Source organism: Ascidiella aspersa, chromosome 7, assembly GCF_963924565.1.
Source record: "Ascidiella aspersa chromosome 7, kaAscAspe10.2, whole genome shotgun sequence".
Taxonomy (NCBI): domain Eukaryota; kingdom Metazoa; phylum Chordata; class Ascidiacea; order Phlebobranchia; family Ascidiidae; genus Ascidiella; species Ascidiella aspersa.
In genome coordinates this window covers 26,363,386-26,425,492 of record NC_139453.1, presented here as the reverse complement: position 1 = coordinate 26,425,492, position 62,107 = coordinate 26,363,386, and the positions used below count along the sequence as shown (strand labels likewise).

Genomic DNA, 62,107 nt, shown 5'->3' with positions numbered 1-62,107 from the left:
AAACAGTAAAGAAATGCGGTCAAATTAACGAAACACGTGACTGTGAAATGCCCGTACGCGATTACTGCCGTAAGGAAAGTACACGAAGCGGGACAACAGCCTTAAAATAAGTTCACGGACCACCAAGGGGTCGATGGACACAAGTTAAACAACCCCTGCTTTAAAGGTACATTTTCGTATCAGCGATGTCTACGAACTTTCATGTTTGTTCTTTTCGCGACTGAAAAAGTTCGGAGTATGTTGCAAACTGCATTTGAACACTTCGCGGGCGACATCGACCACATGCTGGTCATCTCGAAATTCAACCTGCTCCAATATCTGGTCAGTGTTGGGATCCACGCATTTCTTAATACTGTAACATTTTTCCACAGCTATGTATACCATTTCAGCTTCTATACGTAGCATACACACTTCATTCTGTAGTGAGTGGTTGGGGTTTGATTGTATGATTTCACAAGAGTCCTCGAAGTCACTAAGCTTTACCGGCTTCATGCTAAAGTTGTTAATGAAACTCCAGTGGTCAGATTCCGCTTTCGCGCATTCCTCATTGCAGTAGCCGCTCTTTGCACCCGGCACTCCTGGACCTTGCTTCAGAACATTTCCTTCAAAAAAGGTGAATATTTAAGTCAAAAAGCAATGCGGTGAAAAAAAAAAGTAGCCACATTTGAAAAAGTAGCCACATTTTTTATTATACACATTCAACAAAAAACTGAGATGACCCGAAATGCTACTGGCTATAGGGGCCTACTTTGTTAAATAACCTCTCTTAATTGCATATTTATTTAACCAGAGGTGTTTTGATAGTTAATTAGAAAAAGCGCACTTCAACAAGTAAAATTACGTCAGAAATGGCTTTATTTCTGGGTTTAGGAAATGTATTTAATTATACATGTTTGCTGTACTGGTGAATAATGCTGTTTCTGGCTATCATATTTCATACCAAAGCATGATTATTGATTAGTCTGCATTCGCTGTTCAACTGTTTCCAGTTGTTGCACAGTTCGCTTGAAGCATAACATTTCTAACACATGTTCTAACACAGACGCTTTAAAGCCCCGAATTACAAGCGTTTAAAACGAATCGAACCGGCTGATTGTTTAATATAGCATACTTTAATAAACAACCTCTCTCAAATGGATAATGTTTAACCAGAGGTATTTTGATAGTTAATTAGAAAAAGCGCATCACTATAAAACAAATACCTTTCGAATCCAGAACAGTTTTCTTGTGGCGCTCAACGTAAAACCAAGAATCGTCTTTGCCCGGAATGTTTCTCAACCTGTAAATGCCGTGGGTAGCGACGTGGGGCATCATTGATACACATTTCATGGGAACAGTTGTCAACCAGGCTGGATCGCAGTAGTAGTATTCTCCGCTGATTAATATCTACAATAGAATCGGGAATATTTTTTAAAGTAAAAGTTATAGAGGTTGTAGTAAGACGGCTAGAGGTTGTAGTAAGACGTAGCTAGAATATCAACGCCTAAAAGATATTCGAAGCGTCGCAATGATACCTACTGTATGGGATTCGATACAATTTGCCATTTTGTTTTACATGTAGCCTAACAATGTTAAAATAAAACATCATCACATTACGGTGCTTTTCATTACACCTATGTTACTTCAGGAGGAATAAAGACGATTTTATCTTTAGACGAATTAAATAAACCAAACAACTACACTTACCAGAAGTATCAGATGGTTGAATGGTGGAGTGAATCTGTCATGTACCCAAAAACATCCCTGTCCACAATGAACTTCAAAGCCTAACTCTTTAAGCAGCCACATGAACAGTGCATTTATCTCGAAACAAATGGCACCGCTTGTTTGAGTGACAACTTTATTGTAGATTAACTTCAAGTCCAAATGGATGTGGGGGCCGCCAAAAAGATTCACATTGGCATAGGGGACGTGTTTTATGTGAGCCAGGGCCAGGGCTTTAAGGTTAGCAACTGTTATATCAAGGGAACCAGTGTAGCAAATCCGATTCAAATACTTTTCTACACTCATTTCCACCATTTTAAAGTCAGATTAATAACTTTACTCGATGGCCTGTAACTGTAAGTAATTTAAATATTATTAAACCGCTAATATTCTAACATAGAACGAAAAACAATTGTTGTATAGCATAATATTCCACGGTTGTTCAACGTATGTTCTCGCTACTTTGAACTAATACTTTCGCCTTCCTATTTCAAAGCAATTGTCAAACACGCCATGCAGAAAATGTGTACATTGTACGCACTATTATTATTAGGGCCCGCAAAAGTCAATGAAGGTAAATTTTTTTAAGGAGCTCGTCTGTCCACGAATTAAAGAATAAAGTTGTTTTAAGCACCTAGGGAACTGTTTCTAAGAGGTTTATAGGTTAAAATAAAGTTAAAATTTACAATAAAGTTAAAATTTGATCAAAATAAAATCAAAAATTTTTTTTTAGGTTAAAATAAAAATGGCCCTAGTTATTATTATTGTGTATGTTAAGCTTGGTTTGGAAAATGAAGGTTGCCTGAAAACGTTATTGCACAAAAAAATTTCTTTTTCTGGAGTGTCGTGTTGATTTTTTGAGTAGTACCTTAAACAATGGAATGAAATAAAATAGTGGTGTGGCATTACAAGGTTCAGTAAGGCTAAACATATTTTACAGATAGCCTACTGTCAAAAAATTTCTCGACATTATGTAACTGAATAAATACCAAATATTTCTAAAAGTGCGAGCACTCCGCTTCAAATATGACAACGACAACACGCTAGAATTACCGGTGCGTTTTAACCGATTTTGGTTTTAAACGTTTATATCTCCGCTTATGTATTTGTAAGAATATTGAAACTTACTGACTCTTCCAAATTCTAGGTCACCTTTTAGCATGTAAATCTTTAGTTTATTAGAATAACCACAGTATGAGGTAGGAAGAGATTTACGTTAAATTGCCGCCAAAACAAAAACTCCTCAACGATAAAAAAATCTTTCAAACCATTGCCTTTTGTTGTGTTATTGTTTTAAAACAGGGGTTCTTAACCTTTTTTGTATGTTTTACCCCTTTAACAAAGATGAATATTAGATTTACCCCCCCCAAGTGCGTATGGACAACCACGACCCTTCATCACGATCCACGCAGGACATAGACGTGGCAAGGCATTTGCATCAAAATCCTGGTCACAAAATCGATATTAAAAACCCTAAGATTCTTGCGACAAGTCGGTGTTGGCGTCGTCTTTTGATTAAGGAAACCGTAGAAATAACACGGCACAACTCGGAAATTAACGCAGACCAAGCTTCTATACCACTCTATCTTTTCAACATCTGATCACGTGGATGGCCTTATCTGCTATCGGCGACCTACCTTCTAATCGCCGCACACCCGGTTTAGATTATGTATCTATCCACGTTTACTTCTTTCTGATGTCTGCCTTTGCACTATATATACACTTACCATCAGTGACTTCTCTCTATGTTGAAAATGAATAAAGAGTTATTCGAAACTTTCAAAATGATACCTACTTCTGTATCGGCTTTGATATTCTTATTACGTCTTACTACAACCTCCAACCATTATGCTCCAAAATATTTACCCCCAATTATATAAAATAGTTCTCATCTATTAGAAACAGGTAAGTAACAAATATCATCAGGTATAATCAATGCGACGGGCTCCCTTGCTTTTGGCAACGAGTTGTTGTCAAAAGATTCCAGTTTGGTCTATTTTTTTTCATTTCAAACTGGACAGTTTTGACTAAAAAACTCCAGATATTGCTCATCATAATTGGATGATAATTTGCTAGGTGCCTTTTTAAAGGAGCCGGTTTCATGGTACTGTTTAAAAATGTTTCCACTTACGAGACACACTGAGGAATTTAAAGACCATTCTCAACAAGATATGTAAATCCAAATTAAAATCATTTTTCTGGTACTTTCTCTTATTTTGGGACATGCCATTTTTAAGATTACATTTTTTGTTACTTTTACAGACTATAATAATCAGTCAATGATAACTTGGCCAGTTAAGCCGTACCCAGTGACAAAATTAGGCTATCACATGTATAACCAGCACTGAAATTTCAAAAAGTGAATCGGAACTTTCAAAACTGCTCGCAGACACGTTATCTTAATCCAGTGGTCTCCAATCTTTGAAATAAGCGACCCAATTGAAATAAGATGTAATCAGAATTTACATTGCGACCCCATTTTGGAGACAATTATAGGCAATGTTAAAACAAGTGCTAGAATGCAGCAGAACAGGCACCTAAAAATCGTACTAAAACATTACGAATATGGCGAGTTATGGCGAACCCACAAAAACTTTAGGCGACCTCACTTGGGGTCGCGACCCACAGGTTGGAGACCACTACCTTAATCTATGCCGTGATTGCCGAAGAACCTAATTTATTCAAACAGTAAATGACGTATTAATAAAGTAACTGAGAGATAAGGATATTGGCAAGAAACTAAAAAAATGATCAATTAGCGAAGCATTACGTTATCGATATAAGGCGATAAAAAATCAATACCGGTAGGATACTATAGGCTAGCTTCAAAAAAACAGTTCTAGGAAACTATGCTACCAATACCTACAGCTGGCACTATTTTTCTGTCTCGTCAGCTGATGTGCATATTTTGATTGATAGCTAATTTACCCCCCAAAGTGTTGAAATTTACCCCCAGGGGTAAATTTATCCCAGGTTAAGAAAGGCTGTTTTAAAACAACCATGGAACAATTGCTGCAGTAGCTGGTAAATTCTTACCAAAATTCGATAGTTGACAGAAGCAGAAAGCGGAAGTAATTCCACACGAATGTAAACCATCAACAAAACGAAAATGCAAAAATATGCCGTGGTGTATTAGGTTGCCTTAAGTGTAGCCCACCAGTTGTGTGGAAGTTCAATATGTGGATTACGCTAAGCGCTGCTAATTTTTTTTGTTCTGGTATGTCTTCGACCAAATGCTGGTCATCTCCAAATTCAACCTGCTCCAATTTTTAGTCATTGTTGGACCCCCGCATTTCTTATTACTATAACTTTTTTTTTCTATAGCTATATATAGCACTTCAGCTTCTAAACCAGGGGTCGGTAACCTTTTGCTAGTCGCGGGCCAAACCAAACATATAGCAATTTCTCGCGGGCTGTAATAAGTTTCCATAAAAATTTTGTTATAGAAACGCGTGGGTTTAAAGCACTCTTAAACAGGGTCGGACCAAAATGTTTAATGCAATTAAAATAGGTCTAATTTATACTAAAAAAGTAGCAACCCGCGAAGCGCAAAGAAAGCGTTTGTTTGGTTTAAATTGGCAAACCTTTTAATTTACAAGAAGACGTGGCATATTGCGCACACACAAAATACAATATGCATATATTTCTAATTCTTTTGTTTTTATATGTGTATCATAAAAGACGGAATACATCAGAGAAAAGACTATGTATAGATTAAGTCGGAAAAATTTTCATTTTAGAAAGTTCCATACTACAAATAGTTTCACCTTTAATTTTTATGCGCACAGCCCTTTTATTTTTTGATCCGATTTTATGATTCCACAGGAGTCCTGGAAGTCACTAAGCTTTACTGGTCTCACGCTGAAGTTGTAAACGAAACTCCAGTGGTGAGATTTTGCTTTGTCGCATTACCCATTGCAGTAGCCACTTTTTGCTGTTAAAAGGTTAGGTACCTCACTGTGGTAAACTTTGTTTGCATTTGCTGAAAGCTGACAATCATTTAAATCCATTTTTTTAAAACACCACTTTGTTTTATTTTCGACCATTTTCAACCAATGCAATGTAAAATTTTTATCATTCGATGTGCACAGTAACGTTCATGGTAATTATGTACAGATTTGGTAAAATAACAAGCCGTTTTAACGACATGAGTGTCTAGTAGCAATGCTACTCGCATAAACGCTTGTAGACATGCCTTCAAAAACTACTACACCAAAACAAGATTTAGAAATAAATTACATCAAACAAGCGGGTGACATAAAATGGCGGTGTTGCAACACAAGGTGCAGTAAGGCTAAACATATTTTACAAATACTTTGAATATTTTGCTTAAATCTTTATGTAACTGTATAGGCATCACGACAACAACTAATGTATTTTTTTTTGCTTCGCGTGGACCACGGTAGGCAACAATTTTTCAAAAATGACGTCATAAAGTGAGGACACAATCAAACAGACCTTTTTCACTTTCAGAAATGTACAGATGATTTAAGTAAAATGGAATATAAATACATTTAGTGTAAAAATGTTTTAGCTTTAATTAAATTAGTTTCTTCGAAAATTTGATTACTTCTTAACATACGCTAATATTTAAATTTGACCTTTATGGACCCCCTGAAGTTAGAGGCGTCCATGGACCCAAGTTTAAGAACCCCTGATTTAAAGGTAGGCTACATTTTCGCACCAGCGATGTCTACGCACTTTCATGTTTCTTCTTTTGGCGGCTGAAAAAGTTCGGCTTATGTTGCAAACTGCATTTGAACACTTTGCGGGCAACATCGACCACATGCTGGTCATCTTGAAATTCAACCTGCTTCAATATCTGGTCAGTGTTGGGATCCACGCATTTCTTAATACTGTAACATTTTTCCACAGCTATGTATACCATTTCAGCTTCTATACGTAGCATACACACTTCATTCTGTAGTGAGTGGTTGGGGTTTGATTGTATGATTTCACAAGAGTCCTCGAAGTCACTAAGCTTTACCGGCTTCATGCTAAAGTTGTTAATGAAACTCCAGTGGTCAGATTCCGCTTTCGCGCATTCCTCATTGCAGTAGCCGCTCTTTGCACCCGGCACTCCTGGACCTTGCTTCAGAACATTTCCTTCAAAAAAGGTGAATATTTAAGTCAAAAAGCAATGCGGTGAAAAAAAAAAGTAGCCACATTTGAAAAAGTAGCCACATTTTTTATTATACACATTCAACAAAAAACTGAGATGACCCGAAATGCTACTGGCTATAGGGGCCTACTTTGTTAAATAACCTCTCTTAATTGCATATTTCTTTAACCAGAGGTGTTTTGATAGTTAATTAGAAAAAGCGCACTTCAACAAGTAAAATTACGTCAGAAATGGCTTTATTTCTGGGTTTAGGAAATGTATTTAATTATACATGTTTGCTGTACTGGTGAATAATGCTGTTTCTGGCTATCATATTTCATACCAAAGCATGATTATTGATTAGTCTGCATTCGCTGTTCAACTGTTTCCAGTTGTTGCACAGTTCGCTTGAAGCACAACATTTCTAACACATGTTCTAACACAGACGCTTTAAAGCCCCGAATTACAAGCGTTTAAAACAAATCGAACCGGGTGATTGTTTAATATAGCATACTTTAATAAACAACCTCTCTCAAATGGATAATGTTTAACCAGAGGTATTTTGATAGTTAATTAGAAAAAGCGCATCACTATAAAACAAATACCTTTCGAATCCAGAACAGTTTTCTTGTGGCGCTCAACGTAAAACCAAGAATCGTCTTTGCCCGGAATGTTTCTCAACCTGTAAATGCCGTGGGTAGCGACGTGGGGCATCATTGATACACATTTCATGGGAACAGTTGTCAACCAGGCTGGATCGCAGTAGTAGTATTCTCCGCTGATTAATATCTACAATAGAATCGGGAATATTTTTTAAAGTAAAAGTTATAGAGGTTGTAGTAAGACGGTTAGTGGTTGTAGTAAGACGTAGCTAGAATATCAACGCCTAAAAAAATTTTCCAAGCGTCGAAATGATACCTACTGTATGGGATTTGATACAATTTGCCATTTGTAATTTGCTATTTGTTTTACATGTAACCTAACAACGTTACAATAAAACATCATCACATTACGGTGCTTTTCATTATACCTGTATTCCTTCAGGAGGAGTAAGACGAATTTATCTTTAGACGAATTAAATAAACCAAACAACTACACTTACCAGAAGTATCAGATGGTTGAATGGTGGAGTGAATTTGTCATACACCCAAAAACATCCTTGTCCACAATGAACGTCAAAGCCCAACTCTTTAAGCAGCCACATGAACAGTGCATTTATCTCGACGCAAATGGCACCATTTTTTTAAGTGACAACTTTATTGTAGATTAGCTTAAGGTCCAGATGGATATGTGGGCCGCCAAAAAGTTGCACATTGCTGTAGGGGACGTGCTTTATGTGAGCCAGGGCCAGAGCTTTAAGAGTAGCTACTGTTATATCAAGGGAACCAGTGTAACAAATCCGATTCAAATACTTTTCTACACTCATTTCCTCCATTTTAAAGTCAGATTAATAACTTTACTCGATGGCCTGTAACTGTAAGTAATTTAAATATTATTAAACCGCTAATATTCTAACTATGGAACGAAAAACAATTGTTGTATAGCAGGGCTTCCCAAACTTTTTCGCTCGCGACCCCTTTTAATCTCCTAAAATTTTTCGCGACCCTTCACGGTTAAAATGATAAACAGTGCGAAATATGCATTTGTGATAATTATTGAAAGGCAGAAACTGAAAACAAGCTACAGATGCTCAAAGGTTACTACATTACGATTACACGATGGTAGCTTAATTATTGCAAATAAAACAAAAAAACAAACATAATAATTCAATGTGATGGGTGCGACTGCTTTCTGCTACAAAGCAAATCCAGCCTTGGCTCAATGTTTGTTAATGCTGGCCTCAAGGCGGTTTCAATGTTACTCAAGCTGAAACGGTATTTTGTTTTGATTGCTGTGAATGTTGAAAACGCTGACTCGCACAGATACGTTGAGACAAACGGTAGGAGTGCGGTTACTGCTGAGTCAGTATTCCGCTTTAACGCTAAGCCAAAAAGTGTGAACCTTTTTTCCAGAAAATTCAAGCCGCAACTTCGAGTCAGAAGATAGATCAGCAAGCTCTTCCTGAGATTTAAGAGTGAGGTGCTCGGTACTTTGTTTTTGCATTGCAAATGGGTTTTGGATCCAATCTAATTTGGTATTGTTCAATTCTGGAAGAAAATACTTCTGAAACTGTTTCAACAGATATGACAAATGGTCGATTACAAGAGGCTTAATAACGTTTGATTCCACATCATTGTTAGCCAAAAACTCTTCTGTTGATGAGAACATTTCAAATGAATCAGTTTCAACCTTTTGTTTCCAGATGTTTAATTTTTTGATGAACGCTTCAATTTTAGATTTCAGTGTAAAAATATTGGTGTTTTCTCCTTGGAGGGACAAATTAAGTTCGTTCAGCTTTTCAAGCAAATCTGACAAATAGCATAATTTCAACAGCCAGCTGTCATTGCGAAGATAGCAGACCAAGTCTGAATTTTTTTCCGTTAAAAAAATCACGACTTCATTTTTCAACATTAATAGCCTTTTTAAAGCTTTGGCTTTTGAAAGCCACCTTACTTCACAATGCAGTAAAAGAGTCTTAAACTCCGATTCCATTTCACCACATAAATTTGCAAAAATACGGGTATTGAGTGCACGACTCTTAATAAGTTGATAATTTTCACAGCATTTTGCACAACAGCATTTAGATCAGGAGAAATTTTTTTAGCTACTAAGGCCTCTCGATGAATCATGCAGTGTGCAAAAGTAATGGGCGTATCACTCACAGCGCGCACTCGTGCATGAAACCCAGCTGTATGTCCTGTCATCGCAGCAGCTCCGTCAGTACACACACCAACACAGTCCGTCCAAAATAGCCCCACTTCCGTGAAAAAGTCATCAACTTTTTGAAAAATATCCATCCCAGTAGTACGTTCATGCAATGGTTGACAAAACAGTAAATCCTCGTGAATGTCGTTATTGTAAATGTATCTAATATATGACAAAAGATATGCCATATTGGTAATGTCCGTCGACTCATCAAGTTGAATGGCAAATTTACGGCTTTCTTTAATTCGTAGAATGAGTTGCTCGCGTTGATCTTCGCTGATTTCGGAAATTCGCCTTGACACAGTATTGTTTGACAATGAATTTTTTCTCATTTCATTAGCCTCTTTTTTGCCGTGATCAATTGCGCTCATTTTAATTGCAGCTGGTAGAATTAGTTCTTCGCCAAAGTTGTAAGGTTTCTTGCTTTTTGCAATCAACAAGGAAGCCTCAAACGATGCTCTTGTATACTTCCCTTCATTTACAAATTCACTTTCAAATGATTGTCTTTGTCTTTCCGATGTTCGCAGTAAGCGACGAAAAAACTCCACAGGCTTGTTGCTATGAGAATCATGCTTGGTTTATAGATGTCGTTTCAACTTCGCAGGCTTAAGACTCTCACTTGCCAACACTTGATTGCAAATCAAACAAAATGGACGGTGTTCATTGTTTTCCGAAATGAAAGTGAAACCATATTGCAAAAAACTTTCGTTATACATTCTCTTTTTGGCATGACTAGCCTCGTTTTTCTCATTGAACTTGCGCTTTTTCAATGTGCAAGTCGCTGTTGTATCTGCCTCTACCGCTGCTTCAACACCATCTGCCGTAGGCTTATTACCCTTATCGTTCGATTTTTTTAACCACCTATCCATTGATTATTTTTTTAATATTTAGCTACTAGCATGCACTGCTTTAGTTTTTTAATATTTAGCTACTAGCATGCACTGCTTTAGAACTGTGTTTTTAGTAACATTGCTAGCCTCCCGACCCGCAGAGTTATTGCGTCATAAACCGGCCACGTGATAACGTTCGTCCGCTGTCAATTACGAAGTCCCACTATTTAGTAACAGAGCTCAACCTATTTACGTAGAATATGTTTTGCGTAACTACACCAGTTTTAGCAACCGTGTTTCGAATTAAACTTCTGAAAACTTGGTATACCCTCTGCGACCCCTGAAGTTCGTTACGCGACCCCTTGCGGGGTCGCGACCACCAGTTTGGGAAGCCCTGTTGTATAGCATAATATTCCACGGTTGTTCAACGTATGTTCTCGCTACTTGAACTAATGTTTTCGCCTGAAAGCATATTTGGACGTGACATACCCTTAAAGTTGTAAGACGGCATGTCACGCATCGAGTTTATTTTCGTTTTTAACACGCACGTTCAAAGCAATTGCCAAACACGCCATGCAGAAATATCGTACAGAAGTAATTAAGTGTACAAATATTCTGTGCAGCCAAAAAAGTATAAACCAGTGGTCCTCAAAAGTTTTTTTCATATTTCTTCCCTAAAGACTCAAACACTGTTAATTCCTCCCCAAAAAATTGCAAAAAGGAATATTGCCAAAATTTCATAACATATGGATATGATGTGCAACTGCAAGGTGTGTTTTTATGATTTATCTCAGAGATAACAGTGAATATTACAAATTTGGGTACAATTACAAAAATTCAAAGAACAATTTTACCGAGCGAAATAACGTATTTACAAAGTGTTATTCATTGCTAATGTGAACCATGAGCTTCATGTTTAAATAAAAACAATGAATATTGAGGCCTTTAGCGCACAATCACGAATCACGAACTATTCGCTCATTTGCATTTATCAAGATGATTTTGTCAATTTATGAGGGCCATTATTGACCCCACAGCTGTATCTGTAGAGAAATTAAGTGAGATAAAAAAACATACACAGCATGGATGATGAAAAACGATTATACGAAGTAATTTATTACGTCACAATTGTCAATGCGGATTTGATTTGTTTAATTGCTTTTAGATAGCTACAAACATCAACGAAAGAACGCCAATGCGAAAAGCTCAAACTGTTGTAACAATGAAGTTATTTTAGTTTTAATTAGAGAATAATGTGAGTGCGCAAAAGCAAATTTACCGCGCAATTTGTCTGGTGTGGCTGCCCAATTGCGCAGTTGCGCACCTTAGAGGGAACACTGGTTATAGGGCTAGTTATATGTGTTAAATATCAAATAATGAAAAGGGGAGCTATTTTCATCCATTTTTTCTCCCCAATTCCTCGCTGGAACAAATTTCCTCGCCAAAATTTTAAATTCCCCCCAAAGTGAGCCAAGTGACTCCTAGAATCATTTTCTCATAGTTAAACAAGACAATGCAAGCAATTTTTTAATATTTGTTTTTTAATTTTAGTAAACATTTTGAAATATTGACCGAAGCGAGCGCGCAAAAATATGGTCTGCACACAAACATGACTGGACACAGTTGATCGTAGCAACTTCACACTAAAATTACCGAGTTGTTGACATACATTAGGGTGGGCAGAAAAACATTTTTTCTTTCAATTAAAAAATGAGGGTTTAAAATGTTGACAAAACATCAAAAAACATCAAAAAGTGGATTTTGGGAGTTACCTCCTTAACTGACCTGGCTACCTCACCTTAAAGGTCACACAGAGGTCAAAACGGCCATAACTATTTCATTTGATGTGTTAATGAGTTGGTTAATAGCTGAAAATATGCAGAACATACATGTTTCTATTCATGATAGAAGAATATTTTAAAAGGTGAAGAAAACCATAGAATTTACAAAAAAATATTTTTTGTCAAAATTTTCCTGATTGGTCACTTTTTTCTGAAATATTTTTAAAATGATTAGGTAAGGTTGCATTTAGAAAAATGTTGATATACCCATTTTCTGGTTTAATAACATTACCGGTGCCTTTAAAATCCCCATGGACGGGCATCTTAAAAGTTTCTGTGCTACCCAGAATATCTTGTATATTTGGTTGAACCAAAACGTCAACTGTCTTCCTGTTCATCTAACATTCCCACAAGGATGATTTTGGAATGAGAAAAAAAGCATTTCTTTCCAATACCGTACTTGCAACGAGATTTCTCTGACTTGTTTATTTGGAATATATAGCTTATATACTTAAGTTCTAAAACTGCGAGTCCTGCTTTGTCGGGGGTTAAAAGTGGCTGCTGCGACAAAGAATGCGCCAAACTCGAATCCGACCATTGGGGCTTACAATTTAAGTTCAGCATGAACACAGAAAAGCTTTGTAACATTAAGGACTCCTTTGGAAACTTACAGTCAGACCCTGGGCATCTAATGCAAAATGGCGTGTGGATCTGGGACTAGACGCCGGAATGGTGTTATTAGCTTGGGGTAAGGCTTACAGCGTTAAGAAATGCTTGAATCCCAACAATGACCAGATATTCGAACATGCAGCGTTTCGCGACGATTAGAATTTAGTTAAGATTGTCCGCAAAACGTTCAATGGCAGTTTTTTGGCATACACCGAACTTTTTCAGCCGCTGGAACAACGTATAGATGAATTGCCTTTATGCCCTACATGTTAAGCGAAACAGCGTTTGAAGTTACTTGGTTGATTATTCTAGTTATTTAGAGGTATACAAGCACGTAAATCCCACTTTATGGCACGTGTTGGCTTCGCCAAGTGGTCAAGAAAAGGTAAATAGATTTCGGCACGCTTACTAGCATTTTCTGCAAGTGGTTTTAGCCTAGCCTACTGTAAAGTTACCATTAACAAATACACAATACACATCGACTGTCATCAATATGAGGATTTTTTCCTTAAAAGTACACCACTGCAGTTCTATAAAAAATATCGAGAAGTTCATTAAGTAGAATGGAACATTTTCCGAGTAACGTGGCATCCCGATCCCTACGAGTGAATTGCTGTACACCAACCCTATTTAAGTTTCGTGAATGGTTAGGCTAACTGAAGACCTGACAAGAGGACTAGATCACCGTCCGTTTAGGATTACAATAGTCGCCCGTTAAGTCGGTCAATTAAGGGTCTGGTTGCAAAAGTAAAAAATCTGAGACTTTAAACAAAAAACGACTAAAAGGAATAATCATATACCAGGATCGGCCAACCTTTATATTTTATACTGAGTCACGTACGAGACCTATTAATGAAAAACACACCAGTTAATCTTACATTAAATTAGCCTACATGTTAAACAAAAAATATTATCCTTGGCTATAATCTATAAGATTATTAAGACAATTTAATTTCAAGCGTATTTAATTAAGCTTTAGATCTACGATAAATCTTTTCATGCTATGAATTTGGCGAGAGTTAAATGCTGTAAGGAAAGCATTTTAACATTAGTGCCCTGTTATAAATACTTAGTAAAACCTGTTTAACATCAGTGGTTCGCCATTCCTGTCGTATAATAGGTTATTTAAAAAATATGAAAGAGTAAGCTACATGGCGACACCAATGTGGATCGATGAGAATCCGCTACAGAAGTTTTATAGGGACGTTAATTTGTTGCTAATATTCTAAATATTTTTTTACCAAACGTTTTGACGTGAGCTATCGCAGTTTTCTCGTGGTCATATTAAAGCTGGAATATGTTACACGGAGGCGTTAATCACTGACTGTTAGCAAGCCTCTGCTAGATGCTGTATGAGTCTATGGCTTAGCGTTTTGCTTTAAAAAGGTTGACAAAAGCCAAAATACATGACAGACAGCAGTGGTTATTATGCTGTCCATTAGTACTGGATCCTGGAGCTATTCGTGTAAGTCAGGGGTGTCCAACTCAAACATGCCGGCGTTCCAATTTTCATTTTATAACTTCTTCCCGTGCCAAAGTTTCGTAACCGATTTCTTTTTAATCATAAAAGTGTTTTTTTACCAAAAATAAGAACGTTTATTTAAACTTGAAAAAAAGAACTGTCTATAGTAGAAATGCGCATCACTACATCAAAGTGTCTTTCGGTGAGCTGACTTCTTGTTTCTTCACACCAAGCTATATAATATTATGTGAATGCTAGCCTACAAACAGTTACTATATCAAAAGTAATTGTTGTTGTCGTGATTGCCGCGATTGTTTTATATTGTGAACAAACAATGGCAATTGGCTGTATAACAAACTTAGTATTTTCTGACAATTGGCTGAATAACCAATTGAGCTATTTTGGCAATTGGCTAAATAATAATTTTAGTATTTTTTGGGGAGGGCCTGCGTGCCATTTTTTATTAGGTCGCGTGATTTTTATTAGGTCGCGTTGTTGGACACCCCTGGTGTAAGTTGATTGCCGTTCTCAGAGTCGCAATTTTACGACAGAGTCGCTGAAGCCTAGCATAAACCAGCATAAGCCAGCAGCCTTCACAAAACCTGTTTAGCCCTGCAGTTTCGTGTATCAAGAAATACAAGTATGTGCACTGCCGAGCAGTATGCCTCCGGCTGGTGGGAGACTTCACAATTCTGACAATATTTACGGTAAACAAACAGCAACTCCAGAATGCTTACACTTTAACTGATAGAACTCTGGCATAATAACAAGACAGTAATGTCGGCACTAAACCAACACCAATAAGTTAGTGTCGATTACTCTTTTGGGTAAATGCGAATAAAATGACACAAGACAGGATGTTTCCGATTCAAATAACAAATTACTAAACGCGGCGGAAATTACGTGTTCGGAATGAACGACGTATACAGTCGAGCTGTGCACGGTGTAAGTGCTTTGAAGCAGGGTTGAAAGTAAAATAATTTTCTTAGCAAAACGCATCAACACCTTCAGAGATGGCGTCACAAAGTTGCGTCATAATGGAAAGCATAATAGGCTACACCAAAGACAGGGTTTCCCAAACTTTTTTGGACCACCGACCACTATTTGTGAATCTGTTTTTTCGCGGACCGCAATACAACGCAAAAAAATAAATAAAGCCGAATTTCATATATTTACAAAACTGACAACATCAATGGGACGGATGGCATTGCTTCTTTTTGCGTAAATTCTCAATTCTCAAGAGTTTGTCGCAACACGTCAGCACATCAAATTAATTCTTTGTTTTATCGCCTTAATGTTGCGTCATGAAAGTTTTTGTTTAAATTCCATTGCCGATATCTCTTGCTAGAGTTTGCAACGAATGCCTTGTTACACCAATTTTTATGCGTCAGAGCTGTATGTGATGTGACGTATATCCGTTTAATGTGAGCGCTTTGTTTTAAAATTCGCCTTATTGTCAACAATCCATTATTTTAGAATCGAACGCCAGTTACGTCGCAATGTAGAGCGAAGCGCTTTTGTTCAAGCCATATTTGGACAAAAATATTATTTCCGTCTATAAGAGTCGAGAGAAAAAGGTTTAGACCACGCCTTGTTATCACGTGATATTTTGTTAAGTATTATAAGAATTAATGACGTAAATCTTTCTTTATCGCAGAAATTTTCTTAACTGATTCTCGTCTATAAATAGCGTGTTCAATCAATATAAACCAAAAAAAAGAGAGAGAGAGAGAGATAGAGGCTTTTATAGCTTCTACTCAGACAGCAAACTTGAGTGCTTTTGTGACTGAACCAGTATCAACCAGTATCAACCAGTATCAACCAGTATCAACTAGTATCAACCAGTATCACCCAGTACTGCCTAGTGCAGAGAGAGGCTTTTACAGCTTCGACTGAAGACAGCAAAAATTGACTGTTCATGTATCTGAACTAAAGGAAAGAACAGGACCTGAATGGCCTCACGAAGACAGGCCATCTCAAATCTTGTAGGAGTGTGGTCGATTCATCTTGGCAATTCTATAAATGAAGACTCATTAATCTGACCCATCCCCTATAAATTGATGCCCGCGTGTGACGAACGAACCACCTGCAAACTACTTTCCCAAGAAGACTGAAGAAACGAAGCTCAAAGAAAAAATATGTGCCTTAATCTGTATGGACCACCTACAAACGGCCGCCTAAAAACTGTCATGTTTGGAACTTGCAAGAAGCCAGCTTTAGAAGAAAATAATCTCATCGAAAGATACGTGAAGAGACGCTCCATAGCGTCAGCAAAGCATTTGCTTGGAATTCGTAACACGAAATACAAACAAGCGTTGCCGATAAAGACATCACCACTGTTTGGAATCATGGAAAACGAAACGGAATTATGGATTTCACAATAACTGATTCTGCCTAGTTTATCAGGTGAAAAATCTATTATACATTTAAAAACAAAAAAACAAAATTATATATATAATAAGTAAAAATATCGACTGAAAGGTCTGTAAATTGTTTTAATGCGACTTTTTATTAAACCATTATGTATCGCATTTCGCAAATTATGTATAGTCTATATCTATGAAGTCTAAGCTTAAACATCGATTGCACGATATTTTGATAAATGTTAAAAGAGCTTAATTTTGTGCTTGGAGCTCAATAGTTTGAAATCAACGCGTTAAACTTGTGAATCATGATTTAATTTTGTTGTGCACGAAATAATTTCGTGTTAAATTTCCGAATTCTTTTAAACATTTGGTACGTTTTGGGTTTTTGTCTGTTTTTCTCTCATCACGCAGCCGCGTTTACACACGAGTTTAAACATCTCGTATCAAGCATAATGATTTATCCACACGCGAAACATTAGCTTTCAAATCACAACTTTAGGAACACCCCATTTCCTGCCTTTTGTTGAAAGCAATAGTGAATAAGCAGCAACTTCAAAGCGTATTTTCTTGTGATGCGTCGTTATTTTAAAACTTACATTGAACGAATTGTGCAAACTAAAAAAAATGCAAATTTTTGAAGGAAATGTTGTTCAATGTTAAAAAACAATAGAATTTAATTTTGTATTGAATCGCAAAAGATGTAACGTGAGTAATTACAAATTGCAGTAATTAATTGTCTCAAACTTTAAGTGTAACCTGTCGCGCCTATATATATATATATAAGTATAGAAAATATGTGTGTCTATAACCAAAATATAAATAACTTGAATACTGAGTGTTGCTACAGATAATTTCGAACACACATCTGCCGGAAAAATATTTTGAAATTTCAGAAAACAAACACAACAAGCGTTGGACAAAGCGATAGATCGAGATGCAACGCGCAAAACAACGGCTTCCTGGTGACGTCAGAATTGCAACGCACCGCGCAGGGATTTTCACCTGCAAGCCGCACAGATTTCCTGAAAAGCAAAAAAGCCACAGCAAACTGCTCTGGCGTGTCGATGAAACACATTTCAAGCAACCAGCGAACGCTGACATCAAAATCCTCCTTGCCAGTTCAGGCACAAACGAAAATTTTCTCGAGGAATCAGGAATCGAACCAAAAACAATTGCGCAAATGCGTTGAATGATCGGACAATTTCGCGTCCAATGCTCCATAAGCATTTCACAACAGCTGAAACACAACACACGAAAACAATTGGAAAAGAATGTCATTCCTATATATTCGAAATGACTGCAAAACCTTTGCAAAGGGAGTATTTGTTGCAACACGTCAGCACATCAAATTAATTCTTTGTTTTATCGCCTTAATGTTGCGTCATGAAAGTTTTTGTTTAAATTCCATTGCCGATATCTCTTGCTAGAGTTTGCAACGAATGCCTTGTTACACCAATTTTTATGCGTCAGAGCTGTATGTGATGTGACGTATATCCGTTTAATGTGAGCGCTTTGTTTTGAAATTCGCCTTATTGTCAACAATCCATTATTTTAGAATCGAACGCCAGTTACGTCGCAATGTAGAGCGAAGCGCTTTTGTTCAAGCCATATTTGGACAAAAATATTATTTCCGTCTATAAGAGTCGAGAGAAAAAGGTTTAGACCACGCCTTGTTATCACGTGATATTTTGTTAAGTATTATAAGAATTAATGACGTAAATCTTTCTTTATCGCAGAAATTTTCTTAACTGATTCTCGTCTATAAATAGCGTGTTCAATCAATATAAACCAAAAAAAAGAGAGAGAGAGAGAGATAGAGGCTTTTATAGCTTCTACTCAGACAGCAAACTTGAGTGCTTTTGTGACTGAACCAGTATCAACCAGTATCAACCAGTATCAACCAGTATCAACTAGTATCAACCAGTATCACCCAGTACTGCCTAGTGCAGAGAGAGGCTTTTACAGCTTCGACTGAAGACAGCAAAAATTGACTGTTCATGTATCTGAACTAAATGAAAGAATTGGACCTGAATGGCCTCACGAAGACAGGCCATCTCAAATCTTGTAGGAGTGTGGTCGATTCATCTTGGCAATTATATAAATGAAGACTCATTAATCCTGACCCATACCCCCACAAGTTATTTGTGAAAGGCAAACTCGTAAGTCGAAGTCCATGGAAAGTCTGGGTCTGTATTTTTTCGAATGGCGATAGGAATATATGATTACGTCATACACAAAAAATACGAGAATATTTCGTAAACAACTTTTTGACTACACTGGATAGCGTGGATATCTGCGGCAATTGTTGAAAGGTACTGTACAACGTATATGCGTGACTTTATAATTTCTTGTCATATCGCCACGGACCACCAAAGGTCCGCAGACGACAGTTTGGGAAACCCTAACGTAAAGAAATATTTGGTTATTAAATAATTTTTTTCTGGGTAAAATATTTGTCACAACGGGGAAACCCCTTAGATAACAACTGGTTATCTAAGGCTGAGTCCAACGCAGGATAATCTATGGCGTAATACTTAATGCAGCAACTGCCAAGGATAAAAAACAATTCAAATAATATTAGGTGTGTTTTGCCCTTCTATTGACCTAGAAAAACAAATATAATAATACTTGATCAACCCTAACCCAAATAAATAAATAGCTGCAGCTGCATAACGTTATGCCTTATCCTGCCTGGGATATACGTTATGTTGCCTAACATTTGGTCAAGTTTTTCCTCCTTGTTGACTCTGTTTTTCAAGTTCAACAGTTTTGAAATGTGGAGTTGAAGAAATTAAAGATAGGCTTGTATTTAGATATAACATGAACGTGAAAGATTATTTGGACCGAATTAACTATAATGGCTCGCTGGAACCGAATCTTGACAATTTGAAAGCGCTCTCTATTGCACACAAAGCTACAGTTCCCTATTCTAACCTTTCATTGCACGGTGGGCCCTATAGTGCCTTGGATGTGGAGAAGTTTTATGAGAAAATAGTGACACAGCGAGGTGGTGGAATTTGCTATGAGCTCAACTACCTGTTTATGTGGTTGCTAAAACAGCTTGGCTACAAAGTCTTTTGCGTTCAAGGAGCATTCTATAAGCCTATCACTGATGGTTTCACGCGGTCACATCATCATTTGTTGCCCTGGGTAGGTATTTGTGTTGCAATGAGCTTGTCAGTAATTACCTTTCTGGTTACAAAAGCGTCAGATATGTTTTACCATTATATGTTCCTACTATTATATGAAAAGTTTTTCTTGCAATCACATGGTTGAGATTCTTTGATTTGTAGCATTGATTCAAGCCTTTTTTTGCCAAAACACTTCAATATATGAAAAATTTCATTGTAAAATCACTATAGTGGCCACATTCAATGTAAGATGGAAGTATTTGCAAAAAAACAAAAGCACTCCTCAAGTAGTAAGAGGACTTAGTTTACTAAGAAAACATAGTATGTGGGCTACAGTAGGAAGTGCCATATACCAGGTTCAACACACAATCCTTTTTACAGAGATTAAAATAAATTGTTTGTCATCATAATACCAAATAATGTATATATTTCAAAGGACTTGTGACATTCTGGGTGTTTTTTTAACTTAACTAGGTTGAACTGGAGGGGGAACTACACTTTGTCGATCCGGGTTGGCATACAACTGGCCCCATGAAGTTTGACCTTATGGTTCCCCATACTGAGCCAACATGTGTTTACCGAATAAGACAAGCTGTTGGCAAATCTGGTCAATATTACATAGAGAGGCACAAGAAAACCGTTTTGGATGCAGAAGGTAAAAAATAACCAACATTATTTAGCATGATTTATATAGTTCTAATATATACTTTTTATTTTCTTACACTTTGTTTTAGTTCCAATTTATTCATGCCTAGTGTAACCATTGCTCAAATGGGTTAATATAAGATAGGGCAAGAGAAAAAAGATTACAGTTGTGTGGCAATTTGTAACCAAGAAATAAGTCTATAAAACTAAAGTGTCGCACCAACAACAGGAAAGTTGCTAAAGCAAGGTCCAGGGATAACGCCCTGGACTGGGACCTATTGTAACGATGAATGTGCCAAAGAAGAATCAGACCACTGGCGACCACAGCTTTTGTTTGACATGAAGCCACTAGAACTTGATGAATTTGAGGAATGCAACGATTACCATCACTTTGACAAAAACGCTGGGCTTCAGAACAGATTAATCATGCACTTATTTATTGACAATCACTTTCTAGTTACCTTAGGTGAAAGCTATGCTGACAAATATTGCCCTGATCCTAACACTTTTAAAGTCTTGTCTGATTTTGCATTCGAAAATGACACACATGTTGTGCAAATCGCAAAAAAAGTGTTCAAGTGCGAAGTGGATCACCCTGTGTGCTTTTTCAGACGAAAGCATTACAAACAAATGGTGAATGGTTAATAAATTGACGGTATGACAAATGAATGACTTTTTTAATGATCGGTGAAATAAAACAAAAAAATATAGTAAAAAGTGTTCTTATTCTAATTTTATATTTTTCGTCAGTGGTATGATTTAATTGAGTTTAATCTGAATTGTTAAGTTTGTAAACATATACCTTAAAATGTAATCAAGTAATTTAACTTATATTTTTTGGTGCATGTTTTTCATTTATTTGTTGTCAAAAAACTTTCCTTTTGCTTTTTCATTTTGAGAGTAAAATATTTAACTGTGCTTGTAATATAAAATGTGCTATTAAAACGTTTTTTTTTTCATGTGCTATAAACTGTTTAAAAAGTGTTATCAAAGTCGTGATACAATCACAGTTTTGTATTAATTAGAAAATTGAATAAAACTTTTTCATAAAATTTTTGCCTGGCAATAGTTTGACAAGAGCTAACTCAGAAAAACAGAATTGAAATATTGTAGAAAAGGCAGTCTTTATTTCAACATATATTTGGCTTTGATTGGATAATAAACAACAGAACAATTTGAATAAATGTAACTTTTACAAAAAATCAGGAATCATTTTCAGACTCGCTATCAGAAGCATAACTAGACAAACCTAGCAAGGAAGTTGACATAACTTTTGCTTTTTCGCTGGCAACGCTGTTTGATTTGTTATTATTAGTGCTAGGATCTTGGTTAAGGAGCGCTTTTTTACCAGATTTATTCTCCGGAACGGTGTCACTTTTCCGCTTTACACATTTTTGTATGAGTTTTAATTGGGAGCTGTTTGATTTTCTTTTTGCAGGTTGCGCGTTAGACAACTTAACTTCTTTTTCCGGCAGCGGATTATTGTTTTCGGCGGGTGGGTCGATAAGTTTCACGACCATGGCGACTTTGCGGAACTCATCGAGTTCTCGCTTTTCTTCATCGCGCTTTTGTTTTTCCAGCAAACCCGCTTGGGTGGCGACTTGGTTAAGGAAATCGGACTCTGTCTTGTTAATGCCGCGAAACTGATTCTTAAACTTAATGCTCTCCTCAAATTCGTTTTGTTTCTTGTCCTTTTGCTCCTGTAGTCGGTCGAACAGGGATCTTGGGTCGTAGGGGACCTCTGGCGCCTCCTCGGGATCATCGGCGTTGCGCACTTTCTCCCATTCTTCCTGACGCTTTTTTTTCTGCTCCTCGATTTCGGTCTCACTTACGAACTTATTCATTGTCGGTTTAATTATAACAGAAAGTTGGTATGATCACAGTTTCGAAGTCAGGGGTTATATGGTTGGTGCAGATGTAGTTCTAGCATAGTACAGGCAGTGTGTTTTAAATTTAATCAGACTTACTTATTGTTGTTGATACTTGCTTTGCAGACAAATCAATGTTTAGTGTATGGTCATAGAATACTTATGAACTTAATATTTTATGTTTAATCACCCGTTGGTCATTCAAGCACCATTTTGTGTCTAACTAGTTTTTCACCAAAGGACTTACTCTTATGTTTGGATTTGTTGTTAGAACTACATTGCTCAGAGTAACTTTAAACGGGGTTGGTTTCTATTAATATATAATACTTTTTTGTGCTCCTGCTATTTAAAAAACGCGTCAAATGAAATTTACAGATGTTAATTCATTCCTGTAAAAGTACTAACTTGAAATTTTTTGTGGATAGTAATCATTCTTCCTTGCCTTGATTTGCCAAGGATTTTTGTTAAAAACAGTAATCGTCGAGTTTTCTTGTTATTTACTAACCCTGATTTCGTTGTTTCAGTAAGAAAAATGCAAATTGGCAAATTTTGCAGCTTTGTTTTCATGAAATAACGAAAGGGATACAATACAATGAACGACAGCATTTGTCATCGTCTGTTGTTTAAAATGAACACAAAGTCAATTTGCGTTTATAATTTTAAGATGTGTAATTAGTTTAATCGGGTCACGCGATCCACAAACGGAACTGTATTTACACAACAGTGAATAACATCAGAAATTATCCCACAGTAAATGAGCTAGACTTGCCAGAAAACGGTGTCACATTTTCATCTACATCTTTGCTGTCGCCGTGATAAACAATCCTAAACATTCCGCTGGTGTCGGCCGGGATTGTCCACTCGATTGTGACGTAACTTTCCACGCCTTCGTCAGCCCTAGGATCACGTGACTCCCGTTTCGGTTCGTCGCGCAGAAGACCCAGACTTGTCAAAGTCTCGAGCAACCTGCACAAGTACATGATGGGTTAAAAACTACTACTAACCACATTGACATTGCGTAAAGAATACATGATGCCATTGTAAGCAGGTGTAAGACAACATTTGAAAAGCAACAGACTTGTAAAAGGTGGGAATTCGGGAAACGCAGTTAGATAAGATGTGTAGTGTTTATATTCGCGATAATCTTAGCTCGCAAAGATCCCCGAGCTATTGACCGATTTTATCATCACCTATTTATTCCTAATGGCTAAACAATTTCAGGTGAAAATTTTATTTCACCTTTTGACTTTTTTAAATCTATTCCATTTTTTTAGATACTCTAGAAAGACATTTTAAACTGCTGAGTGTCAAATTTTAATGTTCCTTACCCATTTTGGTCGATTTCCTCACGGCTCGGAAACGCCCCGCTATCTTTCAGTTCCAGAGCTCGACGAAGGTCGAACCTCTTGCCGGTGAAGTGTGCCATGACGTCAAACAGGTTGTCGAAAAGTGTGACGTCATCGATGACCGTTGCGTTTCGCTCTAGCCAAGTGAAGCGGGTCTCCCAGTCAGCGTCGGTTTGGATTGTCGTCCACGTTAATCCAGTCTGTTGTTGAACTTCCAAGTAGGTTGCTCCCAGCTGCAAACCATTAACTGTGTTTAGAACAACTATTATAATTTTTAAACTCAACGATTATGAACAATAACTGAATTAAAAAATAAGGAGAACGCAAAATTTAGCAAACAATTTGTTTGATTTGCTAAAAAGAGGATAAATCAATTTTATCAAAAAATACTCAATTTTATAAAATACAAAACACTTCATTTCAAACCAAGTCATTTGTCCAAAAGACTCAAGTCAACTTATTTCTCCTAAAGACTTGGTTGAGTGAAGTAATTTTGCCCAAATGACCTAAGTCAAGTCAAGTCATTTGAAAACAGTGACTTGAGTGCACTGAAGTCAAGTCATTGACTTAAGTCATTACAACACTGGTGTTAGATGCTAAAATAGTCTTTAATTAGATGAGATATCCTGACAGTGTGGTAATAATCTAAGTTAGAGGGTCCAAAACTGTGAGTCGTGACGCCCTGGTACATCGTTTCTGTTTTTCAAGGCCGTCTTACAAGCATTCCGTATTTTTTACCGAAAATTATCTGCGGCAATACAATACTTCCAGATATTATACATCCTTATGGTGTGCATTTGAAATCACCATGACAAAACTTAAAAAAGGAGAAAGTCATTGTATTATACCCAAAACGCAAAGATGGGACTGAAGGTGACCGCACACTTATAATAGTCCGCACACTTATAAATTCAATTACATCTAGCGAGATTCGGGATTCATCGTTATCGGGATACATTGCGGGGAAACCTTAGTGCAGCGTTTCTCAACCGGTGCGCCATGGAAGGCTGCCAGGTGCGCCGCGAGCAAAAGGAAAACAACTTAACATATAAAACATGTATTTTTTTCTATTAGGCTTAGCCCATTGATTCCACAGTACTTTCAAGTAGAAAACGCAAGAATACCAACAAAGCAACAATATCTAAGGCAGATTATCCATAATACCATAATACTAAGACTACCGACATAATAACGCCAAATTCGCATGAATGACCACGACAGAATAGGATCTAAAATAGTCTAGATAAGACCTAAACATGTCGATTTAAGCTCCAAATTAATCGGAATAAGACAAAATTACTCCCAGGACTGTAGCGAAAGGGTATGGGATGATTGAGGGATACATTTTTGGCATTGGTCGTTTGCTGTCGACATTTAGGCGCCGCTGTTTTGGCCCTGGATTTTTTGCCTCTGTTTGGGCTTATAGGCGGTAGTTGATGGTGTTAGCAATTGGGCTAGGGTTAAAAATATTCGGGGAGTTGGTGTTAGTTATGGGTGGTGTTTGTGGTTAGATAAAAGGTTGTATTGGCCTTATTTTGGCCATTTAGGTCTGATTCCGATTTCGTCATTTTTACGCCTTATTCCTAACTGTCTTTTATTCCTAAGTTGACGTCATTATTTTGGTCTTAAGGCTGGAGTCTCTGCAAATATATGCAACTATAAGGCCTATATAATAAAAATGGCGAGCAATTTAAGAGAAATACAGGTACACCTAAAAAATTTCGCGCTCGAATGGCTCGCAATGTGCGCCGTAACTTTTCAAATATCTCTAGGTGCGCCCCCAAGTGAAAAAGGTTTAGAAACACTGCCTTAGTGTGTTATTTGTATTAAGTCATTTGTCAATCAGAGCTTGATCCTAATATGTTGACTCGTCAATTAAGCATATTACATTAACAATTCGTGAAAAAACCCAAAGTTTTTTCTTTGAAAGTTTAACTCTCTATACACATCTCACTCGATGTTTTGTACTTTTTTTAAAATATATTAGGTTAACATTTGAATGGAAATACGCTTTCTAGCGTAAAGCAAATTCGACCAATTACATGTATTAATATAGGATGTGTAGAACCCTAAACATTTCGATGCTTAAATGTAAAATTGCCTGTTCATACCTTTAGGTTGTGTCTTGGATTAGCGCCCTGGAAAGTTACTCTGACGACATCTCCCGGCACGTAGGTAGCGTTGACGTCAGAAATTACGTCACCAAAACTTGCGCCTTCAGGTGTTTTGTCTGGGGCAGGTAATGGGGCGAGTCGTGATTGGTTAAGATGAAGGTATCCCGGGTGGGGCCCGGAATCAGCTGAAAAAATATATATGTAGCTCATATAATCGCCCTTATGAACATATAGCTATAGTTCATCAAGGCGATTATATGAGCGCAAACGGCACAAAATTTGCTTTAACTAAAAAAATACCGAAATTGCATTTTGTTGAGAGTCTGAGGCCATATGGCGCTATAGGTTGTTTACACATAGAAATGGTGGAAATATGCAAAATTGTGCGCCTTTTGGGTGGAACCATTTCTTTAAATGAGTTACTCGTACTATAAAATCGAAAACTTTTGCATAAAGGTAGAGATAATAACAAAAAATACAATTTGGGAAGTTGACATGGCCCACCTGGACCCGCCCTTACTCGTACACAAACGTTCTGCAACGCACACAAGTCTGCAGAACAAAGTAACAAAATCACCATTCCGTATCGCTTTGAAACTTGCCTTTTTAACTACAAACGCTTCAAACTACAGTACAAAATAGAGCACACTTACCTAGCTTTCCGCTTATCAGGTTTTCTACCAAGGACTCAAACTTCTGCGTGTAAGCCCGCGAAGTGTGCGGTCCGTAGATTGTGGATGCCGACTCGTACCTTTGGGCCTGGTATTCTTCGAAAGTAGTCATGTAGTGGCTGTACACGTTGGACAGGCCAGCGATAACCACCTGGAACATATTGAAGTTTGCAATTTCCCAGGTTTGTAATATGCCAAGCATAAAGCGTATATTGCGTAAAATGTTTTTTGAATAATTGGGAGATTCCTCACTTATTAGTTCAGGTTAAATATAAGTTTAGCAGTGTCCCTTTTTCATCACGCCCTCCCGCCATCTCCTTGAACGTATTTAAGCTAAGATTTCAGTCGCATATTAATATATAAACGACCACGTAAGGTTTCCTACGATTTGTTTTAATCTTTTGAGCCGCTTTGACGTCATTTTGTGACGCCATCTATAAAAAATTGTGTCGTTCGGTTAAAAAAAAACAAATTAAAATATTGAACGATGTTCAGACTAATACTCTGGTAACACTAGTGATTTCGTTTCTCGACCTAATGTAAAGGAATGTGTAGCTTTCGGTGCACAGTGAACCAAGTTGTACCTTGTTTTCAAATGGTCATCGCCTGTTCCTTAGATTTTGAACCACAGTTAATACTCGGTCGTAAAATGTAAATTAACTCGATTTTACGGAATTAGGAAGGCTAACGTTAATTACCAATCAGGCTAGTTTTATCGGCTTTAAAAATCAAAATGTCTGAGTAAAATAAAGCATCAGAATATATATTTACTTAGAATCAGTGTCTTTTTACTTTTTAAAAAATACATTGAAAACGATACCTACTTCTGTAAGGGCTTTGGTGCATTAAAGCGAAGTTAAATACAACCTCCAGCCATTAGTTCCAAAAAATTATAAAAAGTTTTACGGAAAATAAGCCGCGGCGAATTAAATTGCTTGGTGGGCCGTGGTTTGTCCAAGCAGGCCTGAGTTAGAGTACTACTTCACCTTGGTGTTTGCAGGCATTCCCTCGGCAACTGCCCGCTTCTGAATGGTCTCCCGCAGCCTTCTGCCGGCCATGGTAGAAAACTCGCCCGGGACTGCTGCTATGACCAGCTGTCCCACTTTTAGCATTTGAACATCGACGATACTGGGATGCCAGTCGAACGGCTTGTCCATGTCTGGTTTATAATAAAATATAGTAAAGCTTTCTATTTTTTTTTTCTATTTGCTTACATCTCATTTAGAAAAAATGTACAATGAAAGCAAATTAAGGTTGACGCATACAACAAATAACAAACACATTTTATTAGTTAATAGCTTATTGTATGCGTCACGCACAATACGCAAATGGTATTGTGGTCCAATATACTGACAGTCATAGATCACCGTTTTTCAGAATATAGTGCACTAAAATCGTGTTGGGATTAATTGCTTTTAAGCAAAACTGTCATACAACGGTTTGAGGATTTTTAAAGTTTAACCTATGTTGACTGTGTTAAAACCAGCTCTGCTATGAGGCTGTTCTGAAATGCATATTGCTGTATTTTATCCCAAAATCGATAAACGTTTTATATAAAAAATGGAAGAGGCTATTTACTTGGACACCAAAGTAGTTCAAATTTACATATAATCACAAACAAGTGCACGCGTAAAAGAGGGATCCAATCACATATTTACCCGGCTAACAAAGCAATTTAAATCGATTTCCAAAAAATAATTGGAATTATGCAAAACTCAGAAAACTAAATTTTTGTTTTGTATAAAAGCCAAGATTTTAGTGGTATTGCAGTTTACATTTATTGAAATTAACGCTTTACGATGAATATTCCATTACATGTGAATAATAGATAAATATTCCATTACATGTGACATTGTGCATATAGTGGTGCTACAGGTGAAACGTTTTCCAGCCAGTTTGACCAGGCAGCGCCTACAGACCACGCATCCCGTTTAAAAAGTGGTTTATATATTAACTTGTTGAACCGCTGGCAGTACTACAACCAACTTAAATATACTTACAGGCGGTAGGAAGCAACACAGGCTTGGGCTTGTGGCATTCGTAATATTCCTCGGTCGGCTGTTCTGTGCACAAAATGAGCGAAAGTACGTCACGAATCGTATCCCAGAAGGGGTCGCCGTTAACGGTGCCTTGGGTGAATAGGGGAGGCCCCGCGCCGTCAGTACACCCGGCTGCGAAACTGTATAAATAAAAGCGGTTTTGTATCCTGGTTACCCTTTTTGCGGGTTAATTGCTGTTGTTGAAAAATATAGACTTTCTTGTCCAGAGAATACGACGGTTTTGTAACGATTATGTCTTGTTCCTTTTTTTCATTCAGCTATCATTAGGTTATTTTTTTGTATAATCATATTATTTACATTGAAGCTTTAATAAGAATTTTCTTTCAAATATAAGAATCTGCCGGAATCCGAATAGTCTAAAACAAACGATTCTGGTTGCAAAAAAAAAACGGAAAATCTGTTTGTTCGAATGGTATACGACAACTATATATTAGAATTTTCGAATGAATCGACAGATTAGTTTTGTTTGATCTGCTAAAACTGGAACATTATTTGTTCTCTATATTAACATCCCCGCTGTATCCGTCTAATACATATATCCTGCTATAGAAAGCGTCCGCTTTTGAGATACCTAATCCGTTACATAAAAAATACCAAGGGCGCCATGGATGTTGCCATGAATTTTTAAAAAGGGATGTCGTTTTCTTTTGAACCCAGTCCGGAAAATGTCCCGCCAGTGTTGTAAACAAGTCATTTTGAAATGACTTAAGTCCAAGTCAAGTCATTTGTGAAATAACTTAAATCTAAGTCATTAGACGCCCAAGCCAAGTCATTTTGTGAGCAAGCCAACTTCAAGTCATCATTGATATAATAAATTAAACGTTTAACTGTTAAAATTGGTAAACTCGTCCGATTATGAACAATAACTTGATTAAAAATAATAAAAGCGCAACATACAGCTTTTTATCAAATTGCTTTACATGCAAAAATGGAGATAGATAACCCTATTTTATTGAAATTAATGACTAGCCTTAATTTAAAAAGTCCAAATCAAGTCATTTGCCCGAAAGACTGAAGTCAAGTTTAGTCATTTAGGTCAAAAAAATTACCACAAGTCAAGTCTTTGAAAACACTGAGTTAAGTCAAGTCACTTAAGTCATTCCAACACTGTGATTTAACTTAACTTTAATGCTCAAAAAAAGTTAACTTCGCTCAAAAGACCCATCGCGCATTTTCTTTTAATTTGCAACCTACCTATAGCCAAGGCCAGCTGCACACGTGGTAGTTGAACTGCCGTCGTCCAGTTTGACCTCCTGCTTGCCCATGTCGACGTACTGATGCACCCAACCCACTGAACCGTGCAGCAACTCAGTGGCACTTAACAAAATGTTGAAAAGGGTTACTGCTTCATGACTGTGATCCTAATACTTCAACCATATTAAACTCATTAAAGCAGTGCTTCTTAAACTTTTTTAGTTTTGTTCACCCTTAGCATCTATCTCCAGATTTCATTCACCCTTGTATCATGACATGATAAAACTATCTCGTCTATATATAACAGCACACCCGGAATATCCGCCCTGCTTGCAAGCTATCACCCGACGGTTCACCCTTATTCACCCCTTTTAGTTGGTTCACCACTGTAAAAATTTTATTCACCCTGGGGTGAACCATTCACCTGATTAGGAAACGCATTAATGTACAGAATTTTAAAACATATAAGTTAATTTTAAGTGTTACAATACAGTGGTGTAAACTTCAATCATAAAAAATGATTGAAGTTCCAGTTAAGTCATTTGTAAAACAACTTAATTAAGTTCAATTCAATACTGTTTACCATGAATGTAATAATGAGTTGGGTTTAATACTGATTGAACCACCTATTCGACATGGGGTTTAAAAGCAATTTTTGTCACAAAAACTGCTTGACATTTTCAACTCAGCGGCACATAACAAAATGTTTAAAAGGTTACTGCTTGGATGACTGTGATCTGAATACTTCAACCGTATTAAACCTATTAAGTAACCTTTTCGAAGTTAAAGCGTTTTAAAGTAATTATCGTTCATCATAAATGTAATAATGAGTTGAGTGTAATGCTGATTGAAGCCCTTTTTCAACGTGGGTTTATTTGAAAGTAATAAGTTAGAAAAAAACTGACAATTGGCAAAAATTTTCTTTGTCCAAATATTTCAAAATTTTCATGCTTTTTTACATCCAACGCAACAATCAAATATGGAACAATAGAAGACGTTAGACAGTATTTACCTGTCGTATACTTCAGTTGCTGTTTCTAGCTGTCGTTTGGCGATAATGTCGGTGGAATCAAACATATCGACACCAGGTCCGAACCCAACGCACAAGGTCGGGTTGTTAGTAATCCCACACGTTGAGGTTAAGGAGTCACATTCACGACCTAAAGTAGTTGAAAGTCGTGTAATGAAATAACTGTTTCAGTTGCTCGTTAAGTAGCAGTACACTGTAACTGCGTTATCGTTAGGTAATTGGGCGCTGTAGGGCTCTTAGTAAAAAAAACAAACTGTTAAATATTTTCTGCAGTTGGCAAAATGAAACACAAAAAGATTAGGGTATTTTATAAAAATGTCTACCAAAACCTCATGGAGCTAAAACCGCTACCTGTTTATATCGTTCTAACACAGCGGTCGGAAAAGTTTTTTGCCGCTGCCCAAAGTACTCTTTTCGGAGCTATTGAAGTTCCACTACGTAAAACCAGTTCTAAAACAGTGGCGCATTCAGGATATTTGTGTTTAAGTGAAATATTGCACGGCGCCTTGATGCCCAAAACACTGCCATGCCATAATGTAAAACATACTATAAAGAAGATTATACGCGCGAAGCGCATAACAAATTGCGCAAACAGATAAAGTTGACAAAATATATTTAAACAGGCTCTCAGAACTACATTTGGCACTAATGTCTGAACCACGCGGAGACATGTAAAACACGAAATTTTAAAATAAAGAGCAAAGAATGTACGGTTATCACGCGGCCCACAACTACATGATAACACTAAACTATTCAAAAGTAACTCGCGGCCCACAAAAAATGGCTCTGCGGCCAACATCGTTTTTTACTTTTAAGTAATACTTACCTGAGTTGGTGCAGATTGGTCCGTTCGTTCTCGGAGACACGTCGCCCAAGTTGGCTTGCGCAAACGTACCAACGAATTTCTCCTGGAAATGTGCACGATATTTTACGTCGTTGGGCAAAAATGATTTGATCAAAATGGGCCAAACCATGCTAAAAATCAATTTCGCGAAATTACGTGGTTAAAATTTGCAGAAAGTACATTTTTTGTCGACATAGTCATGTGCCTGCCCTGGATCCGTCTCTGCCTGTGTCTAACTTGTAAATCATCTTTACTTTCCTTATAGTGAAAGTCAATGCCTATAATAGACTAAATCAATGTCTCAGAGTTTCTTTTCGCTGCTATTGCCGGTATGACCAAAGCATTTAAGTTTAAATCGAGGCGTACGTCAACTGTACGTTCAGGTAAGACAAAAAGCACCTGATTATATGCGCATCCACAGTTTTTCGTTTAAGGGGCATGACATTAATTAGGGACGACGTCACAAAGTTACGTTACAATGTAACGTTATTAAAAAAGTAGCCTTTAGTACATCACACAGTTCGTTTATTTTGTTAAATTTCTAGGTTGGAGAGGCGTTACTTTCAATGCGAAGGCTACATTTCAAAAATGTTATCAATTCGCGCTAACCGAATCCTCCATATCTTTCTTAAATTTCCAAAATTTGTACGAGAGTGCGATGAGACGCACGACGCCTTTGGGCTGAAACGATTTTGTCAAAATGGACTAAGACATTCTAGTAACATGTCAGATCCGCGAAACTTAATTCAGAAGTTTTTGCATTTATTTAGTTGAAATGGGCAAAAAATTGTTTTTCTCGCGGCTGAGGGAGGGAGACACGTGCCCCTGGATTTGTCATTGTTACGTCACGCACGCACGCACGCACGCACACACATATATACACACACACTCACTCACAAGTATGGATATTGAAGCTAATTGGACAATTTATTGGTTCATGTATTAACTAATGTGTTGCTCGAAGCCAATGCCATATGTCAGTCACTTTCGTAAGTCCCAAATATATCGACTGTGAGTCTTTGCCGACATCCGCTCACCGTTCCTCCTAGAGACTCCCCATCCGTGCGCATCCGCTTCTCGAAGAGGGCTGCCGCTCTTCCCTTGTTGTCGGAGTTGATGAGGAGGTTGGAGAAGTTCATGCTGGTCAGGTGAACTGGGTACCACGAGATCACGCCGACTGGGTCGCCTACAAAATAAAGACAGTATTTTAGAAAGTTGAAGTCGTAATAAGAATATCAAAGCCTATACAGAAGTAGGTGGCATTTTGAACGTTTCAAATAGCTCATTATTTATTTTTAACATCAACAAGGCTACTACAACCTCTAAAATAGCTCTTACTACACCCTCCAAAAAAAAGATTTACGACTATATTCCCAAAGTCTTACTACAACATCCAACAATCAAGCTCCAAAGTTGAAGTGTTTCATTGCTGGATCGAAATAACAGTCCCTTTTTAAAAATGGACTTTTACACTCATTGTGAAATGTATTTGGGCTGAGATTAATTCCCAAACAACATACCTCATAAACAGCGATCGGATGGCGTTCTGTTAAAACGCGATCTGGACTTCAGGCTACGATATAAAATTGGCTTACCTGAGATGCGTTCAAGCTTTAGCACAGTCATCTCCTGGTCCGTGTCTTTCTCGTACCTTAGGAAACAAAGATAAAAAACAGCGATTTTTACCGAAGGTAAATTTGTTTCGGGGGTTAAAATTTACCCTTCAAGATAAAGTGGGTTATTATCTTGCAATAATTACTCATTTGTGTTGGACTAAACTGTGATACCCGTATACATAATACTTTCATTTTGAGTGATACACACACAATGCATACCATCAAAATAAACATTAATCAAAAGACAATTTCACCTTCAAGGATAACAAATTCCATTGCATTTGGACAAATCCACGTTAGTTTTCAAATCAGTTTACTTACTATTGCACTATAGCCAGTCAACAAACTAACGCGTCATATTCCCAAAAGTGGATTTACCTTCTCATTAATTCTTTTACGGGTTAAACTTATGTGTCCGAATCATTTCAAGGATGTTGCATTTTACTAGTATTGCTTTCTGTCGCTTCAGATACTTGAGGACTAAGTTAGTAATTTTTTATTCTGTCTTTATATTTTTTATCGGAAAAGTTAACTAGCCACCCAAATGTATAGAAATTGAACATCAAAACTTCATAAAATTGTATCTTATTCCCACGTTCTGTTAGCGACATAAGATCCTTTGGGATGATTAAGCAAATATCGATAAGATGTCTCGAGAAATGCTTGCTAAGGAAGGTACATGTAATGATTTACTACATTAATCTGCCTGCCTACTACATTAAGCTGTAATACGAATGTTACCTGTTTCGTTCGGACTCGGGGTTGCGAAGGTAGGAGGTTGGACTTCGATTGATGTTGCCCTCGTTCACATTTCCAACCCCGACTTTGATGGTGCCTTGCTGGAGATCGGCGTTTGCTGCGAAATTTTAGTCTATTTATTTGTAAAATAACTTACAAAACAACAAATAAAATGTGGAGACCAAATCATGAGTTGCCAAAGTTTTAAGTTCAAGGCCACCGTCAGGGTTTTTCAGGCATTTGGATTGATGTTGAGGGAGAAGGCCGGCTAAATGCAGTTACAAGGTTTTGTTGCGTTTTTTTATTTGTCGAGCTTGTTTCATGCATTGCAAAATCATCAGTCCAGAGTCTTGAAGCCGTCAAGCGATATGTATTTATCAAAAAGCAAACTTAAAGCAATATAAATGTATCAAAGACCACAACTTAATCTAATACCAAACAACGACCGATACAAACAAATGTAGATTTTAGCCTACAACTCCTTGATGTTTACCCACGGCCTTTAGTTGGAATCTTAATTAAGCACAATTTTCCCCAGCTGCTGCATTGAGTACAACATGCATCCAAATACATTTTTTCGCCAAAAAAGCTAAAATTAACGGTTTACTCAATGCACCTAGTTCGATGCTCTCAACGATGCCGCTGACAAAGGACTCCGTGGCCTGCTCGATGTGACCAAGTGAAGTTATCTCGAAGAGCATGTACTGGAAAAATCCAGCAGGTCCCGAGTGAGTATGGGAGCCGGATATGACCACGTTTTTCTCCGTGAACCTGCAAAGTTAGAGCGTTAGGGTGAAGCGATGCGACTGCGCTAACTGGTTATTTGATGTACTGTTCCGTACACCTTTTCAAAGTACTAAAAAATGCAATCAATAGGTTAACAAATGCAAATAAAATTGCAATTAATAGGTTTTCATAAAAATTTTATCAAAAATGTGTTATACAATTGGATTTTTTTATCGTTCAATGATTGAAAATAACTGATGCGAAAACAAAAATAGGAAACTCGACAAGAAAAACACTAAAAAAACGACACTGAAGTATTAATGTAAAAAAAGAATTGCACTAATATAGCACTGAAAATTGCCCGAATGGGTGGCCGAAACGGAGGTACAATCGAGAAAGGAAATAACAGAAGGAGCCTAAGCAAAACGCCATCTTTCCAAAAAAATATTTTGAGTTGTTAGTCCATAAAAACAATTTTGGAAAATAAAAACTGAATTTCTGTTTGTTTTTTGTCATTAGCAGAATAATCCCAACAAAATAATAGTTTAAAACTTCAAAACAACACTTTTAAGACCAAGAGTTAGCCAATCTACAAAATCTTGACCTATCTCATCCTACGGCAAAATAAACATATTTATTCAAATGATGCAAACTCACAAGTTCCCATGCTTCGCTTGCAGACGCTCAACGACCTCCAGTTTGATTCGTTGTGAGGACATGCCGCCGTCAAAAGCGACGAAGCAAACGCGATTTTCCATTTTATGATCGGCTATGACGTAGGCACGACTGTAGAGGCGAGTGTGAAGGCCGTTGGCTATCTGCTCGGGGTGCGCGTAGCCCATCTGCGCAGGAAGATAAGCATTGTTTTTAGTTTGTTTGTGATTTGGTTTTAAGGTGATTTTTGAAAGACCGGGAGAAAATACTAAAATACATACCAAGGAAGTGTGCGCAACAAAAATGATGTCATTTGAGGGCGAACTTGTTGTTGTATGTATGTTGCAATAATTTGTTGAGTCTTAACATAATAAAAATATCAAGCCCATACAGAAGTAGGTATCATTTTTCTGTATAGGCTTTGATATTCTTATTACGTCTTACTACAACCTTCAACCATTATGCTCCAGAGTCGTACATGTTTACAAATTTATTGAGAATAATCCTTGATAATTTATTTTTTACAGAAAACAGGACACTCTTTTAAACTCAATACACAGATTTTGTAAGCAATTTCAAAATGTCAAAGCCGTATATTGCGCTTAAAACCACTCAGTTCGCTGTTTACAAACATTTTGGTAACAGCTCATGCCTTCTGAACTACAGTTTTAATATATATGTAGTAACCATTGGTTGTTACAGAATTTCGGGCACTTTCGAAAATATAAACTTTTAAATGGCGGTAAGATTTGTGATTTGCACTGAAAATACCATGCCGTGGTAAATCGGCAAAAGCCTACTACTGGAGGTTGATTACCAATTAGCGTTCCCGCCTTTGACGTTTTACGCTCGTAACTTTTGTGGCCTCCAGTTTTGAATGCATCAGACGTCTATGGCTGCTTAGCTGCAATTTAAGTAATAAAGTTGGACGATTTATGGGATACAACCATGCTGATAACGGAACCGCCGAGTTGCAGGTTGGTAAATTGTAGGCCTACTTTTGTCGTATGCAATTTTGGTTTGTCGCGAAATGCACAGCGCTAAAGGAGGCATCATAACTTGAGAGCAGGCCAGACGAAATGACTCCTTAAAAGCCACTTCTACTTTATTACAATCAGCCAATAGCATTTAAAAGTCAAATTTACTCACCAAGGAATTGTAAATGAAAAAATAGGTTTACTGAAAAAAGGCCCTGGTGCTTTACGACAGCATTTCAAACAAGTCTTTTAAAAAAAATAACAAGTCAAGCCCCAGTCCAAGTCATTTTTTTATCTCCTAATATAGTTAAGTCACTAATATAATAATAAAACAATAAACTATTGAATTTGATAAACTCATCCGATTATGTAATCCAACGAAAAAATAACAAAAACAACAGGTTGTAATCTAATCGTTTTACGTGCACAACTTGAGTTAGATAACTTAAAACTATATTAAAATATAAAATTAAAATATTAATATCAATTCAAGTTATTTAACTTTATGGCTTGGGTCCAAATTAAGTAATTTTACTGGTACGACTTAAGTCAACTCAAGTCATTCGAAAACACTTAAATCTTTACAACACAGCTTCTGGGAGTACATTTTTAGTGTTGTAAACAAGTACAAGTCAATTTGAAATGACTTAAGTCCGAGTCAAGTCTTTTGTAAAAATAGCAAGTCAAGTCCCAGTCAAGTCATTGTGAGAGCAAATCAATTTCAAGTCATGTCTTTGACATAAAAGTAAACTATTAAAATAGGTACACTCGTCTGATTATAAGCAACAATTAGTTAAGTCAAGTCATTTTGGTCAATGGACTTAAGTCAAGTCAAGTCATTTGAAAACAATGGCTTAAATGCACTTAAGTCAAGTCAATGACTTAAGTTATTACAACACCCCTTCTTAGAGTACGTTTCTCACCATGTTGACTTGAACGATGGGTCCTGTGACATCCGTTCGGGCTGCGCCGATGTAGTAAACCGAGGAATCCGGCGATTCGCTCGTGAATATTCCAGAACCTTCGTCAGTAGTTGTGGTGCTTGCAGTTGTCGTTGGCGGGGGCTTTATCGTCGTTTTGTCTTCTTAACAGTTTGTGTTCATATTTAGACGTGTCGTGAAATTTAACTTTATCATTCGTATACAAAGCGAATCTGTCGCAAATCTGGGGGGTGTGGGAGGAGTTAGAACTTTTTTGTTTTGCTTTTGCCATTGTAAGAACTGCCATATCGAACACAAATAAATATGCTAGCAATCCGTTTCGAGCAGTAACACATTTGTACAGTTTGATTGGCGCTTCTATATCGTTGTTTTTACCTGTTGGAGATGATTCTAACACACCAACAAAGACTCCGACTAGCGTTGTTTTTACCTGTTGGAGATGATTCTAACACACCAACAAAGACTCCGACTAGAATCGCAGTGGTGACAGCAACCACAAGGCATATCACGCCGACGATGTAAATGAAAATCAGCGACGTCTTTCTCTCTACGTCGGCCACTGGTGCGACCTATACGTTATAAAATAAAATTGTTAATATCTTTCTTAGAAACAACTCTTAGACCACCAAAGCGGACATTTTATGCTGCCTGTCTATGCTGTAAGCCTTAGAAGTAATTTTGTTTATTAAAACTAAGATTTAAAAATAGTGGACTAATTAAGCCAAATTTCAACAAACTTTAGGGGTCCTCTTTAGTATTTAAAAAAACTATTATCTTATTTAAATCAAATTTGGTATTGTATTTTTTTTTAAAACGTTTCAAGCAGCAAGTGTAAGTTTTCGTGATTACTTTGGTGTTCATTTATTTAAAAACAACGTCCACAAGGTCAAGTTGAGTATCGTTTATCCAACTATAACTATGAGTTAAACTACGCGCCAAAGTTCAGTCAACCGCCATACCATTACTGTGACGTATGCTAACACCTTGGTTGTGTAATCAATTGTCGCTCCTGGCACTTATCCAGTAACTTTGTGGTTATATTTTCGGTGTATTTAGGCGGCTATGGGCGCCACAGAAAGCATTCGCTACGCGCAGTTGAAAAATAACTTATGTTTTTAAATTAGAAACGATTGCTCTTGTCGATTTGTTATTGAAGAATAATAATGCGTTGTGAAAATACGTCCTGTGAAACAAAGATAACATGTAACCCTTTAGGTGGGACATTAGGGACTGTAAATGCGCCTCGGTAAAATATTACGCAAGCGTATTAAATTATCACAGACATTTTCATCTATTGATTTGTAAATAGTTAATTTAACTTAATTTAAGTAAAAATAAAAACCTCAACATGCCATCACATCACCTATACGCCACTGATAACTTATTGTTTTATAATTTGAAACAAAACTGTTGACAACTCGGCTAGATATAAACTTTCAAATATTATTCACCATTTGAATGAAATTGATTTAATAGGCCAAAGTTCATGAGTTCGGTGCTGGTCTACAATCCTACCAAAGCGAACATTATTTTGGTTAGCGTGCAAGTTAAAGGGTTTGGGTAGGTCAAGCATTATTTATTGAATAATATATATAATAATGCTTGACACACTAACCGATACCCTATCACACTTACCGACACCCTATCCCAAGTATTGTGCGTTGCTTTAATATAATTACGTTTAACGCTGTGGTAGGATTCTGTAGACCAGCAGCGCCCATAGTTCTAAAAGAGGAGCATATATCAAAAAAAACTTACTTCTAAGTGTTCAGTCATGTTCCTTTTCTCTTTGTAAAACACGATTATACAATACCAACTTTCGCAGGCTGTTAAACACGGTTTGCAAGTAAATAACCAGATTACGTGTTATACACTGCCCTTAATATCTAAGCCCAAAAGATTAATCAATTGTTGCACCTATTGTCTTTGTCAACGAACCACCTTAAAACCCTGCCTTTGGTTTGTTGGCACAATGCGTAATCGCTGTTCATTACGGCAACATGGTTGATGATTTATTTTGCCGGGAAATATTATTGCATGGCGCTGTCTTGTTTGCCGATACACGCAGTTTTACGACGTTTGATTGCCATATTTATGAAGTACTTGCATCCAACTTAGCTGGTGCTAAACCAGGCAAAGGCAAACCACGGCCAGCGGGCCAGACCCGACCCATTTCATCCTTAAATCATAAAAACTTTCCGAACATGAAATTGCCTATTTGAACATGAAATTGCCTATTTGGGCTGCGAATATTGAGGCGCTTATTTACAGCAGAGCTTGCGAAACCGTTGAACTTTTTGCGAACCCTTTAGGATTGAAAAGCCTTTGCAAGTTATTTGTTGAAGTTATTTGGAACTCAAAAGTAGAAAGTGTAATGTAGGCTACATGTATAGATCTATGTATATACAGAACTTACTTCGATGTAAGCTGTTTTACTGTTTTGATTGTATACCTTTAATTTAGAAGAAGACGTCACGTATTTGACACTTCGCAACTTATTTTCGCTTAGAGCGGTGGTTTTTAAACTTTTTCACCTTGCGTACTCTTATTCTTCTTTAAAATAATGACGGACCATTTTTGTTCAAAAAAGCTGGAAATTTTATGTAACTAAATTAATGTAACTAAATTACTTTAAAATTCTGTTCGGTATACTAACGTTACTTATTGAACAGTAAGCTGTCAAAAAGTGTATTAACAATCAATAAGAAAAACAATCTCCCGACTAACATAATTTATCAGCGTTTAATATAAGACATGTTATGCGGACACCTTCAAACCTTTCCACGAAGCCCAGTTTAAGAACTGTGTTGTAGAACAGGGGTCATCAACCTTTTAGCAGAATCGCATTGCCAATTTAAACCTTTGATGGGTCGCAAACCTATTGGATTAAAGGGGTGACGTCGATGGATATTGAAATGCGACAATACACTCGATTATAGTCTCAGAAAAATATAAGATTAGGTCTACATCAAATAATAGGCGTTCTACACGTTTGAATGATGGTCTAAACCAGTGATGTCCAACCTGCGGCCCGCGGGCCACATTGCGGCCCGCCTGACATTTTTGTGCGGCCCGCTAGTCATTTTCACTCCCAAGTAGTATTTTAAACGTTCAATATTAGCTTAATTAAAATGTACCAGTACAAGAATTCATAATTTCGCGTGGCAAAATATGTGGAAATCGTGCACCTGGACGACAAAGAAAAATGCTTATAAATCAACTGAGGGACTTTCTGAACATAAAAGCAGAGAATATTTTTGAATTAGCAAGAAATAGTAACATATGGAGAAAACAGTGTTTCATGGCAGCCGAAGCCTGGTTCAGGCATGGCACTGAATGATGATGATGAATAGTATAATATGGGTAAAAAAAAAATATATACCTCTAAAGGTCCGTTAGAACTCTAAAGGCCAATACTTAATCTTGAAACTTGATAGGTTCTGCGGCCCATTAAATTATTTCAAGTGTCAATGCGGCCCACTATAATAAAATGTTGGACATCCCTGGTCTAAACGGTTGTTTTAGATCAGTGGTTGTTAAACATTTTTATACCGAACCCCTATTTTTTTTTGCTTCGTGTGGACCACGGTAGGCAAGAAAATTTCAGAGATGACGTCACAATGCGAATATACTGACAAAATGTGTCGTTCGGTAAACTGTTACAAAAAAGTAAATTGAGGGAATTTTGTTATTCGTCTGAAATTTCCTTTAAATTCTCACCCTAACTAACAGACTTCAGTCCTTTCATAGTGTAGAGGTCGGCAATCTTTTCAGATATTCGCGGCCTGACCCAAAGTCCGAAAGGTCTCGGCGAGCCGTAATTAGTTTTAACTTGTACTTTTGTTGAAACGTGTAGTTCTAAGCATTTTATGATAACAGCTGTATATCTTGGACGGACCTAGGATGTTTTTCATTTGAAAATAAGTAGAAGGGCGTATCTTTATGGAATCCAAAACTATTTGCAGCAGCTTTCTGCTTTTCGATCACTGTTCCGCTGACGCCTATATAAACAATAAAACTCAAAGTTTAAAACCCGAATAAAACCAGAATCAGACGAACCTATACATTAAAATATGTTTGTTTGGTTTGAGTCATCGCAGCGTGATGATCACAATAAAAAGGTGTAATTGAAATACTTAACGCGACAAAAACGCGATAAATTTGATCGTTAATCTTGTTTATGGTGTAATTTAATAGGACCGTTAAACTTTCCATAAAACATTTCAAATGCGCAAAAACTAATGCGCAGCACAGTGAAGTGCATCCAGATATACAATTTGGCTGAACTTCTTTGTTGAAATCAAGAGATTTGAAACGTTCGAAATGGTACCTTCTTCTGTATGGGCTATAATATTCTTACTACGTCTTACTACAACCTCCAACCATTATGCTGTGAAGATAATGATATTTTTGGCCTGGTTTTGCGATAACAAGGTTTCGAATTAGTTAATGGCGATGTTAAATGCTCTCATGAATTCATGATGCATCAGACAACATACGATACACGGGTCTTTTCAAGTTGACCAAAATCGCCGATATGAAATAATTGGCAACTAAATTTCTTACAAACAAATCACACCTTTTTGTAATGGTAAATTTTAGTTAAATGAGAATCGCCTTTGCAAAATCATACAAAACTTACAATCAAAAAACGAAAGCAGCGAAACAAATAAATGAGGAAAAATGCATCGCGACAAAGCTAGAAAAGTGATAAAACAAATCATTTGAACACGTGGGAAAGGCTTTTGTAATTGGCATGATCAACAAAAACGGTTTATATCGAATAAGTTGCAAATAAATCTCGCGTAATCTACATTGAATTTTTTCATTTAAACAACCGAAAATAAATCCACTAACGCACAGTGTGAAATCGAGCCTAGCTATACAGATGCGTTGGCGAACAAAAAAGAAGAAAAATTACCACCCCTATAGGCAAACTTGGACAAACTTTGATTTATTTTCGCTTTTTTAATTAAATTGGATTTATAAACAGAGCATTTCTGTTTTTTCCAAATTACATTAGAATTAAAATAAGAGTATTTATGCTTTTTCAAATTACTTTTGAATTACAGTTAGATCATTTTAGTCTTCTCACATAAGATTAGAATTACAATCACTGAATTCTTGAAAACCAAAATAAATAAAATGTCGTTGGACAAAGTAGCATTTTTGTTAAAAAGGCCAATTTAGATTCAAGAATTAGAGCACATAATCAATTCTCAAACTATATTAGAATTAGAATTATCCACATTTCGCTCCAATTCATTGACTTAGAAAACTAGAATTATCTATAGTTGTCCAAGTCTGTCCCAAGGGGCGAAATCAGGAGAAAAAACGCTATGCAAAAAAACGACAGGAGGTCACTTTCTCTGGACAACGAAATGACCGGAATAGCCGGTGAATGGCGTAACGTTGCTTTCGCCGACTTTACGGTCACCGTTGTACACGATACGGTAGGTTCCGCTTGGCTGATCGTCGGGAACCCACCACACCACGGTCACGTGACTCTCGACGGCCCGGGGCTCGATCCCCATGACGTCACGATCGCTCTGGGCGCGCTTAAACTGGATAAGACCGGCGTCGAGCGAATTGGAGAGATGCCTGGAACGATTTATTAACTCAATTAATGTTGCACTGAATATGTTATAAAAATATCACCTGGACCCTTGCAAGATAAATGTCGACCTTACTTGATGATCAGTAACAGCAGAATGCTCAAGCAAAGCTAGCAATTCAGGTCAGACACATTTAAAAGATCTTATAAGGTATATATTTCGCCAGCAAAGGCATCGCCAGTGTATCTTATTTAAATAAAATCTGATTCTATGATTCTATGATTCTATTTAAATAATATATACTGACGATGCCTTTGTCGGCGAAATATATAAAAATATATGTATATATCTTTTAGGATTTTGTAATTGAGTCTGACCTGATTTGCTAGCTTTGGTCTAGAGTATTCTGCTGTTAACTTAATTAAATCGATATTATTTCAAAAGGCAGAAAAAATAATTCCACAAGAAATAATTATTTACAGGATTTATCGGCGGTTTACTACAATGTTTTTATTGGCGTAAATCAGTGGTCGGCAAACAATTTTTGTAGCGGCCCAAAATTCTCTTTCATGAGCTTTTGAAAGCTTTGGCTTATAAGGAGATCATGCTATTGCATAAACAAATATCGTCAAATTTTAGTCAAATCAAAAAGTTTAAAAACTATGGAAAGTTTGGCGGCCGAATGCGTAATGGGATGATTCTAACTTGATCAAGCATTGATAAAGTCTACGTCCAATAGCTAAACTGATGACTCCAGTGGCGATAAATTCTTGGGCGAAATTCGACTGCCAATTTCAAAAATCATTAAATATAACCTCAATAATAAAAATGACGGGGGGTCATGTTAAGTCCACAAAATACTAAACCCATTGACTAAGTCAAGTCAGATAACTTTCCTACACAAACTCAAAACAGGCAAACCTCAAAATGACTTTTTCCAAGTTAAGACATTTTCACAATAAACAAACGCTTCTCAAAAATAAACAGTCAAGTGTTTGTGAATATTCAAGTCAAAGTTAAGCTTAAGCAAAATACACTTCTATTCCAAGTCTAATTACTGAAACGAAAAAACTTCGGCCAAGTTCAACAACTTGGGCCAAAAGGGGTTAAATGGCAATTCCTTTTAATGACTAAATTTTAAGTCGAGGTATTTTCACAACACAGTAATGTCTAAATCGAATTCGTAAAGAATAACTAAAATATATTCAAAAAATTTTTGGCAACAGGGGTTAATAGTCAGTTCTTGGTGATAACCCACTAGTTTGAAGTTATTTTTTGTCCTAAAAAGCACCGAGAAGATCTTTATAAATTTTAAAAATCCATTTTATACTACTATAAAGTATTAACAGCAAAAATTATCAAAAAATACCGCTACTTTTCAGCGGTTCAGGATAGCATGCCATAGCAGTTTCAAAACGAACTGAATAAAATGGCTAAATAACCCTTTGTTAGACGTACCCAACTAATTCCCCACAGGCTAAAAACTACTAAAACATCTGTTGCCTCAAAATCTGGCTAAATTCAAATCAAAACAAAGCGACATGAACTTACTTTGACCCTGCTCTCCTTATGACGTCACGCAGGGCGTCGGAAAGTTCCAAACCTTCATCGTACATTTCCATCGCCTTCTCGTAATCGAACGTGTAGCCGGTCGTCCTGGCAACCATGTCGAACATCGACGTGATGACGTTGCGATCGCGCGTGACGTCACCGCGATCGGGTGACGTCAGAGCGGCGTCCTTCCAAATAAACTCGGTCTCCCAGTCAGTATCGAGGGCCACAGTTTTCCACATTGTGGAGTTGGACTGTTGTTGTTGTACGGCCAAGTAGGAACTTCCAATCTAAAATATATTTGATTTAAATATACATAAAATAAATTAAATTGTTTTTTCGACCATGGTAGAACTTTTATTTTCCAGCAGTCAGTAAAAAATTCACTTTTCCAAATCAGTTGCCGGCTGCAGTTGCACGTCCAGATAGGAACTTCCAATTTAAGAAAAATTTGATTGAAATAAACATAAAATAAAATAAGTTGAATTTTCGATCATGGTGGACTTTTTCCAAAGTCAGTAAAAAATTCACTTTTCAAATTAGTTGCCATTTGTTGTTGTACGGCCAAGTAGGAACTTCCAATCTAAGATAAATTTGTTTTAAATAAACGGACTCCAGCCAGAAGACCGAAATAATAACAACATCAACGTCGGAATAAAACACAGTTCGGAATAAGACCAAAGTAGGACTAATACCTAATAGCCGCAATACCGCCTAAATCGGAATAAGTCATAAACATGTCGGATTAAGACTTAAATGGCCAGAATCACGCCTGTACAACATTTTACCCATCCCCCTAAGTACATCACTAACTCGCCTAACAACTTCAAACCCCAACCCATTTTTTAACCCCACCTTTACCCGCCAATAACCACAAACAGCCCAAACAGTCGGTACCAAAACAGCGCGTCCTGACGGTGCCATATCAATTAGGGCGCCTTAGCGTCAACACGAAAACAGCCGATGCCACACTTATTGCCCCCGATCGTCCCATACTATCTCCACACAGTTGCAGGCATTATTTTTGCCATTTAAGTCTTATTCCGATGAAGTTTGAACTTCCGACAGATTTACGTCTTATTCAGACGATTAAGTTCTTATTCTGTCGTGGATATTACTGCGTATTTGGCTTTATTACGTCGCTGGTTTTAATACTTTGGTTTTATAGATTTTTCTGCTTTATGTATTGTTGCGTTTTAGGTCTTATTGTGTGTCCCCCCCCGAAAAAAAATTAAATTGTATTTTCGCACATGGAAGAACTTTTGCCTACAAGTTAGTATAAAAATTACTGTCCATTTAGTTGCCTGCTGCTGTTGCATGGCCAGATAGGAACTTTAAATCTTCGTTAAACTTGATTTATAAACACATCAAAAAGTTGAAAACTGTTGGTAAATGTGGCTCGATAACTATACCGACTAGTAAATGGGAATGTAACTGGGCCACAAAGTTATATAGGTCAGTATTTTTGTGAAATGTCGCAAAATAGTTCAATAGGGTGAGGAAAAGGCGTTTTAATGACTGATGTCAAATAAATTACTGTTTTTAAATGACTTGACGGGAGTATTTTCAGCAAAATGACTTGACTAAATGACCCAAAAGTAAGTCATACCATTTATATCAGTTTGCCGCTTTACGTTTTTATCAGTGATTTGGAGGTGACTTGTTATTACTTAAAAGACTCGACTTAGACTTAAGCTAGTTTACAAAATGACTTGACTGGGACTTAAGTCCTTCAAAATGACTTGTTTACAACACTGGTAAATGAAATCAAGAAAATTTAATTTTTTGGTAATAGTAAAGGGATATTGGCAAATCGGGCCAGGAAAATATTTCAGATGCTATAGTAAAACGCGCTGTAAATAGAAAAAAATCAAAAGGCAAGTAAACGGAACCATATTATTTAATATATACGAAATATTAAATTATTTTTGTAAACCCACACAGGGTTTTTTAAGGTTGGGTTTGGGTGACCGCTAAGTAGTTTTAAGAGACCGCAAGTGTTTCATTTAAATACCAAAAATATGTTTCCACAAAAACTGATCATTATGCGCCATAAATCAGAAATAAACATTGACGAGTATCGAAGGTGCACTTCTTTTGTGAATAACTATTTGATTCAGCTGTTAGCTGTACCTCCACTTATTCTTTTTTTCGGACGTGAACTATTGATCGTAGGCTATATTCGTATTATCCACAAGACATAGCAAGAAACAACCATTACTTTTCTACTGTAGTTGCAAGTCCAAATTTTGAGAAACCGCTGGAGAAATTTGAACACACCTTAAAAAAAACACTGAACCCACAAGTCTCAACCTACCCTCATCTTATGACGTGGGTTGGCGCCGTAGAACGTCACCGCCACGCGGTCGCCGGGCGCGTACGTCACGTTGCTGGCCACGTCAGTAATGACGTCACCAAACGACTTTCCCTGCGGCACCATGTCGGGGCTGGGCGGAGGCAAGAACTCCAGCTGCTCCTGCAAGTTGTTGGGGGGCGTGGGGCCGGGGGGAACCGAACCTGTGTGGAAAATATTTTTCAGTACTTTTGAAAAATCAAGGTTACGTTTCTGAAAACCTTTATAAAATTGGAGTAACTTTTGGCAACTTTTTCAGCAACTTTGAAAAAATTCGGGTGGCTTTTACAGTAACTTTTGAAAAATTAGGGTAACCTGTTCAGTAGCTTTTGAAAAAATGGGGCAGTGTTTTTTTTAAGGTGTTTTTAAATTACTCCAGCGGTTTTTCAAATTTTGGACTTGCAACTTTTTGGTATTTAAATGAAACACTTGCGGTCTCTTAAAACTACTTAGCGTTCACCCAAACCAAACCTTAAAAAAAAACTGAAATGGGGTAACATTTTTCTGTAAATTAAAAAAAAATGGGTCGGCTTTTATCTTGCAAGGGCCAAGGTGATTTCCATTTTCACATATTCAGTGCAACAAACTTAGCTAATTCATTTATTCGTGCCAAGTATGTTCTTCATTTTAAATGAGAACAAAATGACCCTGTTCAAATTACTATATTTTCCAACCTATAACCTATATTCCTTGAAGTTAAAAAAGTAATATATGGCTTTCATGGAAATAAAACCATGAATATTTGGCTTTAATGGCTCCCTTAGCTAAAAAGGTTCCCGGCCCCTGTGCCAAACTGTCCATATGCTGTTACATTTACCAAACAAAAATTATTAGTGTAGTCCTACAAATAAGCGTCGATGATGTATGTCTGGTATGTATATATATATATTTTCGCCTTCAGTTACAATTATATTGCCCTAAAGAAGATTGCCCGAATAGGCGGTCGAAACGTTGGCACTTTCCGGAAAGAACAATTATACGATTAAAATAAAGAAGAACAATTGTACGATTAAATAAGCGTTTTTTTATGTTTTCGCCACCTTGCTTCCCTTGCACTAGCGCTTGCACCAGGCTGGTGTACTTCTGGTAGTAGGCCTGGAATGTGTGTGGTCCGAATATGGTGGACGCCCCCTCGTAACGCTGCGCAGTGTATTCCTCTGGCGTGGTGATGTAGTGAGTGTACACGTTCGACAGACCAGCCAAAACAACCTGGAATAGTAATAAAACCTTTAACTTTTTGCGCCAGGTGCACCATGTCGTTTTTTTTTGTCGACCCCACAAAACTTATCGAATGGTTCCAAATCCCAACTGACCTAAAGAAAACCGTTAGGCTGAGGAAGTATGATTCTCTAACTTCTTATAGGATTGTGATATTTTTTTGGTAATTTACAGGCCTATATTGCGATAAGTTAAAATAGGAAATATTATTTTAGGAAAACTTAAAACAGGAATTGAAAAAATACTAAACCTAACCATTTTTATTGTTGAAGTTAAATTGAGAAATAACGCAAAATGAAATCAAAACCCTTGACAGTATAGGATACAAATGAGTCCTAGTTTCTGAATGGGCGATAGGAACTATGTAAATCTACAGTAACCAAACAATTGTTTTTTAATTATATCCCACATTGCAATTCCAACTAAAAAATCCTCAAAGTTGTCTCCAATTTTTTAATGATAATCGGTCCGGAAAAAATCGCGAGATAGGTAAATCAACAGTGACAAAAATGTCCTCTTTTGCCAAACATCACGTCAAATCCCTACCTTTGCGTTGTGAAGCCCGTTCTTTTCGGCTTCCTTCTTCACTGAGGCCTTGATTCGGCGTCCAGCCATGGTTGTAAACTCCCCAGGAACAGCTAGGATAATCAGCTGACCGATCTTTAGCATTTGGATGTCGATAATGGTCGGGTGCCAGGCGTAAGGGCGGTCCATGTCTGCGAGTTGCATATGCGTTTAAAGTTTGTTTAGGCGTTGAATATCAAATTTCATGTTAAGAGTATCGCTGTTAACAAATAGGGTAAATAGGTTATGACTCGTATGCAAGTGATCAGTGATACAGCTGGATTAGATCAGTGATACAGCGGATAAACACCTTAAGTTAAGGTTTAGATAAACAACAGATGTAGACAATGTTGTTGGCATGTTTTGTTTTGATCAGACTACATCATCGGCGCACCTTTGTTTGATTAGTGTAGTTGCATAGATTGCTTGACATAGACAGCTCGATTTTGATTGTGTTGAGACTTTTAGGGGGTTTAAAGGTGTTACCAAAGTATTCTTTGTCAACTGTGAAGCTGGGCTGCGGAGTCGGACTCGGGACTTGACGGAGTCGGTTTAGTTTTGCTAGAGTCGGACTCGGGACTCGAGTAAGACTACGTAAGACTGTCCGAGTTCTGAGTGGGAAGTGCGCAGTACCAAATTTCGAAACTGATTTAGCCGCAACCTTTAAATTGTAAAGGCGGGACATATGGTGGATATTTTCCGACCATATTGTGAGTTGATGAAGTATATAACACCCCTATAAGTGGATTGCTGAATATCCACCGTATTTAGTTACGTAAATGGGTGAAATACAGGCTGTAAAGTCGAAGCCGAACTCGGGACTCGACGAAATCACACATCATGCCGGAACCTAATTTGTGAGCCGGATAAGTCGAACACGGGCGATTTTTAACCGGCTTCACAGCCGTCCAGTGCACGACACTTGATTTGACCCCACAATTATTAAAAGGTATTAAAATGCGCTTATGTTAGGGGTTACGAGTTACTGTATCGCTCTGCTTTCTTGAAATAACTCATCTAGTAGAAACAAGGATGAGTTTATCAAACTTTTTATCAAACACCCATCCCAGTACTTACACCCTGTAGGCAGCAACACTGGCTTTGGATGCTGACAGTCGTAGTACTCTTTAGGTGGCGCCTCGGAGCAAACGACCTTGACGATGACCTCGTCACGCACCGTGTCCCACAGCAGCGTGCCTTCCGTCATGCTCTGACGGAAGTTGAAGGCACCGGCTCCGTCGGTCGTTCCAGCTGCGAAGCTGACAAAGCACATCGGAGTTAGAGCAGGGGTGAACGTAGAATGATTTGCTTACCCGCACGCATGAAAATTTTTACACATGACTACGTCACAACAAAAAATGACGTCACAACGGGACGTCTAAAACAAGTAGCCTTATAGGAACCGTGAGGTTGTCGTTCGATGTAGTGCACAAACAATATAAACAACTGAAATCTTAGTCTAAACACATCAAAGGAGGTGGTGGGCTGAGCTGGCAATATTTACCAAAAAACAAAGTTTTACCAGAACGCCGTTCCGGACGGTTCCGATTTACTTTTAATACTGTGTTAGAGTTAAAACTTGAGACTTTTTTAGTCAATAAAAGATGTACGCAAATGTTTACAACAACTGTAACCCGGCCCTTCTGAAGTTGATGTTTGTTCAACGATAACGGCTAACATATTATACTACACCGTAAGTCTTCAACTGACTTACCGAATTTGGATATTCATACAAGCCGATTAGAAAAAAAAACTATGGAGTTGGTTGTACTAATAGGATGTAAATGCAAGTAATGATGCCATGGTTGTTTCTCGACATATTCCCCTCTTGAACTTTCTAGCCTGACTTGCATGAGTTTTCCTAACCTAATTGATCCTAATTGATCGACTTATTTGGATTTAGTCTGTTGGAAGACTTAACGGTGTCTTTGGATTAGTTTTGGGTTTTACTCGGGTTCCGTCAAATGGTTGAACTGCTTCATAGAAAAAAGGGAATAAAAAAGTAAAAACAAAACACCAATGGAAATCAGAAAAAAACAAAATTCCTTAAAAAAAAACTCTTCGACGAAAAAAACAAAGGAAGAAACGTATAGAATATAAAATGACAAACCTGTATCCCATCCCTGGTTTGCACGTGGTTACATTGGTGCCGTCGTCTAACTTCACAACTGCTTTTGTCATGTCGACGTACTGATGCACCCATCCCACTGAACCAGTCAGCAACTCGCCCGTCCTATTGTGAAGAATAAGGGTTTACAAGCGAAAAATATACACGTCCTAGGCTAGTGTTTCGCCTGTCCTTTATGGGAAAGCAAACCGTTAAAACGCGAAGAATGCGTACGTCTATGTGTCTAAGTTTGTACCCGTTTTGTGTTTTTGCCGAGAAATATGATGTGTTGGGTTAACTGGTACGTACAGCAATGTTTTTTTTAACGTTTAAACGTAAGATATAACTGAATTTTATCAGCAGCTATAGCGCAAATTTAGGTCCGGACTGTTTATTTTTATCTTAGTCGAAAATTTCTACTTTTTATAAGCATACACGTATATATTACCTAATTTAAGTAACTAAACAAAGTGCTTTATGCAAGTTGGAATGTATGCTTAATTACGAATATTCATAAAGCTTCAACACTAGTTGCGTGTAATACAAACATTTTTTCGCTTATCAAAAGATGGTTATTTTCAAAATCAAAAACATATTCATTTTGGCTGTTACGGTTAAAAAAATATACAAAACGCAATGTCGTTACTTAAAGGGCCAACGAGCACCGGTATAAAGTAGAGAATTGAAAAAAACGACGCATTTGTATGAAACAAAAACTTGTATGTAGCCAAAACCTAAAAAAGGCTAAAAAACAAAACAGCGTAACACAAACAGTCCAAAAGTTCTTAAGCTCGCAAAGAGGCGAGCGTCTTACTTGTTGAAGATCCTTTGCGCTGTGTCGAGCTGCTTGTGCGCGATAATGTCGGTGGAGTCGAACATGTCAACCCCAGGTCCGAAAGCCACACATTTCTGTACACGTGGAGGATTGCCGCATGTGGACATCTCAAAGTCGCACGCCTCGCCTGAGTTGACATTGTTTTAGTTTGCTTGCAAGAGGGTTATACCTCAACATAATCGCCTTTTTCTATGGCCCTTTTAAAAGAGGGTAATCATGTGGCGCCAATTAAAGGCAAATTGTATTGAAATTTTGACAAGCTTTCGCACAACCGTGCTTCATCAGGTCAAAGTAGAGATGTAAGCAATTTAAATGCAAGAAGTAGATGCATAAGCGCGAGTAAAAGGCGATAAGAATGAAGGTCTAAGATAACCACAGTACATGTTCGCAAAGACCTATGTGACTGACGCAAAACAATAATACCTGGAGGTCTGCGCAAAGTACGTCTTTACGTTGCCCTTTTTAATTTGCGCAACACGTCTTATTTTTTTTAGTTGCCATTTTTTTAGTTTGCTTGTGAGACGGTAAAACGTAAAGCGCACTACCTATTTCGAAGGGGCTTTGATAATTATAATTAAAGTAACCTGAAAGCCCTGTAACGCCGAGTTTAGGATGCTCCGGGCACACCTAGCGAAACTTGCGGTGTTCAGTCTGCCTAAAATACGGATAATTGTACGTGTATAGAATACTGACTACTTTTGTTCAGGAGTACTATTTTTTCCTTATCTTGTTACGCATTTAAAATCACTACATTAGCAGGAATCGAGATGCTTCATATTTGCAAAAAAGAAGATCTTGTAAAAAATAATAGCCGGCCTATGTTAGATCCAAAAATAAAACTTAAATTAAGTTTAGATAAAAGTTGTAAAATAAAAAATTAAATTAATTTGAGATAAAGTTGTTCTTTTAAACAAAATAAAGCAGCAAATGATTCGATGACTTATTGATAACATGCAGTAAAAACTTTGCCTTCTAACGAAACAAGAAAGAACAAAATACGGTAGTATGAGTGTATTGTAGTATAGGTTACCCTGGTTATTAGTTAATCAGCTAATATAAAAAAAAAACGCAAAATACATGGGAAACCATAGCGTTGCGATTTCTGTGTTTCGATCCCATTTTGTGGTTTAAAAGCGGTCGTTTTTCTTCGTATTTTTATTGTTTTTTTTTCAGCCATCGTTGATTTCTCCTTTAACACTAAAGAGTTTTGGCCCAAACAGGTGGCATATAAATCAACCAGAGAAATTGTGAGCGATGGCCCAGTGGCAAGCAAAGCAAATATTAAATTGAAGTAGATGCAAACACACAAACACCCGCATGATTTAGCGTTATTGGAACTGCCCACTTGAAACTGTTTAACGATTAATCAAAGGTCGAACATACGCATACCGCATTTGCACTTACAAAATTAATTAACCTCACTAGTTGATCTTTGCTTTGCTTTTCACAGCCTGCTGTTAAGGGTATTTAAACTACATAAGATAGAAATGCATGGTAAAATTGATAGCACACTGGAAACATCGTCCAAAATGGACAATATGGTAGACAATATAGCAGGGTCTTATACCTTTATAACGAGAAAAAAATTTGCTTTGCGTGAATAGGGTCGTCATGAACTTTTTTTCTAGAATCTAGATGACGTCAAATAACAAGTACAGGCCCAAAAATTCGCTTGTTTTTGGTCCGACAAATGTGAAACTGGAATCTAGTCTTAACACATTTAAGGAGAAGGCGCCAAAGCGTTTTCTGGGGTCCATATAGCCCAGTATAATAAGCCCTGCTATATATAGTGTGTCATGATTTTCATTTTTTTATTACGAAATGTTAAACCTTTATCCGAAATCTGAAAACAAAAGGCGTTTTGATAATTATATAGAACTTCGCAACGGTTATTGGTCCAGGTTTGCTAAACGCAGTTCAAAAAGTTTGTATGGAAATCTGCACAAACTGAATTAGCACAACTGATTTGCTATATTTTCTGCCTTAAAAAAGTAAAACCTTTACCTGTATCAATGCAGATCGGCCCTTTAGTTCTTGGCGAAACATCGCCGAGATTAGCCGAAGCAAAGGCGCCTACGAACGATTCCTGTAACAAAGTTAAAAAATTAAAGAAAAGCAACATGTGACCTAGAGAGATATGAAAAAAGTAAAGCAATAGTCCGAGTTTTGCAAAATCGCGTTCCAGGAAAGTATTTTGGTATAACATTACCTTAACCTAAGCTCTTGTAAATAATTTGGTGTGACATTTTAACCCGATTTATTCTTTCCAAACATGTTTTATAGTCGTGTTCAGTGTTTTTTTAAAGGTGTTTTGGGGGACCGAAACGGTCCCCGAAATTTCTCCAGCGGTTTCCCAAATTTTGGACTTGCAACTTTTTGGTATTTAAATGAAACACTTGCGGTCTCTTAAAACTACTTAGCGGTCACCCAAACCAAACCTTAAAAAAAACGCTCGTGTTTGTCTAAATCTAAATCTGGAAATCTAGGGCAATGTTGAAGACAAATTGCACAACAAATCCACCTGATTTCAATTTCATTATTTTTGAGAACCTGAAAAATGCAAAAGCATATACTTAATTATTTGGCAGTTCAAATAAAAAATCATTGCAGAAAATTTTAATGTCAATACGAACTTGTATCATCTTCAGTTAATGTGACATCTTTAATCAAGATGATGTCGATCTACTCGACCTTTCTGGCTTTTTAGTTCTTGATTAACTCGATTATCGCTAGACGAAGCGAATACGCAACAAAAACGGTAGTAAGTTGTTAAATTGTCGTTCAGCTTAAAATTTCATTAAAATTAAATTTTGTATTCGACGCGATAATTTTTCAACTTTACTTTACCTTCATTGGGAAAAAATGACACGGGCCGGCCAAAAAACCCTTACAATTACGGACACACAGAGTAAATAATTCCAACTTACATTCCCGGTCTGGTCCTCTCCCGGCTTGCGTTGGCTCCTCTCGAAAAGCATGGAAGCCCTACCGCGGTTGTCGGAGCTGATCAGCTCGTTGCTAAAGTTCATGCTGGTGCCGTGCACAGGGAACCACGTGAACATGCCAATTGGTTGGCCTGCAAAACAAGGTTTTAGGGTGGGTAAAACCATGACTATAGGGCGATTACGTTTTGGCCTTCAAATGAAAAAAACTAAAAAGAAAAAACTAAACTAAAAAAAATTGACAAATTGTAAGCTAACATATTTTTTGGACAGCAATTTGACATATCAAGAAAACAGGGATGTAAACAACGCTAGTTTTTTTTATAAAAAAAATACAATAAAGCTGCACACGAATACAGTACCCTAACATTATTTTTTTTAAATGCCGTTTTTTCTGAGGAAATTGAGGAAAGTCAACCTCGACTAATATATTTAGTAAAATATTCGTCATAGCTTTTTAAAGTGTTACGAAAGTGTCACCATGCATTTTATTTTGACCAAATTTTGACAGTAACGTTTTCGTCTAATTTCTATTCGTTACAAACTTTTATTAAACTGACGTACCGTATAGTCCAATCGCAATTAAATGGAAACGCTGCTTAAAAAAAATCGTGTTTTGGCATAACCGTGATCACTTACCATTAGTGTGTTCGATCTTTAGCATAGTAAGCTCTTGTTCCGTGTTGTACTCGTACCTAATATAAAAAACTATTTTTTACACGTTTTTCAGTTTCCGAGTTTACCACTTTCTAAAGCGTTTTTTTACTGTGGAATACTGTTAATAAAGTGACTAAATACTACAGTATCGAAGCATCTTTTAATTCGTAAACTATTATGACGTAACTATAATTCGAACAAAACATTTTGTTTTAAAAAATAGAAAAAGTCGCTACTGATGGCATAGCTTCATAAACATCTATTAAACAACCTAAACGGTTTGTATAGGTAGGGCGACACAACAAGTCATCGCATTTCAGTTGCATCTTTCAAAAATCGCAACCCTCTGTGACGTAACAAAGTGTGACACTTACTGTTCCCGCTCGCTCTGCGGGTTTTTGAGGTAGGCGCTCGGACTCCGGTTAATGTTGCCATCCACTACGTTGTCGGATCCGACCCTCAGCCTTCCTTGTTTCATGCTACTGTGGGCTGTACATAACATAAAACACGACAGTTAGCGGCATACAAAGGCTTGCCGTGAAATTTACGAGATTTGTGCTTTGCCCGTTTAAATAGTTTCAGGAAAGAAATTATATAAAATATTTAGGAATGACGTCACAAATTTATGTCGGGCACATGAACATTTTCAGGAATGATCTTACAAAGTTACGCCGTAACGTGATGTTTTAAACAATTCATTTTAAAAGCACCTGTTGTTATCAATCAAACTTGTGTGCAAATATACAGCTGAAAGGTGCGTTTATTTGGTTTTAAAGGGAAAAACTTCCTATATTTAAAAGGATATATGACACCTAGGCTTATAATAATACAGACTTGCGTACTGGTCGAAATAGAACATTGTAAAAGTGGATACGATTTTTTTGGTGGAAATGGCCTGGAGTTTGGAACATCTGAAAACATCTAAAATTCAATTGAGTTGAATTCAAAACTAACAAAAACATGCCAATAATTTCTGCATGAGTTTTTCCACTAATTTAATTAACAGTCCGCTATTTATTTTACAATCGCCATACCTTGCTCAATACTGTCCACGATGCCGTTAATGAACGCTTCGGTCGTCTGCTTGACAGCACCCAGTGACGTCACTTCAATTAACATGGTCTGGAAGAATCCGGCCGGCCCCGAGTGACTGTGGGTGCCCGAAATGACCACGTTGCGCTCTGTATACCTGCCAAATGCATCGGTATCTGAATGAAATGCGAAGTAATGGAACTCGCTACTTTCGACACACAACAGTTTTAAAGCAATGGCTTGAATTGTTGTCAAAAACAGTGCACACAACTAGGGGTGTCCGGTATTATCAGATCGGAGCCGATACCTGTTGCCAAGTGGTATCGGTACTCGTCCGATACTAGGGCGGTATCGGTGCCGATCCGATCCCACAAATTAATATGTGGGCATTCTAGTCATGAATTGCGATCAACGTAATGATTCTACGTTGAAAGTTAAATTTATTAAAAAGTTCAAGGTTAAACAAAATTCCGAGTTAAACACGGAAGGTAGCTAACAGTTAAACACCAAAGCAAATTTGGGTCTAATAACCCCAAAAATACTATTGCAAGTTTCAATTTTACCTATTTCGCTTGTTAGAGCTTAGAAATAGCGTCACTTATTATCGGATCGGTGAAGTACAGTTGTGCGAAAGCTTCTTTATATAGTTCCACGTGATTACCCTATTTAGAATTAGACAAATACGGCCATTTACACAGAATGTCTTGGTGCAGTGATTTTCGAAAAACACTTTTGACTTGCATGATAATCAAGTGGCACTTTATAAAGACAAGTTTGTGTTCTACTTCGCGCATTTCAATTGTTTTAATTGTTGTTTTTGACCTGATGAAGGTTGTGCGAAAGCTTGTCGAACAAAACAAAATACAATTTGTCTTTATTTTATAGTGCCATTATAAGCGGCCACTCACAAATTGCCGTATTTCGCCTTCAGTCGCTTGACCACCTCGAGCTTGACCACCTGGGAGGCCATCCCGCTGTCCACAGTCACGAAAGCGGCGCGAGTGCGGTTGGACGAGTCAGCAACGACAAATGCTCGGGCGTAGAGGCGAATATGAAGTCCGGAGGCCACCTGAACTGGGTTGGCGTATCCCATCTGGAAGGCAAGAAGCTAAAATTATGAATGTGCGATTTTTGGCAAAAATTCTTTGGTTTTTTTTTGGTTTCGTCCCTAAAGTTGAACGTTGTGTTCGCCGACGAATGTCTAAACCGATGTTTAAGAGATAAATAATAAAACTCAAAGTTTAAAAACCAGAGTAAAATCAGGACCAGACAGTTTTTTGAAAAGGAATAAAAAATTTTCGCTTTGTATATTATGTATTTACTTATAGAAACTGACGATGCCAGCATAGGCGAAATATATATTCCTCTAAAAATGTCTGATCCTGATTTTACTCTGGTTTTTAAACTTTGAGTTTTATTGTTTATATAGGCGTCAGCGGAACAGTGATCGGCAAGCAGAAACCTGCTGCCAATGGTTTTGTATTCCATAAAGATACGCCCTTCTATTTAAGAGATAAATCCCATCTGGAAGGTAAGGAAGAAGTTAGCTAGAAATGGAGATGTCCGATACTTGGCGTTTTATACCGATACCCGATATTCTGGACAAAAAGTATCGCGATCCGATACGATACCAAATGACGTCATGACTATACACAAATAATCAAAAAAAAATTGCACTTTTCCAGATGCACTTTTTCCAGATTATTATGCCCAAATTTGATGTAGCGTTAAGAAGCCTAACCTCAGTCGTTAGGCATTTTTTTAACTTTTGAGGTAGAAGTATCCCATCTGTAAGGTAAGAAGCTAAAATTCGGAATGTGCGATTCTTGGCCCAAATTCTTTGGGTTTTTTGGTCTCGTCCGTAAAGGAAAATGTTGTGTTCGTCTGACGAATGTGTACACCGATGTATATGAGAGATAAACAAGGCTATTGCCAAGGTGAGTAGTGGCACAAGAGTTGCGTCCTGGGCGTAATTATTTTTGTGATATTATTTGCTTAAGGGGATGCAAAACTGCTATTGCGATACCGATAGCCGATATTTTGGTAAAAAAGTATCGCAATCCGATACCAAATGACGTCATAATTATACAAAAATATTCAAAATAGATAAATTCCTAATTGTGACTTTTTCCAGATTATCAGGACCGAAATTTCTGTAGCGTTATGAAGTCTAGTAACCTCCGTTTGTTAGGCATTTTTTCAAATTGAACTTTCAAGTTACACAATCGGAGAATTCAATCGCAAATCATGGCTGACATTTCCAATTTAATCTTCTATCGGATCGGTACAGATGCCACCCTGGTATCGGACAAGTACCGATACTTCCACTTACCATCGGGTATCGGTTCCGATCCGATATTATCGGACATCCATAGCTAGCTATAATGTAGCAGAGACGTCCGAAAATATCCGATCGGAGCTGATATTCAAGTGTTAGTATCGGTACTCTTCCGATACTACAGGGTGGTAGTAACGCTAAAGCGAATTTTACTACCCACGAAAAAACACATTTAGGTTTTTTTTTTTATAAATTTTGCCTATTAAATATGATATTGGCGTCATTCATTATTATCTAATCGGACAGCTGACGAGTATAGAATTAGGACATATAGAAAGTATTTCATTTCAATCTCACCAAATTGACTTGGGCGATGGGGCCTGTGACGTCAGACCTTCCGACGCCAACCAGGAACTCTCCGGGTTCGGGTTCCGGAAACACGTCCGGGTCATTGTTGTCCGGTGTGGCTGCAAAGAAGAACGGCTTAACGAGGAATGATCGAAAATATCGGATCAGGGTGGAAACCCGGTGCTATTTTAGTAATATTAGTATTCGTCCGATGTGACGATCTGATACCAAAAAAGTAATTTGTGCACTTCAACTATTGTTAGCGTGTCCAATTAATTTTGCATTGTCGATCCAAAAGCTTGTTCCAGGGCTATTAGATAAAAAAATTCAATTGCCAAACTGTTCACATTTGAAGACGAATTCATTAAAATTTGGCGAAAATGTGCAGAATTACGCCAAAAATACGCACAACCAGATGAAGTTACAGTTCAAGCCTCCTTTCTTCGCTTTGCGATATTTATTGGGCAATTTACAGTTTGACTAAAGCTATATGCATGATTAATTGAAAAACAAGCGAAAAGTGACGCCATAAACACGTCTGGTTTACTACAGTAAATGCCACATAAATACAATATTTATCCTGGCGGGTGCTTTTTACTGCTAACTTTTTGTTTACATTGTGCTTTTTCCTTCGTCAAATTTTGCCATGTTAAATACGACATGGAGACCCCACAGACAACCCCCCGACACGCGACCCCCAGGTTTGGAACCGCTGATAAAGAGGAAGAAATTCGTTAACGGCAAGTTTAGTGTCGGTTTAACGGGGACCCCGGTTCTTCGCGGGCGCGGATTAACGCAGTATCTCTCGGTTCGTTCTTACTTTTCGAGAAAGCGTCGATAAAGCCGAAGTAGTAGCCGACGATGACGCATGCAGCACCCCACACACACAGACAGAGGAAGCCGAGCAGAAAGCGGCAGGCCACTGACTTTGTGGAGATGAACTCTTCGGCCGGGATCTCTTCTTCCAAGCGCTAAAGATAAAAGAAAGTTTTGTTTAGCTGCGGAAGTAGGGACGTCCGATAATATCGGATCGGAGCCGATAACCGATACCAAGTAGCAGTATCGGTACTCGTTCGAAACGAGGTTAGTATCGGTGCAGGTCCGATACCAATTTTTAACATTAAAACAATCCGAGTAAAACCAGAATCAGACATTTTTCAAAGGAATATATATTTCGCCTATGCTGGCATCGTCAGTTCCTTAATTCGAATGAATTAAAGTTTTGAGTTTTATTGTTAATATACGCGTCAGCGGAACATTGATCGAAAAGCAAAAACCTGCTGCAAATTTCAGCAATTTTGTATTTTTTTGTTAGTAAAGTGGCTGAAAACTGATGGTATTTAAACTTCTACTTTTTAAAAAAAATGTTGGGTATCAGATTAAAAAGTATTGGACATCCTTATCGAGTATTTTAAAAATCTAATACAGCAAGAGTTTATTGCTGGCTTAACGTTACACTAAATGCGACTATTAGGAACCAACGCTAGATCGTAGATTTGCATAATTGGACAAAAGATAATATAGTTTCATGTAGCCTTTCCATGCATTTTGGCAACATTTGACCACTTTCTATTATAAGGGTAGTAGTTTAACGCAGAGTTCGCAAGTCGACATTCCAAAAAATGGAAAAATGCATGTAGCGTTGTAGCCATAGCAAGCATTATACCATTATTTAAGCCAGTTTGACGTCACAATATACATGATCGGTGTCCACTGACGTGTGACCAGGCGAACGGAATAGGCGTTTCGCAAATTCATTCTACTTTATGCTTTTCAATTGGATACAGTTTGGTACTAGCGACTTGAATCATCGTTTTACGCTAACCTGTATACCGAGATTTGTGAATACGCTTAACGAGCAATATCAACTGAGTAAAGCGACTCTGTTAGAGTTCAAGAAATTATACAGACTGGTAATTTAGCGCTTATAAAGAATGTGTAGGAGGCTTAGGTAGCCGTTGGCCATCGCCTTAAGGGCCAGCACCTTACTTACCTTTACCTACCCGCTAAACACTAAACGCACATGTGTGTTACAAGTTACAACACTGCAAAATGATGCACACGTCATTAACCAGACACGAAATGCTCGGTTCCTGGTAGTAAAGGCTTCGACGCGTAACGGACAGCACGTTATTCTATCCAGCTTAAGCAATCGCCATTAAGCTACTTCCTGCTGAAAACTACGTTCTAACACGTCGTACTGGTTTTAAAGTACAATCATAATCGTCTCCAAACTCCACACAATGTTGAAGTTTTCGGCATGACGTTGCGTATAAACCTACCTTGTGTTTCGGCATGACGTTGCGTAAAGTACAAGCAACTTCTAAGACAACTGAATAAGCCTCTATCGAGTCTGTCAAAAAAGTGTTAGTATAAGTCAGTCATTAACATTTTAATTGTGAAAACTGGCGGAGGGACTACAACACGGTGTCGCGCTGTTGGGGCCACAAACAAACATAAACTTCTGCTCTTTATAACGTTCACACAGATAAAAGCTTTGTAGTACAAAGGTTGTATCCCAACTATTGTAACGTTTTTTAAATGGCATTTCCGTTCAGTTTCGCCAACGCTGAAAAAGCGCTTTCAGTCAAATTTTTTCGATTAATTAAGCTTCTCATGTCAATGGAGAGTAGAAAAAAGCAGTAACTGACAACACTCAAAATACAGCTAGAATAAACGTTCCCAAACTGTACTACAAATTACTGTTTTACAATGGAGCTAAATGCCTTTACGCCTAATTAGCTAAGTTGTTTAACTGTTATTGGCAGGCCGTAAAATCCGCTTTTTTGATCATTAGCAACGTCGTTCAACTCAGGGCTACAAACAGAGAGCTTAAGGCATTGGTTATGCAACTTACAATTGATCACAAGACCTTGTTTGATTTGGTCTGCTCGCATTAGACCGTGACGCGAAACGCGCCACTGCGTCTTCGTTCATCAGGCAATTTATTTTCGCCGGGGTTTTGAGCTGGCGCAACAAAACTTCTTTTGCGCAATCTTAAAACTTTTTATGTGTGTGCTGTAGTTTTGCTTGGTTGCTCTGATAAAAACAATCAATATAAGGAACTCGGCTTTGGAGTTTTCTTCAAATGAAAACCTTACTGTAGTAAGTGATTTTGTTCAATTGCTTTTATTTACATTTTTAAAGTTTGTACCTATTGCGTTAAGTTCGGATTGTTTGTTTTAAAAGCAAAAATAGATAAACCTATTTGATTATGTTTCCCTAATGACTTTTATCGACTTCGTTTTCGGCACCAAACCTACTTTTATCTAAATAAGATGTGTTGCAAAAACATCCGAATAACTAATGTTTTTGGGCAAATTACAGCGTTCTATTAACTAATGATAAATAAAGACACGTAAGATCGGTAAAGAATATCGCTGAAATTTTTTTT

The 62,107-nt window shown here is 37.4% G+C and overlaps 3 protein-coding genes across 4 annotated transcripts; 1 reads left to right on the top strand and 2 right to left on the bottom strand.

Annotated features, from left to right (window-relative positions):
* The first annotated feature begins 19,378 nt into the window (after positions 1-19,378).
* LOC146138712 (arylamine N-acetyltransferase, liver isozyme-like) lies at positions 19,379-21,180 on the top strand. 2 transcript variants are annotated; one of them, XM_083394165.1, is made up of 3 exons: positions 19,379-19,868; positions 20,324-20,504; positions 20,724-21,180. In XM_083394165.1, exons 1-3 carry the CDS (start codon positions 19,539-19,541, stop codon positions 21,137-21,139), a joined length of 927 nt encoding a protein of 308 aa, XP_083250291.1. In that variant the 5' UTR covers positions 19,379-19,538; the 3' UTR covers positions 21,140-21,180. The 2 variants fall into 2 exon arrangements, with proteins under 2 accessions (XP_083250291.1, XP_083250292.1); XM_083394166.1 differs by lacking the exon at positions 20,724-21,180 and adding an exon at positions 20,584-20,716.
* A 425-nt stretch (positions 21,181-21,605) lies between these two features.
* Positions 21,606-22,473, bottom strand: LOC146138711 (PSME3-interacting protein-like). Its single transcript, XM_083394072.1, has one exon. It carries the CDS (start codon positions 22,336-22,338, stop codon positions 21,697-21,699), a length of 642 nt encoding a protein of 213 aa, XP_083250198.1. The 5' UTR covers positions 22,339-22,473; the 3' UTR covers positions 21,606-21,696.
* A 629-nt stretch (positions 22,474-23,102) lies between these two features.
* LOC146138710 (uncharacterized) lies at positions 23,103-61,550 on the bottom strand. Its single transcript, XM_083394657.1, has 34 exons — positions 60,996-61,550; positions 59,474-59,684; positions 58,723-58,817; positions 56,996-57,180; positions 56,090-56,244; positions 55,430-55,544; positions 55,038-55,093; positions 54,384-54,532; positions 53,461-53,542; positions 51,436-51,583; positions 50,625-50,747; positions 49,592-49,773; positions 48,497-48,666; positions 47,773-47,941; positions 46,697-46,896; positions 44,380-44,669; positions 42,638-42,874; positions 38,909-38,915; positions 37,704-37,842; positions 37,256-37,416; positions 35,359-35,543; positions 34,592-34,746; positions 33,979-34,093; positions 33,217-33,272; positions 32,659-32,807; positions 31,604-31,685; positions 30,760-30,907; positions 29,748-29,870; positions 28,494-28,672; positions 27,480-27,652; positions 26,470-26,644; positions 25,820-26,007; positions 23,691-23,941; positions 23,103-23,328 (listed from the first exon to the last, which is right to left on the bottom strand). Exons 1-34 carry the CDS (start codon positions 61,008-61,010, stop codon positions 23,103-23,105), a joined length of 5,094 nt encoding a protein of 1,697 aa, XP_083250783.1. The 5' UTR covers positions 61,011-61,550.
* Positions 61,551-62,107: the final 557 nt, after the last annotated feature.

Excerpts from the sequence above, each read along its gene's own strand:
- LOC146138710 (XM_083394657.1), bottom strand. Across the intron at positions 34,094-34,591 it reads CGTTGAGAGCATCGAACTAG|CAAACGCCGATCTCCAGCAA; the intron begins GTGCATTGAGTA and ends AAAATTTCGCAG. Across the intron at positions 27,653-28,493 it reads TGTGTTGCTTCCTACCGCCT|ACATGGACAAGCCGTTCGAC; the intron begins GTAAGTATATTT and ends ATTATAAACCAG.
- LOC146138711 (XM_083394072.1), bottom strand. The coding sequence starts at position 22,338 with ATGAATAAGTTCGTAAGTGAGACCGAAATCGAGGAGCAGAAAAAAAAG.
- LOC146138712 (XM_083394165.1), top strand. The coding sequence starts at position 19,539 with ATGAACGTGAAAGATTATTTGGACCGAATTAACTATAATGGCTCGCTG. Across the intron at positions 19,869-20,323 it reads ATCATCATTTGTTGCCCTGG|GTTGAACTGGAGGGGGAACT; the intron begins GTAGGTATTTGT and ends TAACTTAACTAG. Across the intron at positions 20,505-20,723 it reads AACCGTTTTGGATGCAGAAG|GAAAGTTGCTAAAGCAAGGT; the intron begins GTAAAAAATAAC and ends CACCAACAACAG.